Here is a 71932-nt window from a genome sequence, read left to right as displayed (position 1 = left end):
TTTTGGCCAGTTTTTTAAAAATTCAGCCTAAATCTGGAAAATCCAAAAAGATGACCTATTTTTGCAAAAGCTCAAAACTAGTGGATTTTTTATGCAAATTGGCCATTTAGGAATATGAATATTAGATTTTTTTTAATAAAATGGGCAAGTATCCGTTAAAAATTATGAACATCTTGAATAACTGTTGAGTACCCACCACATATATAATTTAAAAAAATAATAAAAAATAAAAGAATAAATACTCGTTTTGTTTTACCCTTTTCGATAATCCTAACACTAATTTCTCCTAGTACATTTTTTAAAAAATTATCTATTGCATGTTGTGATGTTTTAAATAATAAATTATATTTGATTTTTTTAAATGATATATAAGTTATTTATGTTTGTAAAGTATAGGAATAGAAAGAGGAAAATATATATATATATATATATATATATATANACTATCAATAGTACCAAGCCTTTGGTACTATCGAATTTTTGGCCGTTGGATGAAAGGATGTGCGTTTAGGATGATAGTGATCCCCTAGGGTTGAGTTGGTGGTTGGTTTAATAGTATAATCTAACGGGTGGAAATGATCAAAGAGTAGATCTAACGGTAGAAAACTCAATAGTACCAAAAGCTTGGTACTATAGATAGTATAGTAGCCGGACTCTATATATATAAAGAATTAGGCTGGAATAATGTTAATAGTAAAATGCTCTTTTGCTATTAAGTTTTTAGCCCTTGGATGAAAAATTGTAGGGTCAGGATGATATTAGTCGGTTAGAGTTGAGTGGTTCCCCTAGGGTTAAGTGGTCCCCACTGGGTTATAGTATTTAATCCAATGGCTAGAAATAATGAAAAGAGTTGATCAAAGGCTAAAAAACTGGTAGCAACAATGGGATTTTGCTACTAATAGTAGCCAAGTCCAACTATATATATATATATATATATATTAGAAGAGTATTTTTGGGTAAACCATATATTCACTCGCCTACCAGCAGGCAAGTATAGAAAAGATCATAAGAATAATGGCTATCCAAAAATTTGCAGGTAAATTCTATCCACGTATGCTTGCATAATCCATCTATAGATATAATGATCCGTCCGCATGCAGATTGTCCTATCTGCCTATTTGTCAGGTCTAGGGTTGGGTTGAACGCTGAAAACAGGTAGGATTAATTCTTTAATAAACAAAAAGAGTCAAATCCGCACCTAAACCTGGCCAACTTTCACGGGTCGGATCTGAATTGAATTTCTCACGACCCGGCTTAGCCTTGGTCCACCTTTGATCAGCGTAGCCCAATGCTGAATTGTCCACATGAGACTTGGATTTGCCTAAACTACATGCAAACAGAGGCCTCCTCTGTTTATTGGCTCCAGCACAAAGGGAAATAACTTCCATGAATTGACATTCCAACACCCAGCTTAATTTTAAGCTTAAGCCATTAATGTAGTTTTTCCCAACAACTTAAGTAATTGTTGTGTGTCTTTTTTTTTTTACTTTTTTTTTTCTTTTTTTTTTGTAATAATTCGACATGAATTGTGCTCGTTTTAGTTATTCAGTCCACTTAAACTGCGGGCTCGTCAATGTTGTTGCATCGTTCGGTGCTAAATATAAAAATTTAAGAATAATATTGTCTATCGGTTTAAGTTTTTGAAGACAAACGATTGTTTCGTTTAATTTATTATAGTATTTAATTTATTATGGTATCGGAGTAGGAGGTTCAGAGTTCAAGTCACACCAGGTTCCAAACATAATTAATTTTCTCGCATTTAATTCAAGTTCACGTCATGAGTCTATTAAAAAATCTCGAACTCAGAAAATATAAAAATGTTATTCTCTATTAACTTATGTTTTTAAAGAAAAACGATTATTTCACTTAATTTAATATTCAGGCAAAGGCTAAAATTACAGAAAATTTTTTTACAAATATTCTTCTTCTTTTTTTTTTACTTTTCTTTCATAACTTTCAAAAACTTACATTTTAACCCCCGATATTTCAATTGCTACATTTAACCCCCGCTCCGTCAGAGTTCCATCACTATTCCGTCTATTTCTTATAACTTATACCAAAAATATTTTTCAAAATAACAAAACTATATTAAAAATTATTTTTTTAATATATAGAAGAAATAAGGATAATTTGGTAATTTTGCCCTCTTTATTAATACCGTATCCTCCCTGAAAATATTTTTAAAATTTTAAGAGACAAAATATAAGATTTTGATAGTCATAAAGGAAAGTAAAAAAATAAATATTTATAAGAGGTTTTCTATATTTTAAAAATCATAGTTGCTAAGATATTCTAGGGAGCTAAAAAAACAAACTTTTACTTTACAATCACAAAAAAAAAAAAGGAAAAAACTTTTATACAGTGCATAAATTATTACTAGATAACTTGCTCTGCCGCTAAATAGGACCTTAAACTATCCTAATTTACTATTCTGTAGCATAGTTGTTGTAGCTAGTACTTTGTAGTAAAGCAAAGATGTTTTTCAAACATAGCTTTTCAAAGAAGTACTGACAAATTCGGTGAACTGAAATTTTCGTACCGACCTCTTTCTTTTCAGAGGAAAATGTTTTAGATTGAAGCTTTTCTTTCGATCAAAAGGCTTATACCGGCAAAGACTATTTTTGTTAAATATAAAAATATTTAAAATACCGTTCTCTAACGGCTTATATTTTTAGAGTACAACAGTTATTTTACATGGTATCAGAGTAGGAGGTCCTGAGTTCGAGTCACGCCAGGCTCCTAACATATTAATTTTCTCTCATTTAATTCAAGCCCACGTCATGGGCCAACTAAAAAGTCTCGAGCTCAGACGTGAGGGAGAGTGTTAAATATAAAAATATTTAAAACACCGTTCTCTAACAACTTAAGCTTTTAGAGTACAACGGTTGTTTCACAATTCTTGAATCATTTCTCAATACATATATATATTTATCATTTGGAAAGTATAATATCTGAGCCAGTTCTAAGTCTCCTAATCTCTTGCAAGAAGATGCTATCTTTAATTCCTACCAAAGCCATGTTCTCAGTACTATGCATGTGAGAATCATAATACTATTTCCAAATCATTTTCTAACATATATTAACTCTTTTATGTGATATATCTAGTTGTTGCTTACTGCCTAAGCTATTCTTAGGGGCCCATCCAAACATGTACAATGTGTTCTGTAAACAGGAGGAGGCAAAGAAAGATTATTAATGAAATCCACACCTGTCCAACCTGCTCCTGCTGTTAAGCTGTTCATATTAGTTAGCTAATTTTAATGAATGTTGCCTTTAATTGCAATAATTATGCCCAATAGAGGTGGCAAAGTAAGGAGGAGGGGACCAAGGGTAGTGGTTTTCTTATACATGTTTAATCTTTTGGTATGAGGTGGGTTTCTTTTCCTAACTTTTTCTTTTGGTGCATTATTGTTACTGAGTAAACTTTAAATTGGCCTCTCGTAGTTTAGTTCGCTTTTGCTTTTGCCACTCTATGGTTCAGAAAGGACTTAGGAGGCAGTATCAGATTTGATAAGTATCAAAATTAAGTAAGAAAAGAAAGATTTGTAGGATACTATCACATTTGGTAATTAGCTTAGAAGAAAACAAATTAGCCGCCTTTGATTCAAACTTAAAATTTCAATTCCAATTTCAATGTGAAGTAAGAAGTTTTGTTTCATAAGTAACAGCGCAAATTAAATTCAATTTTTTAAGATTAACTTTAATGTTACAAATAAGACCTTTATGTTTAAATTAAATAATTAGAATTGGGTTTATAAGTAATAAGTATAAATTAAATTCAAATTTAATTTTTATCAATAAAAAACTTTTTATTTAAATAAAGTAATAAAATTTAAATTCAAATTGTTGATTTAATATTGAAACAAGATACAAGTGCGAAGATTGTCAAATCTTCCAAGTTAAAAGTGAGAATTTTAAATGCAGGAGTGATACTCAAAACTTTTTGGTAGCTAAAATCTAACTCTCAGCGCCGGTATATAATGCAGTTGGCTAAAAACTTAATAGTTAGTTACCAAGATCTCAAGCGACACCAATGCAACACTTTTATTCCCACATAGCATTAAGTTAAAGCTATTTTTTACCTTGCTCTGAAACACAAACAAAATTGCAGTATCAAGGTAAACTACAAGAAAGTGCAAATGTGCTAATAAACTACGCGAAAGCTAATTAATTGAAAGTTTAGCATAAGAAGAAATATTCTGTTTCTTGAGATTATAATCATCTAAAACTATCATTTGCTTGACTGTGTGTTGATGCTTTATAACATTAATAACTAAAACATGATGAAGATGGCTAACATAGTAATATAGCAGCACAGATTGTCATTACTTCTCAACCATTCAAATTTAAGACAACTATGTTCTGTCATATCATGACCTACAGCTGAAAAAAAAGTAAGCATCACAAAGGATAAAGCAATTGGCAAATTTATTAGAAAAAAGCAACTAATACTTGGATATCCTTTTTTTTTTTTGGGTGGGTGGGGAGGGGTGTAAAAAGAGTGAGAGCATCAATAGCACATAGAAATGTAATGTTTTCACTCTTTACATACCATTCTAGTATTCTACAGAGAGAGTGAGAGAGAGAGAAGAGAGAGCAAAATTTATTGCGCTTGCAAATAACAAGATGTACTTGATTGCAAAGAGTTTTAAGAAACTTCTATGTCAAAATAAATATAATAAGATGCACAGGCTACACTCAGAAATCGCAATCTACAGAGAAATCACTTTCCATTGCACAATTGTAATCTCCCAACACTCCAGCATAAAAAAGCATTAAATAGTGACAACAACATTAGTGCAATCAATTTGACACAAGCCTATACCTTCTGCATAGGCACGGATAAGCATAACAGGTTAAACTTAGACATAAGACTTAGTTTTGCCCTAAACCGCAAGCAAACTCAGACTAGTTCAAATGTTGGATGAAAATAAAATAAAAAGTAAATACTCTACACAGACATCACAGGTGATCTCCTACGCTTTAATTACTGTAGACTCAAATCAAACAAATGAGAGTATGAAATGAATAAAAGGATTCCAACCATTCCAATGCCTACGATCGACTACAAAGGAAAAAGAACCAGTGACTCTTTATTTGCTTTCAATATCTTATTCGATTAACATTCGTCCTCAAAAAAGGAAAAGAAATGCCCCAGATTAATGATGCCCAAACACGCTAAACCACTTACAAGGTTTTATAGTTTACTAGAAAACAAAGTTATTAATATACTAGCATCTCTGTATCAGCTACTAACTTATATAACACAAAAAATGTACCCGGTTTTCCAATCTCATATAGCCAAATTATAAAGCAGATGAGTTTGGAACAAGCCTCGACGACAATTGAAACTAGAAATTAGTCATCAAGTTATCTTACCAAATCATTTTGAACAACTTGTAATGAATTGATACAGGGGGGAAGGAAAAAAATAAAAAGAACCCATGTTGAATCCCTACTTTTTCATCGAATAACAAACATACGATTTTTCGAACAAATTTAAACAGAAATAAATTCGCCTGAAAGGAGACAGAAAATAGCATCAAGAATATTATTGGTTTTGATTCAAGGTTCCGGCCCGATCAACTAATTAGCAAAAAACGTCAACCAGACCTAACTTGTTATTCTGAGCACACTATTGAGATTTAGTTCAGAATCTTCAGATACGCTCGAGAAAAATGCTATATTTGTTCATTACTAAAAAGAGATCTTGCACAAAACTCACAAATATAGGTCTAATTGAAGAGGATTCTACTCTGGCTAGTGCCAAAGGAGGGCTCTCATTTTGACTAATGCAGAAATAATAATCTCCAACATTAAGAATGATTAGTTAACAGTTTCAGGATACGAATATCTCCACATTGCAATTGTAATGCCGTGAAGTGAAAACTTGATGACATTATAATTGTGCTCACGATTAGTTGTGTAGTTTTAGCATACAGATATTCGTGTTAAAGATAATTTTGAAAACATACTAAACAACAGAACTTAGTCTAAACAAGCTAGCAGACTAGCAACACAATCTCTCAGACTATGTAAACAATATGCCAACTTACTAAACCACTAATGTAAATCACAAATAGCAAATAAAGGTTCAGCCTCACTATTTCATATTAATTACAACCTAGCAAACCTGTTGTTGCACAGAAAGGCAAAGCAATCTTAATACACGATAAACAACAACCTTGACATTCATAGCACAAACTAACTCACTGCGAAGGAGATCACGTCAAAAACTAACAGATAACAGCGAAATGCGACAAGCCGACAACTACAACAAGTTGTTATAAGTAAATAAATTCTGGCAAACAGGATACTTGATATAGCTCATCGAATGCGTCTGTGCGCCCTATGGTTTTCTAACTAGATTGATCCTAAAAGAGAGTAACTGGCAAAGAATTATGTGCTTTACCACCATAACTTAGTATTATGCCTTTCATTCAAGCAATTTTCATCGCCATACAAAACGCATATATTTCTCCGCCACCGTTAACTGGACCCGCAAAATTAACGCCTACCTCGAGGTCCACCAGATGACTTCGGACCAGGAGAGCGAGAAAACTGCAAACGCATATTGGGTGATTCGCGATCATGCTCGTCAAACTTATAACCTGCAAAATGTATCGTGACTCTCTTACGATTTAGTACGTGAAAACGCGTCGTGCAAACGTAAAACAGATGTACAAGAGACGAAATAAAGAAATGTCACGCATTATGAGTACCGGTTTAATCGTGAAAATGAAGCAGTATGAAACAGTCGTGAGAGTATATAGGGCTTCTTCAAGAATTTTTCCATAGAAGTCATTTGGCCAATTATCAAACAAAAAATGTATAACATATCAGCTTCATCTGAATGCCCTTTACAATAACCATTTCAATTTCGTTCAGTACAGCTACTATAAATCATGGGAGAGGTTATGCAAGCATGCGCGCACGCGTGTGCGCGTGTCACATGCACGTGCGTGAGAGAGAGAGAGAGAGAGAGAGAGAGAGAGAGACCAGCTAGTTAATGTTAAAACTGAATATTAAAGCAATTCTAGTGGAATAAGAGAGAGAAGCAAACAAATTGGGTGTAAAATCGCGTATTGAAGTATTTAAGTGAAAAGGAACAGCCCTGAATGACAATTTAACTGTTTGCTAGTACTATATGTCTCTTTTATGACTGCATATATAATGAAGAGAAAAGTACACAGGACCCGCCTAAAAATTTGGTCCGATGACACTTAGCCATCCGGACCTTAAAAAGTTAAAAAAGAGAAACTTATGTTAGCTTTTGATTTGTTTCAATCAGCACAGCGGACTATAAATTCCATTACCGTCTTAATAATTGGAGTAATGTAAGGATCGAACAACTCAAATATTTATAAATTCATTTTAGCATTCAAGTGAGTAAACATTTAAGGCCAAATAACTGTGACAAGCTATAATTAGTTACAGGACTTCACAAAAATCAGGGTAGCATGGTTAAATGAAGTGAAGTGAATTAAACTTAATGTAGTTTTTTTTTTACTTTTTAAGTTCAGGTGGCTAACTATAATTACCCCAAAGTTCAAGGTGTGCTGGCATATTTTTCCTAATAATGAACCTTGAATGACGTATTGCATATAAGGTCTTAAAAAGATTTTATCCCATTCCTTGCTTACAAACTGGGTTGGTCATGTCATGCTCAATTTGAATACTAAAAGCACTTAACCATAACTCCATCTGCACAGACAGGCATTCAAAACTTTCCATCAGCATTAGCGCAGAATTGTGTTCATGTGATAATTTTGTTCGTAAAGATGGGAATCTGGGGCTGAAGTATCCACCTTATGATTACAACCTTAGATGGAAACGGCAGTGTAAATGATAAGTGAAAAAAGGTTTATTTAGACTAAACAATTTTGCAATCCCCACAATAGTCCATGCACCCAAAGATCCAAATAATTAACATTTGACACCAATTTCCTAATGGACTGCCGCCAAATTTAAACTACAAATCAGGACATCAAACAGAAACAGAAAGGAAAAGGAGCCCATTTAGACTGGGTAATAGTTTGCAATCACCGTAGTGATCAATGACTCAAAGACCAGAATATTCTACAAAGTAAATAAATCGATATTATCCCCTGACACCTTTTTCTAAAAGATCTCTGCCAAATTATATCAGATAATGTGACATCAGACAGAGAAAAAAAAAAGTTGAAAACAAAATCTGAGAACTAGAACGTTAGCATAATTAATAGCATTAAAACTGAAGTTGTAGAACACAAGAAACAAAAGCCATACATACAACCAAAAGTGCAGATATAACCAAAACCAGGAGAACCATGCAATCCACAAAGCCAAATGAAGAAACAGTAGAAAAGAGATGCAACAAGACGCTATGAAACAAGGATAGTGGATAAGGCCGTTAGTCACGTAGCTTTCACCTTGCAAAGCATCCAAAGCAACAGCAGCTTGTGCAGGGGTTGAGAAATCGACAAAGCACAGGATGTGTGGATCACCTCCAGGCTGCAGGAAATAATGGTAAATATAACAAATAAACAAGATTTAAGAAGATAATAATAATTCCAATATGTGATCCTTGACTTACATGTCTGGGCTCCCTGTTGACAAGCCTCACCTCACGAAAACCTACAAAAGGACGGAAAATATCTACAGAAGAAGTAAAGGAACAGCAGAAAGAAAACAAAAAATATATTGGAAAATAAGATTATGCTATTAAAACAAGAGTATACGGTGGAATTATGTTAAACGTTATGATAGATAGAAATATCAGGATACGAGAAACTTCCCTGCGCGTACAGTTCGAAGGAAGTCCTTCCACAAACAGAGTGCTTGAGGCATCTGGAGGAAGAGAAGGAAGCTCTGGCCTCCCACCAGCCATTATTCGCTGATTAGCAATTGGATTACCAGTTATTCCACCAGCTGCAGGCCTTGCAGGCTCACTAGCACCAAAGGAAGCCATCTAGAATAGATTTTTTTTCGTCCAAAAGTTAGATTCCCAATGACAACTAACATGCAAGTAAAAGACTTACGATTATTACCCCATCGCGTAAGTAACGATCATAGGAAGCTCCAATGGCTTCAGTATCTTTGACTGCACGATACCCTGCCCTTCCTTCATCACGAGGATAGTAACCAGCTATCTCCGGTCCAGCAGGTACATCTTCAAAAGAAAATAGATTATACAATAGGAATCTTCACATGCACATCTTAAGAGAGATCACCATAGAATCGGTAGAGTAGCTACTGAGTTATGTACTTCAGAAAAGCAATAAGGCTACTCAGACCACTTGATTAATAAGGCAAAAAGACAACTGATTCTGTAGAAAAGAAGTCATAGCTCGTATTCCTACAGAGCCCAGAGCCATGTGCACATCTTGGAGCTGAGTAATTATGTCAAACCACAATGGTCACAAACTAGATAATACATGGAGTATGATTCTGTACACTACTGGTAAGTTGGGCTTAAAAATTTTGAGCCACCTGGTTAAGGAAAAGGCCCTACAAGTTCCTCATACTAGCGCCTGAGCAGACTAGCCAGTTTCAGATTAGAGTTATTCGGCCGTGTACCATAAAAATAGCATGTCCTGTATGACCTTTGAGTTTCTATAACCTTTTCGTAAATCCTTATCTGTCATAACAAATCCGTCCATAAAATTAAGTTTTATCTAAAACTTTTCCATAATAAATGAGCAAAACCAATAGCACCCGATAGCACAGATGATGCAGCAAATAAATCTCGTTTTATTTTCAAATGCAATTTTCTTTTATTTTGTAGGTTCGTGTTTGATTCGGACTTAAATCATTTGGTTTTAGTTGATTTGGCTAACCCAAATCCTTTTCTCCCATAAACAAAAAACAATCCCCAGAAGACCTTTGGAATTCCCCAAAAACAAAGACCTTTGAAATTTCCAAAATTGCTTCGTTTTCAATGCATGACTCTTGGGTGACCGTGTTATGTTGAAAACGAAAAGACAATAATTGATTATAGGAGGACTCTCAACACTATAAATACATGGTTCTTGAGACCTTAAGGGAGATATATTTGGATGAATAGAAAATTCTACTCTCAATCTTTATCCTTGGTGTTTTACTTCCCGGTGAGATCATCGACGTTTCTTCCTCGCGCCGAGATCGTCTTCTTCCTCAACTTGATCGTTGTCGCTTCTTCCTCGTGACAAAGAAAGACTTCTACTTCAACCCCTCCTCTTCTTCCGAGTCACTACCTCATCTTCTTCTTCCCCGTTGCCGAAGTGCTACCCGTGGTGTACCGCCCTCCTTGTCGATCGTGGATCCCCGCAATCGTGTGAACGGTGCACTTTTTTGTATCTCTCATCTCCTGACATCCTATTATCACCTTTTAATCTAGTCTTCCACCATTACCAACCATATTTGCCAAACAACCAAGCCTAAAACTTTAAGTCCGATAAAGCCGAATTTACCTTTTGGAACTATTATATGTATTTCCAGTTGGTTGTTATTATCTCATATATTGAAGGTTTATCATCATCTTAGTATTACTTCGATTCGATTTTAATTTTTGTTTTGCTAAAATTTTTGCTTTCTTGCTTAAAGTTCATCGGAATTGATAAATTGAACCTAATTTTACATTTAAACAAAAGCAAACTTGAAAATTCAATTTTGGCAACCTCTCGGTTTGCATCAACAGACAAGAAAAATAGGACAAACCGACACCGCCTTCAATCCACATGAGCAATATAGTCTATTTTTCTCTTCAATAAATTGCTATGCTACATGAACATGCCTACATGGACACAAAACAATACGGACACAAGACGCAGACACAATAGGACACGGACATGGTAGGACATGGCTAATAAACATCAACTTTTAACAGAATAATATATAGATAATAAATATAAATTTATAATATTATAACATTATAATATTTTGACGATGATAAAATAAACTTTTATCGTAAAAGTCATGAGAGTCTAACTTACTGATGCAGTTACTGTTCACAAATTTGTGAAAACTGGACTTTTCTGTTCTAACTTAGTTAGTTCCCAATTTTTCAAACAGGACCGATTTGGTTTATAAATGCTTAAAATTCGTCCCCAGTTTATCCATCTTTTGTTTTTACTAGCCCAAAAGAGAACTCCCTCTATCTGCCTATGGCTTCAAAATGGCCCCCTTCTCTCACATCTCCTCCCTCGGCTCGCCCCTTCTCCTCTAGCGGCTTCCCCACCAAGCCCTTTCGATTCCCCCTCCCACATTAACAAGCTCTCCCATGCCGCCTCTCTCTCTCTCTCTCTCTCTCTCTCTCTCTCTCTCTCTCTCTCTCTCAGATCTTCTCACCGCCGCCTGCTATCACTCAGCTGCCATGTCCGCTGCCTCTTTTCTCTTTCTTCTCTAAAATTATTCAAACACGCATCCGCTGCGCATCCTGCGTCCTACACATGTTGGATGCGGATGTGACTCCCCCATCCAGCATAGATAAATTGAAAACAAGAGCCGTGGCACACCGTAATGCAGGATCTTTTGCAGCCAATCTTTCATCAATGCAGCCGCAACAGTTCAGCTACGAGATGAACTACATTACCTTCAATCTAAGTGTGCAGAACACCCATTTTTTTACATCAGTAAAATTCACATAAACCTTAATTCCAAATATCGGAAACCTAAACAAAAACTAAGCACTTCAAGAATTGATATGAAAACGAGTTCCAAAGGATCTCTATAGTCCAAGAAAACCAGGAGTTCACTTTACTTGTACCGAAAAATTTCGGTTCCCCATCAAATAATCGCCCTAGCACCACCCCGATAGCAGATCCGGGATACAAATATATACCTAGATCTAATTTCCCGAGTACGAAAAATCACCACGGAGGAACCAAACAAGCTGCTCCCGAACAATTCAAACAAAAAAAGGGAAAAAAAAAAACAAATTTAGGGCATCTGGTGGGGGAGGAGGAGACGAACCGGCGTATCCAGAGCGGGGCCGCTTGAGGGAGACGGGAGAAGGGGCCACCGCGGCCGCCGCCGCCGCCGCGGCGTGCGGCGGCGGATGCCGAGCGTCGGCGCCGTACCTCCAGTACCCATCGGCCATGGGAGGGAGGAGACGCTAGGGTTTCGGCGGGGAGGAGAGGGAGGAGGAACGGGGAGGTGAGTGGGGGGGTGGAGAGGAGGAGGAGAAAAGCGGGCGAGGAGGAGTGGGTCGGATCACGCGCTGCGTCGGCGCGGGCGAGAATAAAAACCTCGCTCCGCTTTGTCGGCTTTATCGGCGGGACTTGTTATTAGACGCAGGACCCGCCGTTGGGTTCACAACAGTGTGATTCCCGGGGCTTATTTTGCATTTGGCCCCTTCGACAAAAAAAATTTACAAATAAACCTATCAAATTTATAATTGCAAATTTGGTTCTATTCCTGCCACGCAGGCGCCATATCAGCGCTACGCAAGCTGGAGGGGTGCTAAGTTGAACACGGTGAAAAATTATTCACCGTGTTCAAACACGTTGAATGATTCATCATGTTCCATACTTATATTCCCCTTCTTCCCTCTTTTCAATACTTATATTTTTTCGCAATACATATAATTTTTCTAGACTCGGTAAACCATTCATCATGTTCAAACACGGTAAATGGTTCACCGTATTCCGTACTTATATTTTTCTTATATTTTTTCGCAATACATATATTTGTATATTCCCCAAACACGGTTAACTATATATTCACCGTGTCTAAACACGGTGAATATATGGTTCACCATGTTCAACTTAATAAACTGATCCTGGCCCCATTCACGTGGCGCTGACGTGGTGCATGCATAGTAGGAATAGAACTATTTTTGCAATATAAATTTACTGAAACTATTTTTAAAATAAATTTTTTTCAGGGCCAAATGTAAAAAAAAACCGAATTCCCCGTTAGTACTTACGGGCGGAAAAAAAAAAAAAGGTTGGATTTTTTACAAAAATTATATTTGCATTCTTTTTTTTTTTCCTATCCATACCAAACATACTAATTGACAGTTTAAAAAGGGTACGTGGCGCCGTTTTCTTTTTTTGCGAATAAAATAAGGAAAGCAACATAAAGTATGGGCCAATAGGTTCTTGCCACGTGTCTGTAAGAAAATTGAACAGTCCTATTGCACCATTGACCCATTGGCCCAACTAAGACATGGACCAATAAGAAATTGCCACACGTCTTAATAATTTAATTTACGAAAAAAAACTCTTGGCCTTCTCTCTCTCTCTCTCTTTCCCCTCGCGCCTCTTCCGAGCCTTCTCTCTCTCTCTTCTCTCTCTCTCTTTTTCCCCTCGCGCCTCTTCCGAGGCTTCTCTATCTCTCTCTTCTCCTCTCTCTCTTCTCCTCTCTCTCCCCTATGCTTCTTCTCAGGCCTCTCTCAACGACTCCCACGAATGGCCCGCCGCTCGATTCGACGACAGGTGCGATGAGGCCGTCTATTGGGCGGTTTGTGACCAATCGCTCTCCCTTCCCTACTCCGAGATTTGCCGGGCGTCTCGGCCGCCTGTGGGATGAGCCCGTCGACCTGTCGATTGGGCGGTTCCTCCTGGGGCTAAACCTAGCCTATTTTTCATGATTTCGGCTGGCTGATTACAGATCTGGTGAGATCTCCTTAACTCTCTCTCTCTTCTTCGTCTACCTCGAGACCTCGCTCGATTGCTCAGCCGGTCGCCTCGGCTGCCCATTGGTCGGTTCCTCCTGGGGCTAAACTTAGCCTATGTTCTCATGATTTGGGTTGGTTCTTGAAAGATCTGGTGAGACCTCTCTCGATTGCTCCGCCGGTCGCCTCGGACGCGTGTCGGATGAGCCCGTGGATTGGCCGGTTGCTCCTCCGTCTAAACCTACCCTATTTTGGCATGATTTTACAGATCTGCTCAGATCTGGTGAGATCTCCTTAACTCTCTCTCTCTTCTTCTCTCTAAATCGAGACCTCTCTCGATTGGTCCGCCGGTCGGCTCGGACGCGTGTCGGATGAGCCCGCCGATTGGCCGGTTGCTCCTCTGTCTAAACCTAGCCTATGTTTTTTCATGATTTGGGTGATCTCTTGAGATTTACAGGAGATTTTTACACTATTCCTATGATTTTTACATATTTTTTAACCATTTTTTTAGAAATCTGTTAGAGTTCCCAAAGATTTAAACAATATTTTTGACTATTTTGTCCCTGTGCTTAGCCCTCTTGCCTCTTGGCTTCCCTGTTTCATTCTGTGATATTCGAAAAGTTCTCTCAGATTTATTATAAATACCACCCTTCATTAATTGCCGCATGCCAGTGTCCTCCTCATACCAAGATAGGTATATTTCTATCTTCAAATTATCTTGATATATATATATATATATAATATTAATTAATATGCAGCCTACTGATTTTTCTTGCCATTGCACTATTGTGTAGGTCTCTGCATTGTTCTCCTGTTTACTGCTTAATCACAAAAGGTGGATCTTCTCTGGTCCCTCCTGCTGTACTTTCTATTTCCCTGCAGTTAAAAGGTTGGCAGAGGAAAATTAAAGTACTAAAGTATTCACCCCCTGCACTTTTAATTTTACCGATTTCTTTTCGTTTTAAAGATTCACTCGGGTTATTGATATCTATTGGTTCTTACTGTTTGCTATGTGATTACTTTGTTTTTTCCCTTCTTTTGTTTCTTAACATGTCTTTTTTGTTGAGTAAGTGTGATTTCTGCCTGTACCGTGATTTTTGTTGAGTAATATATACCTTTGATTGATTTTCAGGTTAGACGAAAATTCGCCAAATGAAGATTGCTGATTTGCTAACTGCTTACATTTAGTATGTGTTGGTTTGTTTGAAGCTCTATGCTTCAAACTATCATTGTAGTTTAAAATTTTGAAAACTTATTTCAGCTTTGTATTTTGGTTTAAAACTATGTTGCTCTCTTAATTTCGACTTTGTATTTTGATTTAGAACATGTGCTGGTTTGTTTGAAGATGCATTTTAGATGTCATACTTTGTATTTGGTTTAAAACTATGTTGCTTTCTTAATTTCGACTTTGTATTTTGATTTAGAACTATGTTCTGGTTTGTTTGAAGATGCATTTTAGATGTCATATATTCTGCTATGTACTTGATTGTGTTATAATATTTTTATAATAATACTATTCAAACAGTAATTACATTATTTGTATCATGAATTAAACGATTATTTAAAATATTTAGATTTATTTAAATAAGGATAAAGTGCGCCTTTTGCGAGACTTCTCTCTATCTCTCTCTTCTCCTCTCCCTCTTCTCTCTCTTTTCTCTCTCCCCTGTACGCCTCTCTCCACGCCCTCTACTGCCCCTCTCTCTCCTCCCTCTTTTCCCTACGCCTCTTCTCAGATCATTCTTTTGCTCACATGTTATTTGAAAATTTTTTGGTATTTTTTGTTCCTTTTATGTCTTTACTATTTTGGTTTTTTAAAAAAAACTGCTTCTAATGACCTGCCTTTCTACATTCCCTTCCATTTTTTTCACTTTCTCTCTTTTGCAGCTTCGTCTATGTCGACCGTCCAACTTTCTTACCTTACATTGTTGCGTGAGGTTTGTGATCAGCTCCAGATAGAGACACCACAGTGTGTTGTCACTCCGGCTGCAGAGGGTACTTACCTTGCGTATATAGATCTTCCGGTTCCACGAAATGAATCTATAGTTGAAATAGTACGATGTTGGGGGACACAATCCTCCACATCTGCTGCATCTCAACAAGATGCTGCTCGCCTAACTATTAAGAGGATAGTTGAGGAATTTGACTTGCAACTGAAGGATATAAATTATGATGAAAGTATCTTCCATCAAAATCTATACAATGAACTTTCCACAAACCATGCTGTGCTATTTGCACGCTACAACAACTTGCTTAAGGAGTATAACTTTCTGAAGTTAAAGAATGCCATGGCAGAAACTGATGCTCCCGTCGGTTAATTTGGGTCTGAAGTAAAAGTGGCATATTTTGCTGGTACTTATTTTGTAGTTGATCATGCATGGCCAGACTTTTGTATGATCTTTTTAGTCTACTTTTGAAAACTATGCATTCCATTGTGTTTGTGGCTTTTAGATTCTGTTATGTTTCCAAACTCCAGCTTCTAACTTTTGAGAATTATCATGCTTCTGTTATGTTTCTATATTCTGTTATGTTTCTAATCTCCTACTTCTATCTTTTGTATGCTGCTATTTTGATGGTCTTTTACTAAAGATGTAGATGAAAAGATAATGGAACTTGATTTCTAATGTAATACCTTTCTGCCGGTTGCAGGAATGTTTGAACTTATATTTGTTTTTTACTAAAATATTTGAGGTTATCCTTACTTTTTTATAATGTTTTAAGACTACACAACATAGTTTATAGAGAGATTAGTGTTTGTATAATAGCTTCTAAGTAATGTAATTGATGAATTCTTTGAGTGATGTATGCTGTCATTTTGCTTCAAATTCTTTTAATTGCTTTTTGGTATATGTTCTCCAAACATACATGCAAATAGATTAATTGACAGCTTTACATGTATACATGGCAGCATTTCTTTTTCTACAAATAAAAAAACAATTTCCGGACATAGCTTATACCAAAAAGCAATTAAAAGTCAAAGCTATACAGGTCACATATATGTAATTGATTACTAATGTAGTAGCTTTCTTCCAACAAAGGAATTATGACTATGGGCAATGAGATTCAGTACTATTTGAACTTATATTTGTTTTTTACTAAACTACCAATTCCATCAAGTTTTTCTCTATTCTTTTTCTCTTTTTTCTTAATTACATATTACATATGATCAAAACTGTTTTAAAATTTACATCAGAATATTAGCGTCAAAATTGTCCGCAGCGAAGCGCGGGTTCAACACTAGTAAATACTAATTCAGATTCAAATAGGTACCAGATACTTCATTTTTATCATCATATCTACTAAAAATGCATTCATATTCAAATAATAATATTTACTAATATATAGAGTTGATCTAGAATACTATTGGTAGTAAACGAATGCTGCCGATTTGTTTTCAATGATAAAACCTCAAAGTCGACGATCAACACCATTGAACATGATCTACACTACTTGAAATATGTAAGATTAAATTTTATGTGTTTCCGATTTTGTTCTCTTGTGCATTTAAGTGAACACAAAAATAAACAACTAAAAATATTCTTTAAAAAATAATGATAAGATTCTTATAATCAAAATTAAGAGTATAGATTTTATTTTAAATAGTTTAAAAAACTTAGTAACTGAAATTCAATTTATTTAGATTTGTTTACACTATTAAATGAGCAAATCTCTCATATTGACTATTAAACTTATAATTTTCAATCCTTTGATCGTTAGGTCAATAATGTCGAAAAGTTTTAAAATTTTGATTTCTAAATATTTCAAGTAGTATACATCATATTCAATTGTATTGATCGTCGATTTATAGGCTGTATTATAAAAAATAAATTGGTAGCAATAGAGCCTGTTTTTTTTACCAACCTTATAAAATTTTTGGGTGCAATTAATAGGGAACTAATTAATGATTGATAACCCATACGTGAGATTGTAAATAAAAATACTCTATTATTTATTACGTTAAAAATAGAATAATTCATGCATGTATACAATAAAATAAATCTATACAATATTATATAAAAAATAAAGGGATAAAAAAAAGAAAAACTCAAGATGGTGATCGATGTGATAAATAATTTTTTTTTAAAAAAAACTTATGGTGCTAGTCATTATCAAATTCAAATTGATACAAAGCAAGCTCGAGTAAAAGATACATTCACGGTGGATAACAACTTTGGCAATAATGAAAGAGGTTTTGCGAATAAAAATTAATGTTATTGGGATATATTTTGAATGGTTATAATAAAAAAGATAGAAATGAGCGGTTATAACTGTTTAATTAAAATTTGAGAAAATTTTAAATATTTATTAGTTTTAATAAGAGGAGTTGATTAGTTACAAACATTTAATTAAGACGCATTAATTTTTCAAAACTCCAGTGTATGTACATACAAATATTCAATGCAATTAATGCGTACAAGCGACAATTAATTTGTTAAAGCTATAATAAATACATTAATGCCCTAAATAATTTCTCTTCGCACATGAGAAGCAATTAATTGAGTCTCGATCGATAGGGAAGCAAATTAATTAACAATTTATAGAAAACTAATATCTCAAGAATAAGTATATATTATTGATTATTGATAAAATATGCACTGTAAGTTTACTTTAATCTGTGCACAATTTGACAAATTCTCAACATATATTTGTATTTGCTTCTACAATTACAAACCGATCTAAAACCAAAAATAAAATCACCACCATTAATTTCATCTTCCACTCAAAATAAAACAAATGATATATAGTTGAAAAAATATATCAATTTTCATGTAACTTAACCTAGCTAATGAACTAGCTTTAATAAGGCAAGCTATAAGAATAAGGGAAACAAGGGGACCTGCTCCATGTTCTCAAGTGCATCCCCAAGATCTCCTTGGCTATCTCCCTACTCCTCCTACTCCCCTCCACCTGCACCACCATGCACAGCTTCGCGACCCCGCCGACCTCCGCCATCTCCTCCGCCACCCTGCAGTACCTGCACAGCAACCCTAACACCCTCACCGCCCTCTCCGTCGCCCCGCCCGACACCCCCAACACCTTCCCCACCACCGCCGCCACCCCCGCCCGGTGTCCCACCACCGCCGCCCGCCCCTCCGCCCTCCCGCAAGCCAACTCCAATATGTACAGCATCGCTTCGCAGCTACGGCGGTCGCCGTTCTCCTCTATCAGCAATTCTATTATCACCGCAACCAACCCCGCCTCCACGGCCTTTGCGCGGTTCTTTCCGAGCGCTAGCGCTTCGGTTAAGATGGATAGTGCGGCTAAATTGGTCGATCGCGCCGAGTTCTGGTCTTTGAGTATCTCGACGACCCCGTCGAAGAGATCGGGAGGCGGATTCGACTTGTAGCCCTCGTCGACTACCTTGAATATGGATTTGAGGAGAAGGGTGGCGTGGGTTCTCGCTCTATATGACCCCCTTTGAAGAATTGATGATAGAGAGCGGATGAGCTCACCGTTGTTACTCTCCGCGAGTCGCTTTATGGCTTGCGGTGACGGCTTGAGATGTTGCAAAACGATCGTAGCCTCATCTATCACATCCAAGGCATCTTGTACTAGATCAGTATTCCTCATGACAATTAGAGACGCTACGAGCGACGTGACACCGGCTTTCTCCATGCAAGCCATGCTGTCGAAATCACCATCATCTTCTGCCAGTAGCTTTACCTTCTTGAGTCCTCTTCTTTGGAGCTCCGCATCGGTATCTCTGAGCTGTCGAAGCACGTCGGAGAGATCAAATCGAGGGTTAGACCGTGCGGTGGCGGCAGCAGGCAGCTGTGCTGCGCAGGCGGCCCACGACTGTATCAAGCGGAGAAGGGTCGAATTCGGCGTGAGGGTGCGGTCGACTAACGTCTGGTTCGTGACCGGGCACTTGTCGCGCCCGTACACCGTTAACCAGCGCTCAATGCTAGCGCGATCGTAGGACACGCCGGTCGCGACGGTTACGGGGTCCTCCATGATTTGAAGAGAGATTGGGCAAATGAAGTAGGGGGGTATCTCAAGCCCATCCATTTGATCATAAGCTATAGAAGTATAGTACATACTAATAGCTAGTTCTCTTCCTATATATAAAAAGGGCTTCAACGAGAAGCGCTTCTTGTTCTAAAGAAGCAGTTTGGTCAAAAGAAACAATAAAGCTGTTGATGTGGACCAAAATATGGGCAAGGAGTAGGCCACGAGAACGAGTGGTGGTGTAGTAATCTTTGTAATAAATAACGTAGGTGATGGAGCTCACGTGAAAGGCGTGTGGTAAACTACGGGTCGGGTTTTGGCGCCCATTTGACCCGTGTGGAGGGGCGCGGAGATCGGACGGTGGGGAATGCATCGATCGAGTTCTTTCGACGGTGATTGTGGACTCAGTCAACACACCACGTTGTGTACGTCAATATGGAACGTTGCGGTTGGTGGCGTTGCCATTCGTGGGTCCCACAGTTGCACCTTTTCTTAATTTTTGGTAAAAATTAATGTGGAGGTAAAAAAATGTATAAATGGGGACCCCCTTAATTATCGGATAATTTTAATTGCCTCTTAACTATTTTTTTAACTGATATTTTTTTATTAGGCCTCATTTGATATTATTATTATTATTTTTTAAAAAAAATAATAATGATCTATATAATTTAATGTGTAGGAGAAAAAAATCTCTTACCTTTATAGTTGGTTAGTTTATAGGATTAATTTCATACAGATTCTTGTAAATATAGTGGATGACAAATATATTCCTACAAAATTTAACTTTCATATGTTGTGCTTGCAAAAGTCATAATATTTTCAAATATGCCTCTCTGGTTTGGTACTGTTGGAGAACCATTAGAGAACCGTTTATATTTTCAATTTTGTCATTATAAAATTATCTCTGTAAAAGCCATAAAGGGATAAATAAGTCAAAAATTAATCAGAATTAAATATTTAACCTATGGTTAACTAAATTTTTCTAATAGATTCTAACGGCATGGATATATTTGAAAACATCACGACTTTTGTAGGGACAACATATGAAAGTTGGGAATATATTTGTCATGCATTCACTATATTTGCAGCGATCTGTATGAAATTAACCCTAATTTATAATATATTCGGTTCAGTGATAATTAAGAATTTTCTAACTAAGATCCCTTAACTTATAATTTTTTGTTTGATTGAAGTTAGTTTAATCAGTCAAATTTAAAAAAAAAATTGTTAAATGTATTGGTTGTAAATAGCTGGTCGGAGCAGCTTTATTTATTTAAAAAATGATTACAATTATAATTAATTAAATTGATTGAAGCTATTCAATTATTTTGGTTGGCGCAACTTTCATATATTGTTTCTAAAAATCCTGATATTTTTAAATATGTCCTTCTGACTTGTCACCTTTAGAGAACCATTAGAGAACCGTTTATATTTTCAATTTTGTCATCACAAATATATATCCCTCTAAAAGCCATAACAGTATAATAAAAAGGGATAAAATTGTCAAAAATTAACCATAGTTAAAATATTTAATTTATGGTTGACTAAAATTTTCTAACGGCAAAGATATATTTAAAAAATATCAAGACTTTTATAGGAACAACATATGAAAGTTGAATTTTATAGAGATATATTTGTGATTTAATATGTTAGCAGCTATCTGTATGGAATTAATCCTTATTTCTTTAATTTTTTTTTAAAAAAAACTTAATTTTCTGGAGTATATTGTCAAACACGCCTACCAGTAGGATTCGGACACGTGGAAGTGGATGGATCTGTTTCGGAATTGTGGCGTTGACTGGGGGATTGTGGTGCCACGTCGGTGCTGGTTCGTCAAACTGTGTGGAATTCGGCGCCACTTTCTCGCACGTTACCAGCGTTGGTTTTGGAAGAGCAATTTTTAATCGCGACTTTTAAAACCACAGATTGGTTTGAACTTTGAACCGCAGGTGAGACAACTGGACAGTTTACTTTCCCTCCTACTTTATTTTCGACGACGACGACGACGAGACATTTGAATTTTATAAATTAACATCATCGAACATAATTTAAATTATTTAAATATTTTATAAAATTATATAATTTTTTGATATTATTTATATAGTAATTAAATAATTTTTTATTTGGTTTATGTTTACTGCTAAAAGTTGTCAATCTGAGATCAGTTGAATAGCAGATAAATGATGCGGTAAAATTGTAAAAATCTAATGATATTAATCATTATTAATTCAGACATCTCGTGGGAGGAAATAATGCGGAAATAAATTGAATTATTTATTTCTTGAAGTATTATAGTTGGTTTTTTATTCACATTCTAAGCTTATGCACCACTCAGCTATAAATTTTAATTTTATTTTTTTTATAATAAAAAGTGGTCGAAGCAAGGAATCGATCTAGTGGTGAAAAAATTTATAAAAATCAAATATTTATATTTGGTGTTTTTAAAAAAATCATAATTCAATATATATATATATATATATATATATATATATTGCCAGCTTCTTGAATAAACAAGTTGTAAAATGCAAGTTTGTGCAAATTTTTACAAATTATGTTTAGCAAGTGAAATGTACAATCAATTATTTGTACTTAAAATGGAAGTAAAAGAGTAGTACCATAGGAGGTACCTTAACATTTTTTGTTGTGTTTGGTACATATGTTTTGATCTTCTTTTTTTTTTTTTTTTTTTTTTTTTTTTTTTTTTTTTTTTTTTTATTTTTNGTTTTGATGAGTTAATTGCATGCTATAAGGCTCCAAAATTAGGATTTTAATCAACTACGAGATTAAACTTTTGTAGTTGATTTTAAGAGTTTAGAATCCTTAAATTAAGATGTCAATCATGTTCAAATATATTGGCCATGAATGTATGATAGAGCAAATTGTTTGATCAAATTTAAACTTAGTTTGTTAATATTTCGATCAATTTATGCTATTTTCGTTTTGAACTATTCCGGTTAGCTTCAAGAGGGTATAAACATCTCGTTAAGATGTCGTTTGTTAAAATTAAGTATCCCTAACCCTTATATAGGGAGTTATTTTAAGATTTTTATCTATTTTTAGAGAGTTATGAACTACCGAAATTGAAACTTTTGTTCTAATCTGAGAATAGAGCATAATAGTTGAAATGATGGACTTGAATTAAGTCTAAATCATTTAAGACTAAGATAAAAATAAAAGATTAATGGAGATACTCATTATTTGTATGTTAAGTACTTAGGACGTGCATGCCGGAGCTCCTACTGCCGAACCTTCCACGTCTTAGATCAATCTTTTCTTATTTTGAGGTGGAATCCTTATCTATAGATAATGAATCTTAATGGTCCTCTTAGTATCATCCATATATATATATAGGCCATGGCTACTATACTATTATGAGTATTGGAGCCCTCGTACTCATAAGTTGTTTTCGATGATGGAGCTTCCGAATCGACGATCCACTCCGTTAAATATGATCTAGAGTATTTGAAACTTCTAGAAAATAAATTTCGTAAATTTTTAAAATCATAATAAAGTCCATCAAGTGGGCATAAAATGAACGGTCAAAATCGAACGACATCCTAAAAAAGCATGATCGGATCCTTCAATTCAAGATCGGAGTTATTAATTTTATCTATGTAGTGAATAGAATTTTTTATCAAAAAATCAACAAATTCCGATTCTTTTACACCGTTAAACTAGAAAGTATCACATACCGGCCGTTAAAAATTGTTAAATTTGTGACCTCTTGATCGTAAGGTAAATGATGTCGAAAAATTATAAAATTTGATTTCTAGAAGTTTTAAATGCTGTAAATAATGTTTAACGGTGTGGATCGTCAATTCGGAAGCTCTATCATCGAAAACAACTTATGAGTACGAGGGCGATCGTACTCATAATAGTATAGTAGCCGGGCCCTATATATATATAGAGAGAGAGAGAGAGAGAGAGAGAGTAGGGCTACTATACTATTATGAGTATTGGGTCTTTCGTACTTATAAGTTGTTTTCAATGATGGAGCTTCCGAATTGACGATCCACTCCGTTAAATATAATATTTGAATCTTCTAGAAAATAAATCTTGTAATTTTTCGAAATCATAATAAAGTCCATCAAGCGGCATAAAATGAACGGTCAAAATAGAACGATGTCTTAAAAATGAATGATCGGATCCTTCAATTTAAGATCGGACTTATTGATCTTTATCTAGGTAGTGAATAGAATTTTCTATCAAAAATTCAACCTATTCGGATTCTTTTGTACCGTTAAACTAGCAAGTATTCCATACCGACCGTTAAAAATTGTCAATTTTGTGAGCTTTTGATCGTAAGGTAAATGATGTCGAAAAATTATGAAATTTGATTTCTAGATGTTTCAAATGCTCTAGATAACGTTTAACGGTGCAGATCGTCGATTCGGAAGCTCTATCATTGAAAATAACTTATGAGTACGAGGGCGATCGTACTCATAATAATATAGTAGCCGGACACACTCTCTCTCTCTCTCTCTCTCTCTCTCTCTCTCTCTCTCTCTCTATATATATATATATATATATATATATATATATATATATATATATAGTCCGTCTCCCGTACTTTCGAAAGTATGGGAGGCCCGTGCTTGTAAGTTGTTTTCGATGATAGAACGTTCGATTCGACGATCGGCTCCGTTAGGTATGATCTACCCTATTGGAACTATCTAGAAACCAAATTTTAGATTTTTTTGACATCATTTACTAAGCGATCAAAATGTCTAAAAAATGACTATTTTAACGATCGATGTGGCACATTTTTAAGTTCAACGGTGTAGAAGTATCCAAATTACATGAAAATTTAATAGAAAATTCTACTTAACATCAGTAGCAAGATCAATACTGCCTATTTAAAATTTGAATCCTTTATCACTGTTTTTTATGAGATTTTCATTTTTAGCCGTTCATTTTGAGGCTACTCGTTCACTAGACAAACGAAATCAAAAAATTATGAAATTTGGTTTCTAGATAGTTCTAATAGCGCAGATCAAGTTTAACGGAACCGATCGCCGAATCGGATGTCCCATCATTGAAAATAACTTACAAGCACGGAGCCTCCCGTACTTTCGAAAGCATAGGAGCCTAGCGCGCGCGCTCTCTCTCTCTCTCTCTCTCTCTCTCTCTATATATATATATATATATATAAGACAATAATAATAGGGTGAAAATGAAAATTTAACTGTTATATATGACTGTAACCTTTGATGAAAAATAAGTTGGGTCATTTTGGCAAGTTTTTTATTAGAGAGTTAATTATGACATTTCAGTTTTAAAAGGGCATCTGTGTAATTGTATGCTTTTCGAAGGTCATATAGTACGATTTCCTGACTTATTACACCGTAAACTGTAGTGTAATTTGAAACGACTACGTGTTTATATTGAAAAAAAATTCTCTTAATGTAATATTTATATATTATTAAGAGTAGAGCTAATATGCTTTTCGCAAGTGTAAGAAAGTTAATATCTTTAACTTTTTGGCCCTCGGCCTGAGATTAATTTTTTTGGTCATTTCTGATCTTTGAATTAATATTATTATATCATAAAAAGTCCACTCAATCCTAATTAAAGGGGACGAACCACTATTATCCTGACCCTACAATCCTTAATCCAAAGGTCATGTCGAAAACACTAACGTTTTTATACTTTCGAAAATATAGTAGCTCTATACTATTATTAATATATTGGTAATTTAATATTAAGACTCTTTGTCTTTCTGAGTGTATGTATAAAATAATCAAATTTCTTCGCATTATAATACCAATAAAGTTGAATCTAAGTTTTGGAATTGTAGTTAGTACCAACAAACGAACAAATAGTACTAGAGTAGGTCACAGGTTTGATTTTCACTTGCTGCAATTAATATAGTTTTTTTTTTCGAAAGTATAATAGCTCTATAATATTATTAATATATTGGTAATTTAATATTGGACTCTTTGTCTCTCTGAGTGCATGTATGAAATAATCAAATTTCTTCCCATTATAATACCAATAAAGTTGAATCTAAGTTTTGGAATTGTAGCTAATATCAACAATCCAACAAATAGTATCAGAGCAGATCACAGGTTCGATTCTCATCTATTTTGCTGAAGAGGCGATTATTGGCAGGTAGGGTAGTATTCTATCTATGCGGCGAAGCCTAGTGGGCCAAATTACAGTTGAAACTCGTAGCCACATTTTAAATGGATTGATTGGCTTCTATCTTTTGAAATTGAGTTAGTAGCAATAATCCAAAAAATAAATCAACAACAAATAAGAGTAATATGTGGGAAATTTGTAGAAATACCTTCAAAAATTTCAGATTTTATTTGACAATTATGTATATAAATGCATTACTTTTTTTTTTCTATATTCTTATTATATTTTTGACAATTGCTTCAATACATCAGCTCATTTAAATCTAACGATATATCTATTAACTTTTATATGTTAGTAACCTATAAGATAGGTTATTATATCCTTCAAAAAGTTATACTTAATTATTATATAGTTTTATTTTTATTTCGCCAAAGAAAAAATCTGGTGTTACAAAATAAATTTTTTTAAAACTACAGGATAGCATCCTATTTAAATAGGTTTTTAAAGTGAAATAAAAATAGTACTGCGGTATAGTTAAGCATAAACTTTTTTAAACTGCATGGCATTTAAGTGAATTTTTTTGAACCACACAATGGTGTAGTAAAAATGCGCTACAACTCAGCTGGCTAAATTAAAATTTACTCTTATTTTTATAAAATTTTTTGCACAAGCCCCCAAATTTTTATAAAATTTTTTTAAGATCGCCGAACTTTCCTAACTATTGAATTAGCCGTCCTCAGTAAGTTCAATTTTTTATTATATTTTCAACATTAAGTATCCACTTAACTATAGGCCATTTTGAAATTTGCCTTCAACATTAGGTTTTTTTTTATTGACACGATCTTTAGCTTTTAATTGTTTTCTAATTCAAATTATTTTAGTTACTAATCTTAAATTTTTTTATTAAATTTAATAATTATATTAATTATTGATCATTAATTATTGATGTCTTCATCTTTACAGTGTTTGGTTCAGGAATAAGAAAGGAATAAGCCCTTATTCCCCCCTTTTATTCCCAAACATAAAATTTTGTATCCGACAACAATAGTTTTTGCGCCCCTGATATAAGCTGGTGTAATCCAGTGTAAGCTTGAAACTGTTATTCCACCCTTTTTCGTGGAATAAGCTTGTTCCTAAGTGGAAACAAGATTAATTAAAAACTAAATTTAATTTGAATTATGATATTAAATTATTAATTAATCTAATTAATATATTAAAATCATTATCCATTGCTTAAATAATAAAGTAATAAATAATTTGTTACTTATAATTAATTAGCTAATTAATTATTAATAATTTAATATGTTTATCCCTAAGCTAATATTTATATTAATCAACCATTAATATTTTTACTAATCTAATTAATTTTTTCACTATTTGTCTAACTAAAATAATTTACTAACTAATTAAAAAATTAAATTATTTCTTATAATTAATTAATTAATTAATATTTTTTTACTATCTTATACAATATTCATAGCTAATAAATTTATTAATTTATTAAATTATTTTTAATTATTTTTTTGATGTTAATTAATTAGATAAAATATTTTTTTGTTTAAAATTATAACTCTCATTATTTTTGTTCCAATCTAAAAATCCAAACATTATTTACCTTATTCCTAGAAATAACCGAATTTTCTTTCAAACACAAAATTGGTCTAGTTCTTGCTTATACTTGAACTTATAGCTATCTTTAAAATAAACAGTTCTTATTTATATCCGAATCAAACGCAGTCTTAGAGAGTCAAACTTGTACAACACTATTCAAAAAAGAAATGTTTTGGGTTCCCCACTTTGGGATATCCAATTATACCATTGATGTGTTGTCAAGCATATGTGAAGGGATTAGCTCTTAGAATTTAAGTTATAATGATGATACTTAGAATTTAATAATAATACTTAGAATTTGTAATTAATTTTTAAAATATAATAATGATATTGACATATTATCAACAATATTATATAGTATTTTTCAGATGCAGTAACAACACTTATTGAAAAATCATCCAAAAGAGTGCAGTGTAGTTCTTAAACTTTACAACGGTACGTGTGCAATGCAGAACAGAAATTGTGTAACAATATGCAAAATTGAGATCTATAATGCCGAAATGCATTGAAAATGTTGCGATTTATTTTGAGATTTAAAGGAATATATACGATAATTAGAATTTTGCAGCGGTAAACTCCTAATTTCAAAATTTTAAATAGATGCTTTTGAAATTATTCGTTAAAATTTTCATGTCTCAAGTAAATGTGGGAAGAACTTCTCACAAGATGAAAGATCAGTAGGAATAGAAAATGAAGAAAAGTAAGCAAAAAATTAATGAATTAAGTACCCAAAAACAATTTAGTCTCAATCTGCAAGTTGCTCTTTGAATAAAATAGTAGTAGTAGTAGTATGAGGATATTGAATAGAAAATTGCAAGTTTGTTGAATGGGTAACATCAAATCATAAATTCAAGTTGAGGTCCCCTTCATAATAGATAAACACTAAATAAATAAATGCATCAATAATGCTGTGTCCTGGTAAAAGAAGTAAATTTGTATACAACTTCCTGATTTTGAATGTAGTACTAAGAAAATAGGAACTATTTTTTCTTCCTTTTTTTTTTAACAATCGAAAAAATTAATCCCTGTTATGTACTTAGTATGTTTCATAAGTTAAATTAAAGAATATTCTATAGCAATTGTAATTATTGTTCCTCAACTATTGCAGCTTAAAATGTAAGCTTGTATTTTATACAACTCTTGAACTTATTTACAATGATAAACTTGTTATTATGCTGGTAATTTTGAAAGTTCATAAATTTCATAGAAGATGTTTGGCTGGGTATTTTACTAAAAAAAAACTAAAAGTTAAGTTAAAAAAGTAAAAAAAATTAAAGAAAAGGGGTTAATTGCACTATTGGTCCCGAACCTTTTCGCAAATATTCAATAGGATCCTTAGCCTTGTATTTACGTTAATTAAATATACAATATATATAATTTATTCCAATAGGTCTCCGCTGCTTATGACTCTGTTATCTTTAATGGATTTGACACATAAGTGCTCGTGATTGACGGAATTTTGAAAAAAGAATTATGTTTTCATCTCTCTAAAGACTCTTTAAGCAATCGGTTTTACTTTTTTTCTCCCCTTCTTTTTTTCTTCCTCTCTCTTATTTTTTATTTTTTATTTTTTTATTTTCTCTATCCTTTTATCCTTTTTTCTTGTTCTTCTCCTTTTTTTTCTTCTTTGTATTTTTCTCCATTTTTTTTTCTTCATCTTTTCTTCTTCTCTCCTCTCCTGCCTCTCTTTTTTTTCCATTTATTTTCCTTCCTTTTCTTCTCTTTCTTTCTTGTTCTTCTTTGTTCTACCCATCATTATCATCTTCTTATTATCATTTGCTTCTTTTCTTCTTTTTCTTCTTTCTTTTTTTTTTTTTCGCTTATTCTTTTCCTTCTTCATTTTTCCTCTTCATCTTTTTCTCCTCCTCACTCTTCTTTTCTTCTCCTATCTCTTAAAGTATTACAGTAATGAAATCATCGACGGCAAAGGCTCAATTGACATGAATTATAAATGTTGGGGACTTGATTGACACCAGAAAAAAAAAAAAAAATAGAGACCCAATTGAACATTTGGAAAAAGGTTGGGGACCAATGGTATGATTAACCCAAAACATATTAAAGACTAAAAAACAATCTTAAAACTCGCTTTTTTTAGTTTTCTCTTTTGGTTTTTTTGCTCTTCTTTAAGCAATTTTGAGTGGCAAGGGTACTATGACTAATTTCAAATTTTTTATCTATAGTGATCCACTATTATCCATGTATATTTTCTTTTTACAATAAATATGAGAATTTACAAACCATAACTAGCTAGCACCAAATGACCGACCGTCCCTAAAGCAAGTGGCAAAGGGCTTGGTGGTTGGTACCCGAGACTCAAGTTCAAATCCTAGTTGATTCACAATTTTCTAGCTAAGTTTATTTCTAAATGAAAATAAACGAAGCGGGTAGCGTGTTATCTATCTCTCTCTCAAAAAAATAAAAAAAAAAAAAAACACCAAATGGTTAGAAATAGTGGTGGTACTCCATGGAAGGCTTTGGAGATCTAGATTTGAACCCATGAAAGTCCATCATGGGGCATTAAGACACCCTTGGGCAAAATTTGGAGAAAAAAATCTTCAAAACATTATCATAATCCTTGGCACAGTAGTTAAAATGATCCTGATTACTAACAATAATAACTTGTTTGGCCAAAATCACTGGCTTAAAATACTTAAGCCCAACTATTATTTTTTAGAGTTCATGCTTCCTTGTACAAATATAACCTCGTTCTCATCCAATATATGACTATTAAAGTGTCACAGACTTTCCCGATTTAACTCTTGACGTCATCGTCAGCCTAATCACACATGTAGCCCAAAATTAGTCCAATATCACAGTCCTCGTCGGCCCAATCACGTATATAGCCCAAGATTAGTCCAAAAATTATCAAACGATGTGAGATCTATTTCACACTTTTGGCTAGTGAATGGCTTCAATCACACACATAGTCCAAGATTAGCCCAAGATCACGAAACGATGTGATATCCACTTTACACTTCTGGCTAGTGAATCGACTTTGATACTAAATGTAACGATTCGGCCCACTAATAATAATAACTCATTGGGCTCAAACCATTGGCCCAAAGTGCTTCGGCTCATTTATTATTATTAGAGTCTATAGTTCTTATATTTCCAAACACAATCTCATTCTCATCAGATGTAGAATTATTGAAGTGTCACAGTAGTCTTTTGGAAAAAAAAAAAAAGTTCAGAATCATCTCGGAAGTCTCTTATTACAAACCAAAGAAGAAGACCGGCATGTAAAGCGAATAAGTGAATACTTTTCAAGTTAGAAAATGTCATATATGGGTCAATTCTAAAAACAACTTTTCAATTTGAGAAATGTAATAGTAGTCCTAGTAATTAATTATAAAGAGGTTGTCCTAATCCTCACCAAACAAAATCGCACGATAGAGAGCCCCACGTTATTTACATGGTGGGCCCCCTCCATCTAGCGGCCTTTGCTAATTCGACAAGCTAATTCAGCTCGGCAAATCAACAAAAAAGAATAGAAAAAAAAAGAAAAAAAATCAATTTAAAAAACTGAAGTACTATAATCTAATCAAAGTAGGAAATTAGAAAATTTAACAATTTAAAAGTGAAAATTTTAATTTAAAACTCCTATCCGTGTTCTTAATGTAGCTATTAAGGGATCTTAACAGAGAAGCTAGCTATTATGTCTTTTTGCATAATAAATGTACTCAACCACACTTTCTAACTTCGAAAGCCAACGGTCGTAAATGTGTCAACACGAATTGAATTTATTGAAGACGACGCTGGAAGACAAATTAATAACAAAGATCATATAAGATCCTACTTTTTCCAAAATCTTAAACGACTATTCGACTATCCCGAGACACGATTGTCGCAGGGAGAGTTGAGTGGGCTCTACCGATCTAACTGAGTGCTTAGGCCTGACGCTCTCACGTCCCCGTTCACCCTCGAGGAAGCTAAAACCGCGACCTTTCAATTGGGAAGTGACAAAGCCCCTAGGCTAGATGGCTTTCCACTTATCTTCTTTCAAACTTTCCAGGAAATGGTCAAGGATGATATCTTCAAATTCTTCATCGACCTCCAGGATGGCAAACTCTTCCCTGGTCCTTCAGACTACTCTTTTGTTTGTCTCATTCCCAAAAACGAGGGAGCGTGTCGGGTTAACGACTTTCGCTCGATTAGCTTTCTGAACGGTATTCAAAAAATCATATCCAAAGTTCTTGCGAACAGGTTGGCTTGTATTTTTCTTGACATTATTAATCCCGTGCAATCGGCCTTCCTTAAAGATCGTCTGCTGGCAGACTCCTTCGTCACTGTTTGCGAGTTAGTTGCTTAGTGTTCTAAAACAGGAAAGGAATGCGTGAGTATCAAGGCAGATCGACTTTGAAAAAAGCCTTTGACAGTGTGAGGTGGTCCTTTCTAAAGAATATTGTGCAGTGGATAAGTCTCGGTGACAAATGGTGGTCTTGGATCGAAGGTGCATCTGTAACGCTAAAGTGGCCATCCTAGTGAATGAGACCCCGACTAAATGGTTGAAAGCTAGAAAAGGCCTTAGACAAGGTGACCCCTTTTCTCCTTATCTTTTTCTATTGGTAGCTGACTGCCTCGCCAGGCTGACTAAGGCTGCCAGGAGTAATGAGTTATTATTCGGAATCGGGTCGTCAGCTGATTGCCACACGATCCTTATTCAGTACGCATACGATCTTCTTTTGCAAACCTAGAAAATCTATCATGCGAAACCTGCGCTTCCTTTAGAAAATCTTCGAATGGGCATTTGGACTCAGAATCAACATGAACAAATTAGAATTGTACTATTTGGGATCCAATCCACACAAAGCCGTTAGATTAGCTAATATCCTGGGATGTAAGGTAGGTAATCTTCCCTTTCGCTACTTGGGTCTACCTCTCTTTAATAAGCAACTTCAAAAGGAGGACTAGGCTTTGGTTATCAATCATATTAAGACTAGAATCAAAGGTTGGAAGGCTAAACTACTCTCCCAAGAGGGTAGGCTTACTCTTGTCAACTCGGTCTTTACGAATTTACCGCTTTTCTATCTCTCCATATTCAAAGTGCCTCAATGGGTTTTGCACCGGATTGAAACCCTGAGAAGAGCTTTCTTCTGGAAAGGCTGCTCTAAAGTCACCGGGGGTGCTTGCCTTGTCAGCTGGAAAAATGTCTGCAAAAGCAAAATAGAAGGGGGGCTAGGAATCAAAGAAATGGAATCGATGAATTTGGCTCTTCTAACCAAGTGGTGGTGGCCGTTCATTAATGAGCCGTCGTTGCACTAAAACAAGTTGGTTAGACATCTAAACTACAAGAGACGGAGACCTTTACTCGAAGGCGGAGCCGTCGTCCCGTATTCGCAATGGTGGAAAACCATGTTACGTTGCCGAGATGTGTTCAAATGTGGCGTTTCCTATATGCTTGGAGACAGAAGAATCATCAGGATGTGGTCAGACATTTGGTTTGGAGAAACCCCTTTGAGAACCATGTTCCCGGCTATTTTCGATAGCTTACGGAGCAAGGAGGTTACATTGTCTCAATGCTGGGATCCAATTGGCTGGAGATGGCGTTTCATTTGCAGAGGTTTTATGGCGTCTCTATCAGCACATAATCGCAGACTATTGACATCGCTTATGGCCCTACTTCAACCCTTCAGCCCTAGTAATTCACCAGATTCGGTTAACTGGCACTGGACCTCGAATCAACTATTCACCGTTAAATCCACTTATACGTTTCTCACTGATGCTGGACAGAGAGACTCGACGAGTGCCTTCATCTGGGGACTGAAATCCCCTGCTAAAATTAAAGTGTTTATTTGGCTACTTCTTCGCAAAAGAATTCTTATGGCCGATAGACTGATTGATTGAGGCCGATGGGTGGATCAAAACTGTGTGTTCTGTGCTCTTAACACGGAAAGTTGTGATCACCTATTATGCAATTGCGTTTTTATTAGATACCTTTTCCTATGCGCGGACAGTTCGGAAGTCCTCACGGAGTTCCTCGACGACGTCCGCGTTCTCTGTTTAAGGATAACTAACATTAGCGATGCTTCAAAGAGAACTAAAGGTTTAACCCTTTTAGCGGCAACCTGGTGGGTCGTCTGGACAGAAAGGAATCATATTATCTTCCGAGCTAAACTCCTCAACCCTTCTCGGTCGGTTGAGCGCATCAAACTCCTGCTAGCCTCTTTGAACGACATTCTTTGATCGCCTGATCCCTATCCCTCCGTCATCCGTCCCTTTTCCCTTTTTCTCCGCCGCTCGTCCCTTCTTTGCTTTATTTTTCTTTCCTTTTTTATCTCTTTTTTGTCTCCTTTTAGTGTATCTTTTTTAAGGAAGCCCCGGCTGCTTTCATCCTATTTGCTTAGTTCATTTTGCCTAATGAATGAAGCAGGTAGCTTGCTACTTTTTCTCAAAAAAGAAAATCGCATAAGTTGGGAATTATAATGGTAGGGTTTTAGGAAGTGGGTAGCTTTTATTGGGCACTTTATATAACTTGTATATCTTTTAAGAAATTGTGAGTTAGATTCAGTTGGATCCATTCAGTTAATTCATACTAATTAAATCCATCATATGGTATTTGATTCAAGGATTAATAAGCTCAAATTGGACTTCCACTAAAAGCTGCTTTAATGTATCTTGGATCTTCCTGATTCAAACTTTGATGAATGAACATCTAAGATAGGTATATTTTCATGATTATAAAAAAAACCACATTTTGGTACACTCACTATTTAGAAATTACCTAGAATGTTGCCATTTTTTATTCACTCAAAGAAATTTATAGTATGTAAGTTGGATCAGGTGTAAACAATTCAAGTTTGGCATATTTAGTATGGAACTAGAAAAACTTGGCTAAAAGCTAGAAAATTGGTTTACAACATTAACATACACTAATATGGCAAATTTTTATTAGTTCATTTTAGTTCTTCTAATTATAATTTTATCTGTAAATTACACCGTCCAATTCATAACTTAATTACCATCAAAACTTTCTGTCTTATTATGCTCGTATACTGTCGTAAAATTGTTTCAGCAGGCATAAAATTGCTCATTTGTTAAATCAGGCTAATACAACAACTTTTATGATCCCATATAATGATACAAATCTGTTGTAAAATGAGGGTAACAAATATTGATGGCAATTTCATAAATATTTGGTCGGTAATTTCACAACCACACTCTATACATATCTAATTGAGAGCTAAACACAAGAGCAGTAACAAAATTAAAAAAATCATAAGAACATAAGGATTTACGTGGTTCGGCTATACCTACATGCACGAAAGAACAATGCAAAAGAAGCTTCTTCTATAAAACTTAAATATTACAAAAGAGATACAAATGGAAGAAATATCACCTTCACTCCAAGATATAAAGAAAGCTCCAACAATCTTTAACTCTATCCAAATAATGTAAACCATACCTTATAAGAAAGATCCCATCTGCTTCTTGATAGTACTATGGTTAAAATAAGCTTTAGGTTTTCTCTATTTTCTCCCACCTATTTTCTCACTTTCTGGTTCTCTTCTCTTCTCTATTATTCTAATCACCACACTTTAGCCCTGAGATAAAGGAATATCAAATATGAACTTTTGGATCAAAAGAATCTCGATCTAAAGACTTATAAGTAGAAGACTCACAAAACACAGTAAGAAAATACAGAAATAGAAGATTTGACTTTACCAAAATTACGTGGCCCGAACAATAAAATCTAAATAACAAATAAGCCTAATGTAATTAGTTCAACAATATCGAATATCAAAATAATAGGATTAAACAAAAAAATGTCAAGTTAAGTAAGATACAAATGATAACACCCAATCTTCTAGCTTTCATTTTGAATCCACCAATTCCAGTAGCTTTCAATTCCAAGCTAAGACAAACAAAAACAAAGTCCCAAAAGCTAAAACCACATCATCCAGTACCATCCTTAAAAACAACAACATATGAATTTGTTGAATTCAACATTTGCTCACAATAACACAACTGGCACCAATCTGGGTCAATTTCTTTTCCCCATTTTCAAACTTATTTTCAAACTTACTTATTACTCCTACTAATTTCTACATATCATACTAGTTGGGGGTGTTTGCTTTTTCGAAAAATATCCCAAAAAGTAGTTTTTTTTTTACTTGAAAAGTATTTACAGTCTGTTTGGTTTCTAAAAAAGAGTACTTTTCTAGTTTTCTTTTTTTTTTTTTTTTTTTTTTTTTTTTAGATTCTATGAAAAAATTAGTTTTTTCAGTTCGGAAAACACTATTTCATGCTTTTCGATAAACCAGATACCTAAGTAATTTGAGAGAATTAGAAAATAAAAAAGAGACAAAAACAATATTCAAACTTTCTTTAGGTCTTTAATTTGGTGGTTTTTGAAACCGGAACAAACAGCTTGCCCAACACATGTATTTAAGTAGATTTCACAACATATGAATGTAAAATTTTACGCATAGTTCTATTAAGACTATATTAAATCGTTCCTTATTGATAACATAGTATCAGAGCAAGTAATAAATCCTCTCGGTATCAGGGTTAATAAATTCAAGGACGAAGAAGTTCCAAATTATATAATAACATTTTGAAAGATCGATCATGGGCTACCATGCGTTTTGATTATAAAATAAACGAACTATCACAAAATACAAAAGTATCCTAGTCACCTTCTATGAGTATAGAGAAGTTCACATTAATATATGCCAGTTATATATGATGTGCTTTGGATGTTCTACAAAATGCTCCATTAATTTAGAGCACTTAAAACTCTTGCTGATGTAGAAACTATATATGGTTTGACACTTAATTCCTCTTTATATATTCTCTTTAACGATGCTAGCTAATAATGCATCGTTATAATCTACGATGTTTAGCTGTACGTTTACTTAGTAGTGGTTGATTCCACACACCATAAATTAAAAGAAATAATGCAACAAAATACTATTAAAAAATTTTGCTTCAAATGGCGCTTCGTTTATTTCATCTGAAAATGCGAATCAACTAGGATTCGAAGTTGGGCCTTGGGTACCAACCATTAAACCCTTTTGTCACTTGCGCTAGGGACGGTCAGTGTTGTAGATAGCATTTATCGTCAACTCAGTTTATTGTTCATGAGTCAATTTATGTTCGACTCGAAATTAATTTAAACTCAACTTGTTCATTCAATAAATGAGCATATCACTAGTTCACTTACTCAGTTGACCAGTCATATTTTGCTGGATATAAGTCAAAAGTATTAAATAATATATAAAAATATAAAAATTTAACAAGAGATATAGAAGTAAAGGAGTAGAATAAAGTAAACTTACCACTATTTCATTCCTAACCCAAAAGATTATGTATTTGCATATAATATTTTTCGAGTTGGAAATTCAAACCATTAGAACTTTTTGCCGTTATACGCATCTAAATATATTATTTTTGTGAATACGCATCTAAATATATTATTTTAGCGACGTTTTTCTAAAATTTATTATATTATTTAATAAACTCCTTTCCTCCATCTAAATCACTAATTCAATAGCCATTTTGATCTCATATCTTGTATATAATTTTGCATAACTCAAAACACAAAGAATTTATTTAATTTTCTAGTAATGATAATTAACCATCGGAATTGAAGAACAGAGAAAATCTATCTTTAGTTTTTATTACTTTTTTCATATGTTAGAATAAAAAGGTATTATTTTTTTGTGTTTCAAAGCGTTAGAAGATTATATGAAATGCAAGTGATTAAAATGGTTGTTTAATTAATAACTTTGATTGAGGAAAAGGGTTCGTTGAATTATTTAATATAATTTTATAAAATTTAATTATCAAAATTACTTATTTAATATAAGTTTACAGAATCTAATTATCAAAATCACTAAGCACCTATTTACAAAAGTTCAAGGGGTCATATTGCAATATTAAAATTAAACTTTTAGGAGAATAATAAATACACAAGAGAGGAGGTGTACCCCACATCTTCATATATTGTGGAATTAGAATATGCTTGCGAATCATAAATTTATGCTATGACCACTTCTCATAATAAACCAGGGGAAAACTTATTTTGTGAAATCTTAACAAATATCACGAGCCAAAAATACCCTAAAAATAAAAAAACTAATAAAAAAAATAGGATAATTACCTATATAACCCTTAAAACTTCGAAAATATTTCATTTACCCTTACTTTTTTTTTTTCTTTCCAATATGCCCCTCAAATGTTCCTCGTTATTCCAAAATACCCCTGCAGTTACCACCCGTTAAGTTAACTTGAGTTAAACGTGAGTTAAATATCTATCACAGTTAAAAAAAATTAAAATGTCACTTTTGTCCTTAACTTAAGGACAAATAAGAAATGTTGGTAATGGTAGAAGAGTACATTTGAAAAGATCAAAAAACAAAATACTTTTTGTACCCCTAACCTAAGGGCAAATAAGAAAAGTCGGTGATGATAGAAGGGTATATTTGAAAGGGCAAAATAGTAATTTCATATAGATAACAGTTATTGCTAACAATTCATTAACGGAATTTAACTCTAGGAGTATATTTGAAATAGTTGAAACGTAAAAAAGGTATTGTCAATATTAACCTTCTGAGAGGGATAAATCAGAAAGTCGGAAACTTCGCAGAGATATATAAGCAATTGCCTCTTTATTGAAACTATAATCCTCATTAAACAACTCATTTCCGTGTAGAGTTTTACATTCACCATCAAATTTTTTTGATTTATTTGACACAAAAATAATGTGCATTGAAGTAAAATACCATGTAAAGGATATTTCAGATAATTAGCAAAAGTACAAGGGTGATTTTGTTATTTAACCCTGATGTACATCTTATTCCCTCTTATTCAAGTGTCTATACCTGGATTCTTGTCTTATTATTAAAATTTTACAGATTTTAAATATTGAAAATTTTAAAAAATTTTAAACCATATGGTGAGGGGTATAAGATATACTTTTTTTTTGAGAGATAGATAGCACGCTATCTGCTTCGTTTATTTTATTTAGAAATAAACTTAGCTGGAAATGTGAATCAACTAGAATTCGAACTTGGGTTTCGGGTACCAACCACCAAGCCCTTTGCCACTTGCTCTAGGAACAGTTGATTCCTAATGTGTAATTTAATTAACTAAATATTGATGGAGCATTGATTTGATAGTGTTGTAACATATCTATAATCTATAACCCTACATTAAACCTGATGTGGGTTCTTTTATGTTGGCTTTTCTTTTATAGCTGGTTGACCAAAATGAGGATCCCAAATTGCATGAGCAATTGGTCTTACATGTAAAGGGTCCTGTATCCATGACTCAAAATTTCCTTGCCAAGCCACATGAAACAGATTTCCTGACGTCCACAGAAAGATTATTGCTAACTGTCCAAAGTGAGAAGCAAAAATGTTCTGATAAAGACGTTCCTCAGTAATACGGCTCCTCCCTTCTACGAATAGTCCTAAGGGGAATAATACATAGAATAAAAATTGAACTATTCTCATCTCATTATGAACCGAAAGGAATTAGTATTTTGATTGTTACTTTTCTCTTTTGAATTGGACTTTTTCTTTTCTTGAGCTGTTACTTTTTCTTTTCTTGAGCCGTTTCTTCGTTGATTTATAATTGATAGGGTTGCAATAGTTAAGTGTCATATCAATGATACATTAATATCTAATTAACTAATTAGACTGTATGACTTAATTATAATAATTTAACCCTGTATTAAACCTCAAAAACTAATCCACGTGGTAGACCAACCTTCATAGTAGGATGTGGGTTTTTTTATGCTTGCTTTCCTTCTTTTTTTTGACTGTTACTTTTCTCTTTTGAATTAGACTTTTCTTTTTTTTGAATCGTTTCTTCGTTTATTTATAATTGATAGCGTTGCAATAGTTAAGTGCCATATCAATGATACATCAGTATCTAATTAACTAATTAGATTGTATGACTTAATTATAATAATTTAAAAAAATTAAATTAAAAAATAATAAATTAAAATTTGAGAACGAAAATTTTATTCAATTATAGCTTGAAGATCAATAGTGTAATTTAAACAAAAAAAAAGGTTTAATTATACTCTAATGCACGGTACTTTAGTATTATTTTTATTCACTACATTATGTCTTTCTTTTTTTTTTTTTTTGAGAAACACCATCGTATTATTATTTTTATCAATCTACGTATTGTATTTTAGATTTATTTTATATTTTTCTACTATTTAATCAATATCGTTTAAATAGTCCTTAGATTTTTTCTGCATTACTGTTATTCAATTTATTATTTAAGACAAAATCTAAGGACTATTTAAACGATATTGATTAAATAGTAGAAAAATATAAAATAAATCTTTATGCTAGACTCATTAAAAGTTTCTATTCAATTAATTTTAATTAATTTTATATTATTTTATATATTTTATTATTTTTTATCAAAATAAATTGAATATATGTTCTGCTATTTTTACCTAGTAATTTTTAGTAGTTTTTATAGAAAATTGTAGGTTTATTACTTCTTGTGCAGGAACTGAGGAGGAAAAAAAAAGAATAAATAAATGTGGCATTTGAAAAAAAGAAATAATACAATATAAAAAATAAAAAACCTTTAAAGTTAAAAAAAAACACTAATAGTGATAATAAAAAAAAATTTTTTTTTAGCAAACCTCAAATACCATTCCTGTGATTTCGCACTTTCTCAATTTAGTATCCTATAGTTTAAAATGTATTAATTTAGTACATAGTGGTTTTATTTTTCTTTTTTTCGTCAGCTTCTCTGTTAACATTTAGTTAAATTATATATAAAAAACTTCAAATACCCTATTTAAATTTATCGAATATTCACTTTAGTATTTTTGGGTTTTAATTTTGTCACTAATTTAATAAAAAAATTAGTAAAAGAAATAATAAAATGATTAAAATAAAATCAAAGGTATTAATTACACTTTTAAATTATAAGATACCAAAATGGAAAAGTGTAAAATCAGAGGGTAGAATTTAAAGTTTCCCCTTTTTTTTTATTTTTTGATCCAATCGACGCCCTCTAGAAGAGTAAAAGCCCCGCGTCTCTTTCTCTCTCTCTCTCTCTCTCTCTCTCTCTCTCTTCCCCCTCTCTGAACTCTTCTCCCCTCTTTCCCCGATCCCTATAAATTCCAAACTCTCCCCCCTTGTCTCTCTCTCTCTCGCGTACTTCGCCATTTGAAGAAGCCCTAGCTTCGAACGGAGGAGGAGAAAGGCTCAGAGCGGAGGAGGGGGGGACGAGGACGACGAGGAGGAGGAGAAGGAGGCGAATTGAGCCCATCCATGGCGAAGCTATACGTGCAAACGGCGCCCCCACCGGATCTGAACAAGAACACGGAGTGGTTCATGTACCCGGGCGTGTGGACCACCTACATCCTCATCCTCTTCTTCTCCTGGCTCATCGTGCTCTCGGTCTTCGGGTGCACCCCCGGGATGGCGTGGACCGTCGTCAACCTCTTCCACTTCGCGGTAAAAGCCCCCTCTTTGGCTCGATCGGAGATGCCCCGATTGGTGTCGATTCGATGGTTGTTTGGTTCCAATCTTCGATTTTGTTAGGTTAGAGATTTGGTATCGTGGGACTAGGGTCAAGCTAGGACGAAAAGGTGGGAACTTTGAGTGCGTTAGTTTTTGTTCTTCTTTTGATCTGTAGAGCTTTGTGATTTCAATTAGATAACTCACGAATCTGAGTGTTTCAAAGTTTCGGGCTTTGCAACTAAAGAGGAATATGCACCTGAAATGTGTGTGTGCTTTTTCCTTCGTTTTGCTGCTTAATTGCTAGGGTTTAATCGGGGATTGCTGTTTATTGGGATTTTGATTTAAGGATAGCTGAAGTGGTCATTTTTGTTTCTCTAGGCTTTCCTTTCTTGGGTTCGATTTGATAGCTACATCGCTGAATTTCACTGCTATCGAGTTGCGCACGTTCTCTCTGCTAGGAAAGTTTCATTCTTCTTATGTTTTATTACTATAATTGTTTGGTCCAATTGCTACCAAGCATGGAGAAGGTTGTTTGTTAACTCTTGGTAGCTTCTCTTGTAAACAATGGACTACAACGAGAAGAACCTGCATACTATTACTTAAGATCATCTTGTTTTGGAATCTGGGATTTAGTATTCCTCTTTTGTTTTTTTGATCAATATGAAACTTTGTTGTTTACCAAGTTTCTTCTGACGGCGTGGATGATACACAAGAATCATGACAATCGATGACCCCTAAATAAGTCAAACTAAATATATGAGTTCTCACTTCTCAAGCATGATCAGAACTTGTGATTATGTGCTATAGTGGAACTTAAGCAAGCTTTCATTGTCTGACAAGCTTAACTTTTTCATTGTCAAAAAAATAAATGAAGCTTTCATATGTGAGGTTGGACATTTTTGGCTAAGGGGGATTATTCAAATTTGGTTATCCCCTTAACTGAGAATTGTGGTGTTGGGGCTTAAATATAGCATAATTTAGTTCTAGCAGAGTTCAAAATAGACAGCATATGCTTTTCTTTAGTAACTTTCTTCGTTTCAAAATTTAATACACCAATAGAACATTCGTATTCTATAATTTCCGAGGCTTTCTTTGATTGAGTTCTCTTTTCTTGATCTCTTTTCTTTCTGCATATTTGATTATGATTCAGGTTACCTATCACTTTTTCCACTGGAAGAAGGGAACTCCCTTTGCTGAAGACCAGGGTATCTACAATACTCTGACTTGGTGGGAGCAGATGGACAATGGCAAGCAACTAACTCGGAATAGAAAGTTTTTGACCGTTGTCCCTGTGGTCCTGTAAGTATTATGTTCTCCTTAGCGTTGTTTACAACCTGTACTATTTTGTTCAACAAAAATTTTAGCAACAAGTAATCTGCTAAATACAACAGCTGCCATGAAAATTAACACTGACATGGGCAACTAAAGGCAAATCATGCATTCTACAAAGTCGTATTTCTTGTGTCGGAAGTGATTGGAAATTTAGCTAGTGAACTTCTTTTATCTTCTTGTGCTTAGCATAGCACACCAAATATTTGCTTGTGGTGGAAGTGAGTGGAAATTTAGATAGTCAATTTATCTAGTCAATTTATCTAGTCAATTTATCTGTCTTCTACTGCCAGCAGGAGAAGCCATTTTTGATGCATTTTTTGTTAGTGAGATTGCACAACTTAATTTCATGAAATTCTAGTAGTATTTTAGCTATCTTGAGAATAATATATATAAACTACTTTTCCTTTTTGTTGCCTTGAGACCGCGTGCTACCCAAAATTGTAGGTATCCACGGAGTTATGTTAGCTGTGATAGATATTGGTTAACTAGTTCTAGGACTTGAAGGTATAGAAAAGGAGCTGTAGACAAAATCATTGAGACTTCTATTAAGCTAATGACTCATCGCATATCCTAAGTTTAAGAAACTATTGATTTAATGAGATGGCAAAGCTACAATCCCTACCACACTTGGTGTTGGGCAGTTAGGAGAATTAAGGCAGCACAAAAACTGATCACTCTTGCAACGATAGATTTGCAGAGTAGCGTAAAGCCTTAATCCTATGTACATTGAGACTGTTTCCGTGATTCAAACTTATGGCAATGAGGTTGGGATGAAGTAATATCTCAAAATAAAAAGAAACTGAGAAAGGTACTCAACATTTATATTCACGGTTGTTGATTTAGCACAACTTCTAGATTGGATGGTTTTACATAGTTGTTAGGAGGGGAGTTGAGTAAATTTAATTGTGCCATTTTCAGGGGATACTGACATGATAAATAGATGAGTAGTAGATGTGAATGGATATAATGCCCAGAAGGAACTAGGTATATTGCCTTTAGCTTTGATGCTTAATGATCCTTTTTTCTCTCATTGAGGGGTACAAATCGAGTTTTATTATGGAATTGTTTACAGGCCGAGCTACTCCAAGGTTATTCAAGCAGTTAGCTAGTCCATTGATGGAGGGATCTCCAAACTACGCATAGCTAGGTTCTTTAGCAGATAATATATTTCAGCGTTGACTTAGTTTTTCAAAAACCACAGCAATATCTGCCTTTCTGTGTCCAAATCAAATGTGAAATTTGCTGCTCATGGCAATAACATAATAGAGACTAAATTGATCAGTAGCAAAGCATGCGATTATCTCTTATGACTTTAAATAGCTTATTGTTATCTCTTATGGCTTTTACCGGTTCTCTTTATGACGATTACTAGTTCATCATTTCGCTACTAATACTTGAGGAGAAAAATAAGTGCCAAAACGAACTTCAAACAACTACTTTCATGTGATCATAAAAAAATCCCAAAGCTCATATTTTGTACTTTCATAATTATCGACTTTTCCGTCATTCTCATTGGCCAATCTTCATTAGATGCGTTCCATCTCTACCTCTTGCCATTCTTAATCCAACCTATAATAGGAGATAATATGGTTGTTCATAGACCAAATAATTATATTGCCCATTAATATTGCCTCAGAGTTCCTATAGTGATTGGCATTTGAGATGACATCTACCTCCTTTGTGAACCAGCTTGCTATGTATCTCCCAACAGTGCTATTAGGTTCTTAACCTTTCTTCCCTGTTGCACAGTGAGCCTCTTATTGCCTGGAATAATATTTCATTGCCTAATAAGAATGGTAATACCCAACTGTAGCCCATAAGTCTAGACAGTTTGGTCTTATTATGGTCTATATTAAAAGAGGGGCTGTACTTGCACAGTAGATGGCAGTTGATCCTGAGTAAAGGTTTTAACAAATCTAAACTACTAGGGTCTACTGTTAAATCTTTCATGGTATGAATTCAAGACGTAGACGTTTCCTGTGGTACCTTCTTGTAAGCATCATCCAAACATTTTCATAAAAAAATGGTCTTTGACTGAGCAGAAATCAGAAGTCTAGAGGCTCCAAATGACTGGGTCTGGGAGTTTGTTTTGGCTATTATATTGATCTCAAAGTCCTGGATATTAGAATATTTTGTTGAATTCCAGGCCAAATGCAAGAGGAAGAGGCTACAAGTAGAACTTAAACAAAAAAACTGTATCTTGGGTCTAAATGTAGTAAGTTTTGTCTTTTTACCTTTTTTTTCTTTTTAATTTTGTTAGCCTAATTGTATACAGATAGGAAGGTATAAGGAGTGTGGTTAGTGCCTTATGGCAGACGAGTGGCTATAGCAATTTAATTCAGTGAAAAGTTTGGTTCCTCTTGGTGAAGGAGATTGAGAAGAAACACAAATATATTAATGTAAGACAAAATCTGAATAATCACTATACTCTCTATTGTAAAGATAATTATGCATCAAGTTTAAATGAACTAAGTCAAATAAAACTCATCTGCTTGGGAAACCTCTAAGTAAAACCTCGATCGTTAACCTATTCACTACATAAGCATGAAAAACAAAGTTGTGGTAGTCATCTATCCAGTTTTTTCAACCAAGTCCCCTTTTGTGTCCTTTGTGTTGAATGACGCCATTACATTATTTGATTGATAAATAAGTTTATGAAATGATTTATCTGATAGGTTACTTGCTCTCCTTCTAATAGTTTTGTAAACTTTTTAAATCTGGTGCTCAGGATCCATTTGATGCAGGGCCTTTAAGAAAGTTTGAACTTGGAGGTTGGCATAGGGAATATTTAAATTTTAGATAAGCCTAAACCCTGAGTGCTTTTCTAGTCGAACTATGCTTGTACAGGTGAACTAACATTTAGAACATTCAGTGTAGCAGCTCTTATCTTCAAACCTCCTAATGAGTTGCTACAAGAGATTAGTATGACTTAGGGGTCCTTTGCCTTATTACACTGGTGTAGAGGAGTAATGACATTACGCTGGTGAGATGAATATTAGTGACTTTTTTACACACTGGGATGCTTGTAGGCGTGATGATGTTGATCCTAGTCCAATTCAATCTAACCTTTGTGACCTTACATATATTGATCCTCTACAAGGTAGTTTAGGTTTGAAACAAAGTCAAAAGATTCTGACATTGTTGCTCAGTGGCTCAACTACTCGAGCCGAATGGGCAGCAATGTGAAAATGTTTCTAAGGTGCAGGTGTAACCTATTTATGAAACTCAACAAGCCTGATTGTTGATTTTGTCAGATTCGGATCAGCACTACCAAATAGCCAGGTCTGGTCATGAAAAATTGACATGTTTAGTTCATGAAATATTAGCCCTCTACAGGGTAGTATAGGTCTGAAACAAGGTCAAAGAGTTTGACATTGTTGCTTAGTGGCTCAACTACCCGAGCCAAATGACCATGAAAATGTGAAAATGTTTCTAAGTTTTATCCTATTTATGAAACTCAACAAGCCTAACTGTTGATTTGGTTAGGTTTAGAGCAACACTACCAAATAGGCAGGTCTGGTCATGAAAAATTGACCTGTCAGTAAGTAGACCAGCTGGTGTAGGTTCGATGCTATGTCTAAAGGTTTTGAGAGTGTGTTGTTCCAATACAAACCCAAATGACCAAAGGGATCACAGTTTTGTGTATTTAATGCTCAAAATGTTATGCAACCATGGTAGCCTCGTAGTAGAATGAGTTTGTTTGTCTTTTTCTTTCTTTATTTTCCTTCTTTTGGAAAATCAGTTTATAGGCAATTCGTATAAGCAGTTCTCAGATTGCACTCAGAAACTATAGGTCCTAGCCAATTGCCACCACTATGTGCTAGCCAAGAAGCTATAGTGACTGGTTTTAGTGGAATTAGTTGGTTTCTGTTCAGGAAAGCCAAACATGCTTAGATCTGATTCTAGGTGGGCCCACTTTGCGTTTATTGTGAAATGCTGCCGTGAACCCCTTTTAGGATGTATATTTGGCAGTACATAAGAATCTTTCGTTTTATGCACTTTAGATATTATTATAGGCATTATCTCATGGACCATCATGGGCGCAATATTGGAATAACCTGATAGACTAGAGCTTGGCTTGGGTTGATACAGCCGTCTAATGTAGGTTGGAACTGTATCTGTACATTCGTTATACGGAATGTTTCCTAATTTAACATTGTGGAAGAATCAAAATCGGTTGAATTTTTGATAGAAAATTCTATTCACTATTTAGATCAAGATCAATGATCCCAATCTTAGATTGAAGAATCCAATCATTTATTTCGAGGAGGTCGTTCAATTTTTGCCATTTATTTTATACCCCCTTAATAGACTTTAATAAAATTCAAAAAGCTATGAAATTCGGCTTCTAAGTATTTCAAATGCTCTAGATCACGTTTAATTGCATGGATCGTCGATTCGGAAGCCCTATCATTGAAAACAATTTATGAGTATGAACACCTTCATAATTAATAGAGTATAGTAGCTCTACTCTACATATATATATATATATATATATATAGAGAGAGAGAGAGAGAGAGAGAGAGAGAGAGAGAGGCCTGTTGGAGAGAGAGAGTCCTGCTGGAATACTACTAATAGTAGATAAAAGATAAATAGTATTTACTATCAACTTTGTAGAGAGAGAGTCCTGCTGGAATACTATTGAAGTAGATATAGTATTACTATCAACTTTTTACCTAATAGCACCACCACCAAATAGTAAACCCTAGGCATCTAAGGGATAAAAAGTAGATAGCAAATATTATTGCTCTACCATCAATAGTATTCTAGCCCACTATTTTATATATATATATATATAGAGTTGAGCTGGAATACTATCGGTAGCAAACCGGCTCTGTTGCCACCTATTTGTTTTCGATGATGGAGCCTTCAAATCGACGATCGATACCGTTGAACATGATCTATACCATTTGAAGTATCTAGAAACCAAATTTCAAATCTTTTCGACATCATTGACCTAATGATCAAAGGGTTTCAAAATTTGTAATTTTAATGGTAGATATAAGGCGTTTTCTCGTTTAACGGTGTAAAGCTATTTAAATCAATTGAACTTTGGTTAGAAAATTCTTTAAACTATTTAGAACAAGATCTATACTCTCGATCTTGATTATAAAATTTCTATCATCACCTTTTAGAGGATATTCATTTTCAGCCGTTCATTTTTACGCCCATTTAATGGATAAGAGAACAATATCGAATAAGTATGAAATTTGATTTCTAAATACTTCAAGTGGTATTGATCATTTTCAACGGTACCGATCGTCGATTTGGAGGCTCTATCATCGAAAACAAATAGGTGGCAAAGCCTGTTTGATAGCGATAGCATTCCAGCTTAGCTCTATATATATATATAGAGCTGAGCTGGAATGGGTGGCAATATATATATAGAGATGAGCTGGAATGCTATCGGTAGCAAACGAGCTCCGTTGCCACCCATTTGTTTTCGATGATGGAGCCTCCAAATCGACGATCGGTACCGTTGAAAATGATCAATACCACTTGAAGTATCTAGAAACCAAATTTCAAATTTTTTCGACATCGTTGACCTAATGATCAAAGGGTTTCAAAATTTGTAATTTTAGTGGTAGATGCGAGGCATTTTCTCATTTAATGGTGTAAAGCTATCCAAATCAATTGAATTTTGGTTAGAAAATTCTTTAAACTATTTAGAACAAGATCTATACTCTTGATCTTGATTACAAAATTTCTATCATCACTTTTTAGAAGATATTCATTTTCAGCTGTTCATTTTTACACCCACTTGATGGACAAGAGAACAATATTGGAAAAGCATGAAATTTAATTTCTAGATACTTCAAGTAGTATAGATCATTTTCAACGGTGCCGATCGTCGATTTGGAAATCATCGAAAACAAATGGGCGGCAACGGAGCCAGTTTGCTACCGATAGCATTCTTGCTCAACTCTCTCTCTCTCTCTATATATATATACATATATATACATATACATATATATACATATACATATATATATACATATATATATATACATATATATATATACATATATATATATACATATACATATATATATATATATAGAATTGAGCTCCTATGCTTTTAAAAGCATTTAGTCATTGGTGCTTGTAGGTCTTCGGCCTTTGGATTTAGATTTGTAGGATTAGGATAATAGTGGTCCTCTAGGGTTAAGTGAGTGATTAGTGGAATAATATAATCTAAGTGGTGATATTGGTCAAAGGGCAAATCTAACAACAGAAAATTTACAACCATCAAGTTCTTGGTGCATTTAAAAGCACCATAGTTGGACTCTATATATGCACACACGCACACATACATACTGGGGTGCTTTTAGAAGCACACAGTTTTTGGTGCTATCAACATTTTGGCCCTTGGATCATGCAAAATAAGGGGCCTATCACTAGCCACCATTGTTGACTTTTGATTGAAGGGCCCAAAACTTATAAGCACCATGGACTTAGTGCTTATAAAAGTATTCTAGCTCAATACAATATACACGTCACATATCTTAATTTACGGCCATATGGATACTTTATTTCGTCCGTTAGTGTATAGCTATGCTAACTAAGTTTTGAGTGTCTTTTTCTGATTACATGTGCGTTGCGCATTGCCCGCGTGTGGTGCACTCACCCTATGCCGTAGGTGCGCCGTACACCGTATTCGAGCTGCCCACGCATTGCGCTCCTCATGCAATCAAGAGAAGTCATTCAAATTAATTAGCATGGTTATGCACTAAAATATGAACTAAAGTATTTATATGGCCATGAATTAAGATGTCTGGTGTGTAAGATTTCAAAAAAAAAATTGTGGATTAGCAATGTGGCCATGCATGTGCGTCTATGTGGCAATGCGGCCGTGCATGTGCGTCGCGCCTCGTGCATGTGTGGCCATGCACATTGGAATGCTTTTAAAAGCACCAAGTCCTTTGTATTTATAAGTTTTGGGCCCTTGGATCAAGCCTTTTGGTTATTAGAAAAATCAACGATGGTGGCTAGTAGTGGAGCCCCTGTTGTGCATGATTCAGGGTCAAGAGAGTTGATCCAAGGGCCAAAAGTCAATAGCACCAAGGATTTTGGTGGCTTTTAAAAGCACCCCACCTAGACTCTCCCCGCCCCCCTATATATATATATATTTATTTATTTCTAGAGAGAGAGTTTAGTTGAAATACTATTAATAATAAATGAGTAGAGCTAGACTTTCTCTCAGAGAGAGATTACTCGGAATACTATCAATAGTAAATGAGTAGTGCTTACTTTCAAACCTTTCCCTTGGATTAATACTATTCCACCTACCACCACTAAATCCTAGGCAGCCAAGGCCGCATGGACGGTGCATCTGCGATATGCGGGCAGTGTGTGTTGCGCGCGGGTGACGCGCGATGCGTGACACACATACATGGCTGCAGAGGCAATCAAAAGAAGCCATTCAAACTTAGGTAGCATGACCATGCACTAAAAGACGAAATTGAGTATTTATACGGCCATGAATTAAAATGTTGACGTGTAAGGTTTCAAAATTTGTGGATTAGCATTGCAGCCATGCATGTGCATTGCGCATCATGCATGTGTGGCCATGCATGCGGGAATGCTTTTAGACACACCAAGTCGTTTGTGCTTTTAAGTTTTGGGCCCTTGGATTACCAATATAGCCATGCATATACATTCATGTGGTAGTACGGCCATGCATGCGCGTCGCGCATTATGTATGTGTGGCCATGCACACTGGAATGCTTTTAGACACACAAAGTCCTTTGTGCTTTTAAGTTTTGGGCCCTTGGATCAAGCCTTTGGCCATTGGATCAAAAGTCAACAATGGTGGCTAGTAATAGGGCCCCCTATTGTGTATGATCCATGGCCAAGAGGGTTCATCCAAGGGCAAAATAGTTGATAGCACCAAGGACTTGGTGCTTCTAAAGATACCCCAGCTGGACTCGTCGTTTTCAACGGTAGACTTTTAGAATCGTTAATCCATACTGATAAACATGATCTAGAAAATTTGAAGTACCTAGAAATCGAATATGTAATTTTTCAAGATTGTAATAAAGTCCATCAAACGAGTATAAAATGAATGGTCAAAAGAACGACCTATTAAAGATAGAGGATTGGATTATTCAATTTAAGATCAGAGTTATTAATTTTGATCTAGATAGTGAATAGAATTTTCTATCCAAAATTCAATCGATAAATTCAATTGATTTCAATTCTTCTACACCATTAAACTAGGAAACACCTTTTATCAGCCGTTAAAATTGTCAATTTTGAGGCTTTTTGATCGTAAGGCAAATTTCAAAAAATTGTGAAATTTGATTTTTAGAATATAGAAATGCTTTAAATTATGTTTAATGGTGTGGAATGTTGATTTAGAAACTCTATAATTGAAAACAAGAATTTAAGTGCCCATTGGCACGGGTTGTATCCACCATGTCGTATCGTGTCAATAAGATACCGTCACGATGCAGCCTCGTGCGAATGGCACAGTTCAAAGCCCTCTATTCTTTAAATTAGTAAGTAATTTTCTAAATAAAGTTCAAAAGATTTGATAAAGATACATAATAAGCAATTAAAATATTTTGTTGCTAAAGAAAATAAATATTTCATGCCATTATGTGTCGATACATATGTATTTTTTGTGATCGACATGCATCGGCACGGCCAGACATGCACTGTGCTGGCAAGTTTTCGACACCACCCGTGTCACGACACTTAAATCCTTAATTGAAAATGGCTTATGAGTACGAATTTGATCGTACTCATAATAGTATAATAGTTGGACTCTCTCTCTATATACACCCTAAACTCTCTCTTCTCTCTCTCTATTTGTATAAACCCTAAACCCTTTCTCTTTCTATCTCTCTCTCTATATATATAGAGGGGGAAGGATCGAGAGAGAAGCAGTGTTCAAAGATTTGAAATTTGAGAACCCATTGACTCTTTTCTTAAAACCACTCTTTCGTCTAAGGCAACCTTTTTCTGCCTCTTTGAAAAAAGCACTAGTTACTGTGGAAGCGACTAGTTCGGGTAGTTCAGACCAAAACTAAAGGGAGCGGTTCCAGGTGTATGGAATAAAAGGTAATCAACAAAGGAGGATATGAAGAACCATCCCCTACAATTCATCTCAGTGGCGGTGCATCCTTTTGATCGGTGTTTACCTAGAATACTATCAGTAAATGAATAGTATTTACTATCAACTTTCCGGTCCTTAGATCAACACTATTCCTACCACCACTAAACCCTAGGCATCCAAGGGCTAAAAAGTAGATAGTATTGTCACCTTACTCTCAAAAGTATTATAGCCTCATTATTTTTTATGTTTGAGCTACTATCCTCATAAGAGGATATGAATAGTGTCTACTATAGACTTTTGGACCTTTGGATCCATACTAGTACAACCACCAAATAATAAACTTGAGGGGATCCAAGACTGAAAAGTCTATAATATATACTATTCATGTCCTTATAAAAGGATAGTAGCATCAACAATATATACACACACACACACACATGAGTAGGGTTACAATACTCTTATGAATATAAAGTCCTTCATACTCGTAAGTCGTTTTCGATGATAGAGCTTCCGAATCGACGATTCATACCGTTAAGCATAATCTAGAGCATTTGAAAGAAACCAAATTTCATAATTTTTAAAATTATAATAAGTCCATCAAGCAGGTATAAAATGAACGGTCAAAATTGAACGACCTCCTAAAAATTAGAGGATCGGATTCTTCAATTTAAGATCGGAGTTATTAATTTTTATCTAGATGTGAATAGAATTTTCTATCAAAAATTCAATCGATTTTGATTTTTTTACACCGTTAAACTAGTAACTATTCCATACCGGCTGTTAAAAGTTGTCAACTTTGAGATCTTTTGAACGTAAAGTAAATGATGTCAAAGAATTATGAAAGTTGGTTTCTACAAGTTTCAAATGCTCTAAATAATATTTAACGGCATGGATCGTTGATCCGGATGCGCTATCATCGAAAACGATTTATAAGTACGAAGACGAACATACTCATAAGAATATAGTAGCTGGACTATATATATATATATATATATATATATATATATATATATATATATATATATATATATTCTAAAATTTAGTTACCCTAATGCTCGATGGGCTAAAGAGGGGATGGTGACTGAACTCATCATGTGCAGAACTATTTCCGTGCGAGAATCTGGAAGTAATTGGCCTCGTGTTTTCTCTCTTTGAGTTTATGTTTTCTGCAGAAAAAAATGCCCAAAATGAAAACCTTACTTTTCCTTAAAATATGTAAAAAAAATCTGTGGTACAACATTTTATATTGGACCAAACAGTTGGAAAACTATTTTCCAGTTTGAAAAGAGTTTTCAGATCTATTTTATAGCAAACCAAACAGACCCTTATTGAGATTTATAGTAAGGCATCGAAGTACTGGATTTACTCAACCAACTTGAAACCACTGAGTTCTGTAAGAAATGTTGATTAATATAGAATACCTGATCAATTATTCTTGATCCATGTGGTTCTTATATGTTTGACACAAAATCAGAAGCCATTCCAAGCTATAAGATATCTAGGATCTCGGAGCAGAGTCCTAGCTTTCTCTTGTGTGAAGCATCTTTTAGGCTGTCCTTTCTAAGCAAAGGATACAGATTGGCCAGTATTTGTAATTTGTATTCACTTATTACTTTAATCATGCCACATTTTCTATGTGCATGCAAATATTGGAAAAGAAGCATACTTGACTTTCGCAAGATAAATTTTAAGTTAACCAATATTAATTTAACATTGTTATGCTTTCCCTGCAGAGAAGCAATGCTCCGTTTTACATACTTGTTAAGGCCCCAAACCTGTTGTAGTCACCATACTTGTTAAGGCTTTTGTTTGGTTTAGCTGGAGCTCTTGCAGACCTGCTGTTGGAGTATGACTGTCTCAAGAGACGCCAACATTTTTCCAATCAAAAACCCTTAGACTGTTTACTGTCGCAGCAAAAAAACGATTCTTAAATTGGAGCTTGTGCTCTGGGGTGCTGAATCTCCTTTTGGCTTCCCACTCAAGCAAAAAATTCCAGTCCTTTTGTTTGGCAATAATCTGGCCTCTCTTATTCAGGATAGAGTAGTTACTTGATATAGCTGGGGCAAATTATCTGAAATCATCATTCAATCAATATAATGGTTCTTTTTAACATAATTATTAGATAGAATTTACATCGACTCACTGAATATCAGCTAATCCCTTCGCATGGCTTCTTTCTTTCAACAGATAAACCATATATCCCGGATGAAACAGCTTGTAGTTAGAACTTAGATTCCTTATTTTTTAACCTTTTTTTTGATATCTCGAATTCATCCGCATGCTTCGATTGCAAATTGCTTCAATTTCTCTCTTCTAGTTTATTTTCTTTCATTAGATTAACGAGCCTCTTCCTTCTAATTTTCCACAGGTACTTGATAGCCTCGCATACAACTGACTACCAACATCCGATGCTTTTCCTCAACACACTTGCTGTGTTTGTGCTGGTGGTTGCCAAATTCCCTAACATGCACAAAGTTCGCATCTTCGGAATCAATGCGGGTAGTTAAGAGGTTCTGCTGCATGTAGAAAAGTCTCAATTTTTATATCATTCAAGGTTGATACCTTGAATCTTGCTCGTTATCTGATGAGCGATAGTAAACCTCTTTTTTCGCCCTTTTTTGCTGCAATCTGTGTATGAAACTACCGTCTGTAGTTATTTCTAGGTTGTATTTCCCTGCTTTGCTTTTAATGAAATCACGAAAACCTGTCAAATGAAATCCATTCAGCATACTATACTATTTATTGGATGAAATATCAATCTCTGTTGATTTCGCCGTATTATTCTGAGAACTGTAATTAATTTGAGAATATTGTTCAGCTGCAATTACAGAGACTAATGGTTCTTTTTGTTTGCAAGAGGCAAAAATGAAAGCTTTCATGATAAAGCTACAAGGCTTAGGTTCTGTTTGGATTCATGAACATCTTATTCTGTAGTTTTCTTTGATTTAGGCCCACTTTGGATGCATAAGCATCTTATTCTGTATGTCCTTTTCATTTACTCATAAAGCATATAGCATTTCGAAGACAAGTAGCTAGATTAAATATCTATAATAATTATTAAGGGATAATATATTTGGCTTTTCAAGTCGTTTTTTTAGAATATATAATTAATCTCATATGTAAAATATGATATTCTATCAAATTATGAGTATTAAACCTTTCAAGGAGTAAAAATTAAACTCTTCTCTTTGAATGGTATAAGAAATTTTCATACCAAATAATTTATTATTTAGATATTTTATTCTGACATCCAAACATGACCTGCATGAATATTTTATTTGGTATCTTTTTTAATTTACACAAAAAATACGGAATATTTCGTAAATAACAAGTGTGATCAGATCTTTAGAATGGTACTATATTCGAAAGGAAATTTAAATTATTTTTTAAAACAAAATAAATTATCTTCTGGACAAAATGTATTATTCTACCGGATGGATGCCAAAAATTTTTAAAGAACAAAAATTGAATTTTTAATTTTTAATTAAGGCTAAATTGCCCAATTTAGTTGGTTAAATCGTGATAAATCACTAATTATAGTATTATGGTTATAGTATTATAATCAATAATACGATAATTATTAAGATATTATTTTGCTATCACATTAGCAAAATATCAAAATCTAGTCAACCAAATTAGACTAATTAGACTGTAGGATTTAATTACAATAATAATTTTAAAAATTTGAACCAGAAATTATAATAAATTAAAGTTTTAAAGACTGAAAGTGTAATTTATCCTAGAACTAGAATAAATGAATAACAGAAGTGTTAGCGTGATCATAATTTAATTAATGTGGACTAGCTTGATTGCTGTAGACAAATTGTGCACCGGGTGCACAGAGCAAAATCGTTTCTCCCGAAAACCCCGCATTCCCGCCAAATCCTACCCTTCCCGCCAAAAAAAAAACCCGCGCGCGCGAACCCAAAACCTACCACCGCCACTTTTAAACCCCACACTACACTTTCTCCAAATATTCTCTCTCTCATCCTCATCCATGGCTCCCAAAACCCCCTTTCGTAGGCGAACCCACGCCGCGCCGTGCTCGAACGGAGAAGGAGAAGGAGAAGGAGGAGGAGACGGTGGCGCCGACTCCGTCCGGTGCGACGAGTGCGGCTCCGGCGACTCTCCGGCCGAGCTCCTCCTCTGCGACGCCTGCGACCGCGGCCTCCACCTCTTCTGTCTCCGGCCCATCCTCGCCCGCGTCCCCCAAGGCCCCTGGTTTTGCCCCTCTTGCTCCTCCCTTGCCAAACCCAAGCGTACGCTCTTTCCCCCATCTCTCTCTCTCCCTCTCTCTTATTCCCCAATCTAAAGTGGCGAATTGTCCTTTGTTGGGATGCAGAGTTCCCTCTGATCCAGACCAAGATCGTCGATTTCTTCAAGATCAGGCGGTCCTACGGCGCCGCGGCGAAGGCCGAGTGCTGCCGGCGGAGGCGGAGGAAGGCGGGTGCTTCGGCGGCGGCGAAGACAAAGAAGAAGAGCAGAAAGTTGCTGCCTTTCACCCCCAGCGACGACCCGAATCGGCGGCTCCAGCAGATGGCGTCGCTCGCCACCGCGCTCACCGCCACCGCCGCCGCCTTCAGCAACGAGCTCACCTACGTCCCCGGCATGGCCCCGCGCTCCGCCAATTCCCCCGCTCTCGAGCACGGAGGAATGCAGGTTTGCTCGGAAGGTGTTTGATGAATGTTCGCAGCGAGAATTGTTGCTAAAACACTCTGTTTTTCATGTCTCAGGTGCTATCAAAGGAGGACACCGAAACCCTAAACCTCTGTAGGAGTATGATGGAGAGGGGGGAATGGCCTCCGCTTTTGGTCGTCCACGATCCGCTCGAAGGGTTTGTCTTGATCTCATTCCATCCCACTTAATAATATAATGATTTTTATGAATTGGTGTATTGCGTGAGCAGGTTTACGGTCGAAGCAGATAGATTCATCAAGGACCTTACCATCATAACCGAGTATGTAGGCGACGTTGATTACTTGAAGAATCGAGAGCACGACGATGGCGATAGCATGATGACTCTCCTGTCGGCAAAGGATCCGTCGAAGAGCCTCGTGATTTGTCCCGACAAGCGCAGCAACATCGCCAGATTCATTAACGGCATCAACAATCATACACCGTAAGAGAAATCGTCAGATCTTCAGATAGCAATACTTTTTTCGCGAATATGAATTGTGACACGAATCAATGCGCATTACTTAGAATCGAATTCTCCTTATAAAGTTGTTACGTGCTGCAGTGATGGGAGAAAGAAGCAGAATCTGAAGTGCGTGAGGTTCGACGTAAATGTGGAATGCCGCGTGCTACTGATCGCGATCAGGGATATCGCGAAGGGTGAGAGGTTGTATTATGATTACAATGGTTCTGAACAAGAATACCCAACTCACCATTTTGTTTAGATCATTTGCTTTTGCTAAACTAGTTTAAGTAATGCAAAGGGAAATAGGGAATGCAATTTGTATTGGTTGATTACTTTCTTTTTGGGGGTTGGTTAATGGAGTGTGAATGATTGATTACTCCATCCCAAGAGGGCTTACCATATTGTATTGTTGAATGTTGATCTAACTTGGGACATTCATGTTCTTATCTATGAAAAAGGAAAATGTTAGAGAAAAATGGAAACAAAATAATTATCATTCATTGTTAGTTTGTACCACTCTAAACTTCAATTTATTCCACTATGGTTTAGCGCAATTTTGCTTTGTCGTCCTGTGATTCAAAAAGTTGCATTTAGTTAGCTGTAGCGTGTTTTCACTTATCATGTTGTGTTCAAAAAGTCAACTTATTTACCTGTGATTTTATTTTTATTTTAATGTAAGAACTTTTAGTTAAACATAATACCATCTTTTGATTTTTTAAAAAATTTCATTTTGGTATCTTATTTGACGTTAGATTTGTTTCAGCGGAACAAAAATAAATTATAGAGTAGTTAAGTATAACTTTTTGAGTTATAGGGTGGTAAAGTAAAAATGTACTAAACTGCATGGGGTTACCTTTGTTCTGTAGTATCACCTTCTTAACTTGTGATTGTCAACAAGATTTTTAAATTTTACTTAGTCCTATCTAATTGTACATTAGATCTTAATTTTTTCTATATTAAAATGAGACTAAAACACACACCATAGCTTTGTTATAAAATTAGTTTGTGAATCATGATTGCCTAGTAACTTATGATTGTCAACAAGATTCATTATAATTATTAGAAACTCACTTCATCTAATCTAATTAGTTCATAATCAATGGTTATTTAATAAGAGAGACAATTACTAACCGAACCATGTGCTCTGGTCAACAAGAGGAACCTTCATTTCGACCAGGATTTCTTTTGTTTTTTTTTCCTTCTTTTCAATCTCAGACATGACCTCAGCAGAGTTATTAATCCATGTTCTGATTTGGGATCTTTTAATACTCTATTTTGGTTGGTGTGAACTTTGAATGCATGAACATCTTGTGCAGCATCTAACTCTTTCATTTACGCGATGGGTATCTGATAATTGGTTAATCCGCGAATAAATCCTTAGGATGTGATTATTCACTTGTAGATGAAGTTTGTTATCTTGAAAAGTTGTAATAATTTAGGACCTTGCAATGGATGATCTTTCTGAAGAACTGACCTGTTAATGCTTCTGACATTTTACACATCAGATCTGCCTCCAGATTCGCAGGCAAATGCTTTAAGCTGTATTTAAAGCTGCACCAGGAGGTCCACAGCTTCTTCCTGAATCGCAGAACGGTTTCCGTACGACCAAAACCACACTAGCTGAGCTCATAATACAATAGTATATTGAGAAGATTAGTTTCTTTTAATCAGGAATCATTGTGTCGTGTTACGAGGAGATTAGTTTCTTTTATCAGGAACCATGTTGGCATCAATGTGACCTTCTTGGCTGTGCATAAGATAATTTTTTTCGCTTATGTTGTGCATATTACTTTATACTACTTGTTTCTAGGGCCGGCAAATGAGCGAGCCGGCTCGTGTTCGACTCGCGTTCGGCTCGATATTCGGCTCGCTCGAGCTCGGTTCGAATTAATTTCAAGTCGAGCTTGAGCCTAAATTTAGGCTCAAAATTAATTTCAAGCCAAGCTTGAGTATTACCGGGCTCGCTTGAATTAGGCTTGAAAAGCTCGAAATATATATATGTATATATAGATAGAATTAGTCTACTGTACTATTAAGAGTACTAACCACTTGCTATTAGGTTTTGGGCCCTTGGATGAAGAGATATGCGGTTAGGATGATAGTGATTTCCTAGAGTTCAGTGGGTGGTTAGTTGAATAATATGATCTATCGGGTGAAAATGGTCAAAGGGGTAGATTTAACGGCACAAAATTCGATAGTACTAAATATTTGGTACTATCGATAATATAATAGCCGGACTCTCTCTGTATATGTATATAGTCCGACTATTATAATCTAATAGTACCAATCGTTTTGTGCTATCGAGTTTTTTGCCGTTAGATCTACCTATATATATAGAGTCCGGCTACTATACTATCAATAGTATCAAGCGTTTGGTGCTATTGAGTTTCTGTCGTTAGATCTACCCCTTTGGCGATTTCATCCATTAGATCAGACTATTCAACTACCCACCTCCTCAACCCTATAATCATTTTGACCACACATCCCTTCATCTAAGGGCCGAAACCTAATAATAAGCGGTTGATACTATTAATAGTATAGAAGGATTTAAGTGCCGTGGCACGGAATCGTGCCGGAAACTTGCCGACACGGTATGGCATGGTGCGTACCGAGCCGTGCCGATGCATGCTGGTCAAAAAAATTCTTGTGTGCCGACACATAATAGTATGAAATATTTATTTTCTTTAGCAACAAAATATTATAACTATTTATTATGTCTTTTTATCACATCTTTTAGACTTTATTGAGAAAATTATTTACTAATCTAAAGAATGAAGGGTTTTGAGCTGTGCCATCGGCACTGGGTCTGTATCGTGCCGGTATCTTGTTGGCACGGTAGGCACGGTGGATACTGCCCGTGCCGACGGACATTTAAAACCTTGAGTATAGTAACCTAATTTTATATATATATAGGCTAGGGCTACTATACTCTTTTGAGTATAGACTCCTCTAACGATCGAAAATTTATGAGTATAAAAGGGTCTATAGTAATAGGAGTATAGTAGCCGAACTCTCTCTATATAATTATATATAATATATATTTTAATTATATAAAATAATATATATTATGTATTTTAATTATATGTATATAGAATTTAGATTATTGGGCCTATAAAATCAAACCAGCAAAATCATACTCTAATTGCTCTCTTTTTCTCTCTTTTTCGCTCGCTCACAGAATCGCTTTTCCTATTTTTTTTAATCTTATAATATTGTATTTCATGCATTCATTTTGTATGTTGAGCTATTAGACATTTTTTGTATTGAATTTTAGATAATGTTTTATAAAAATTAAACTATAGATTATACGGTGTTAAGAATTTCAAGCAGCTCGTTTAGGGCTCGAGCTCGCTCGACTCGAAATTAGGCTCGCTCGAGTTCGGCTCGAATTAATTTCAAGTCGAGCTTGAGCCTAAATTTAGTCTTGAAATTAATTTCAAGCCAAACTTGAGCTGAGATAAGCTCGCTCGAGCTCGGCTTGTTTCCACCCCTACTTGTTTCTGATACTATATGACTGATCTGAAGGAGGCTTCAGCTTGATTCTCCAGTAGTTCTTGCTTTTCTGCTTTTCTAAATCAGACCAGGGAAGCTTCCATCTTCTGAACTTCAAAATATAAAAATGTATACATAAAGTTAGAATCATGGGGAGCAGTTACATGATAGCATAGATCTGGTGACCAAATGTATAAGAAAAATACTTTGCTTACAAAATCTCGCAACATTTTATGAACTACACAAGTCAACTGTTGGGTTTCGACCTTAAAATTATAAAATCATGTATTTTTTCACCAATTAAATATCGTCACGTATGCTAGTTTGTAAAGTATTGTAAAATATATTTCTCAGCAGAGCATTACTCAATATATAAAAACTATTGACCCTATGCCTTAAAGATATGCCTAGACATAGATGGTTGTGTACATAATGCTTACATATAAAAACATCTATAGATAATTCATTGTAATTTCTCTTCCTTTTCACTGGATATGTTATGCATATAAAATTTCAATTCTTCAATTAAATTTGCAACAATTGGATAATTTTGTCTAAGCACACTGGCAATAAAAAGATATTAGTAGGGGTAGTAATGGATCTGATCTAGCCCTATCATCAAATGTTCCTAACAAATAAAATAATTGGGCCGGGCTTGGGCCCCTCGCTCTGCTCTTCTCTTTAAGTGACTTATTAGTGTATACAAAATTTCTGCACACTAATTAATTCCACTATTTTTCCTTCTCTCTCAAGTTGTCTACATGAGAGAAGGATTCTGAAGGGATAAAGAATGAGTATCAGCAAAGAATCTACATACAAATCATATAAAATTTTTGGGTCAATTTCATTGGTGCCCCTCTAAACTTCAAAAATATCATAGATGCCCCTATTAATTTGATTATATCATAAATACCCCTACAAAAGCTTACTATCTTTCAAATGTACCCTCCTTATTCTTACTTTTCATCTCTTTATAGAATGCTAAAATATTTAGATTACCATAAATGTAGTGGAAATGTCCATTTTGCCCTTAACTTCTAAAATCTTTTACAAAATAATTTTAGCATGATAATATTTATTTTAAAATATTAAAATAAAGAGTAAAATGCATCATTTTACTGCTGTGTGGTTTGTAAAATAAGATATTTTACATTATTTATTTTGAAATTTAAGATGCGAAAGCACAGAAATTTATGCTAGTTCAAATAAATATATATATATATATATATTATATATATAAAAGAGAAGAGAGAGAGAGAGAGAGAGAGAGTAGGGCTACTACACTTTATGAGTATTGGCCCTTTGTACTTAAAGTTGTTTTCGATGATCGTGGCTTCTGAATCGACGATCCACTCCGTTAAATTATGATCTACAGTATTTGAAATTTCTAAAAAATATTTCGTAATTTTTCGAAATCATAGTAAAGTCCATCAAACGGCATAAACATGAACGGTCAAAATTAACGACGTCCTAAAAATGGATTGATCAGATCTTTAATTTAAATCGGAGTTATTGATCTTTTATCTAGGTAGTGAATAGAATTTTCTATCAAAATTCAACCTATTCCAATTTTTCACCGTTAAACTAGCGAATATTCGATATCGGCCATTAAAAATGTCAATTTTGTGAGCTTTTGATACGTAAGGTAAATGATGTCGAAAAATTATGAAATTTGATTTCTAGAAGTATATATATTATATATATTATAATATATATATATATTATATATATATATATATATATATATAGTGCGGCTAAGATGCTTATTGGAAGCACGGAGGGCCCCGTGCCTCACTTTGTTTTCGATGTTCGCGACTTTCAAATCGACGATCGGCTCCGTTAGACTTGATCTAGAGTATTTGAGTATCTAGAAAATATTTTGAGATTTTTCGATATCATTTGCCTAGTGACCGAAGTGGCTCAAAATCAATGGCTGAAAATAAAAATCTTACAAAATATAATGATATGACATTAAATTTTAGATCAAAGTTATTGATCTTGTTTTATATGGTATAAAAATTTTTTTATCCAAATTTCATATGATTTGGATATTTTTACACCGTTAAACTTGCAACCGCTTACCACGGCTGTTAAATTATTAATTTTGAGCCCCTTCGATCACTAGCAAATGATATCAAAAAATCGCAATTTATTTCTAGGTACTTCAAATACTCTAGATCAACTCTAACTGAGCCGATCATCGCATTCGAAAGTTCGAACATTCGAAAACAAAGTGGAGCGACGGGCTCCGTGCTTCCATAAGCATAAGCCCATCTCTCTCTCTCTCTCTCTCTCTCTTCTCTCTCTCTCTCTCTCTCTCATATATAAATATTATATTATATATATATATATATATATATATATATTGTATCTATACTATAGGTAAATGATATCAAAAAATTACAAAAATTATTTTCTAGAAACTTCAAATGCTCTAGATCAAGTCTACGGAGCCGATCGTCGATTCGAAAATTCTATCATCAAAAACGGCATAGTAGCACGGAGGCCTCCGTGCTCCTGAGAGCACAGCAGCCCTGGACTATATATATATATATATATATAGTCCGGCTGTGATACTATCGATAGTACGAAGCAGTTGGTGCTATCAAGTTTTCTTCCGTTAGATTTACCTTTTTTATCATTTTCATCCGTTCGATTATACTATTCAACCAACCACCCACTCAACCCTAGGGGGCCTACATCATCCTAACCGCACATCTTTTAATTCAAGGGCAGAAAACTTAATAGTATGAAGTCATTGATGCTATTAATAGTATTCCACCTAGTTATATATATATATATATATATATATATATATATATATATATTGAGCTGGAATACTTTTAGAAGCACCAACTCCTTGGTGCTTCTAAGTTTCTATCCCTTGGATCTATTCCTTAATTACTAATAGCTCTTGGATCAAACACTATTCTATCTATCACTACCTACCACTACCTACCATCACCATCCCAACCCTACATCTCTCCATCCAAAGGCTAAACACTCAAAAGCACCACTCCCTTGCTCCCTTGGTGCTTTTGAGAGTATTCTAGCTCAACTCATATATATATATAGAGTAGGGCTACTATGCTCTTATGAGTATTGGGCCTTTCATACTCATAAGTTATTTTCAATGATGGGGCTTCCAAATCGACGATCTACTCTGTTAAATATGATCTAGAGTATTTGAAACTTCTAAAAAATAAATTTCGTAATTTTTTGAAATCAAAATAAAGTCCATCAAACGAGCATAAAATGAACAGTCAAAATCAAATGATGTCCTAAAAATGGATGATCGGATCCTTCAATTTAAGATCGGAGTTATTGATCTTTATCTAGATAGTGAATAGAATTTCTATCAAAAATTCAATCTATTCTAATTCTTTTACACCGTTAAACTAGCAAGTATTTTATACCGGCCGTTAAAAATTGCCAATTTTGTGAGCTTCTGATCGTAAGTTAAATGATGTCAAAAAATTATAATATTTGATTTTTAGAAGTTTTAGAATACTTTATATAATGTTTAACTGTACGAATCGTTGATTCGAAAGCTCTATCATCAAAAATAACTTATGAGTATGAGGGCGATTGTACTCATAAAAGTATAGTAGCCAGAATATATATATATATATATATTGTGATAAAAACTTATCTCTCAATGTAGGTTATTTATAAATTTAAAGTGGTGTTTATAAAGTTATAGAGATGTATAAATTTAAAGGGGTGTTTATAAAGTTATAAATGATTTTGTAGCCAATTAAATATTTAAAGTTGGAATTTTATTTGTCGTTTATTCAAATTGATGATAAGTTAATGTAAAGGTTATTTTTAAAGGTTTCTCTCTTTGACTTATTTGGAAGGGCAGTGAAGAAACGGTTAGATTTTATTGGGTTTTTAGTGATTTAAAACTTGTTAGGCCTCTCATACAGCTTAATACTTGATGGAAATGCTTAAGTTCAGTTATATATTATGTCTAACCTAATCAAGCTTATATAAGCTCACATCTAGTCATAATTATCTGATGTGAGATTATTAGGGTGTCACATACTCCACCGTTTAGCTATTGATGTCTTCGTCAACCCTAAATCTAATAGAAATTTTCCCAAAATTTTTCTATTCTCTATGAGAATTAACTAATTAGTAATTTAGTATAACCCTCTATAATTATTATCCAAAAGATTGGACTGTACGGTAAGAAATTAATTTGACTACAATATTAGGACGGGCCTCTTGAAATTAAGAGTACTTGATAAAATTTAGTTCTGACACCGTATTCTCATCTCATACAAAATAATTCAAAAATAATTTTGAACAGTAATAACATTTCACTACTTTCCACCTACCATTGTACCCCTTCACCATAAATATATACATGTAAAAAGGAAAAAAATATTTACATTTACAATCTATCTATTATTATTATATACTAAAGTCCGTGAAGTTATAGTACTATACTGCCTCGTATTCGCGGACTGTTTTTGTTGCACCTGGTGCACCATAAACCAAAAGGTTATTTTTAGTTCACCCGGCGGATCATAGATCAAAGTTCATGGAGTTATGCTATTGTGCTGCTACATGTTCATAGACCATCTTCGATGTACCTGATGCATCATAGACCGTTGATTGTGTACACTCTATTTTGCATCCTACACACGTGCATGGGTCCAACATCAATTAAGCATAAGTACATGCATTACATTTCTTGCCTAACCCAACAAGGTCTATAACCTAAGACCTCTCCACCTTTCTTTTCCCATTAAGTCACTTGTATTACAACTATCACATGCTGTACACATAATAGAGCCTAACATCTCCCGTATTTTCTTTTACCATTAAGTCCCTAGAGCAAGTGGCAAAGGACTAGATGGTTAGTATCAAAAACCAAAGTTCGAACCCTAGTTGATTCACATTTCTAGCTAAGTTTATTCTTAAATAAAATAAACGAAGCGGGTAGCGTGCTATCTATTTTTCAAAAAAAAATATTTCGTTTGTTTTGATATATAATATTACGTTATATATATGGCAATCGCAATGAGTCGATCGTAAATCTGACTAAACGCGAAATCATATCACTATATAGTTTTACCCCAACTTCTTTTTATTTTTTTTAAAAAATAGATAGCACGCTACCCGCCCCCAACTTTTTTTATATATTAACATTAAATAGACTTCAGTGCCTGGCGGGCCCTAATTAATATATATAACAGCATTTGAAGTGATAAATAGTACCCCTTTTAAAAGGTTAAAAATGGATTAATATTCCCTATACTATAATGATACTGTAAATTAGTTGGTCCTATTTTTTTATTTACACGTTTTTGCATTTGTACTNTTTTTTGCATTTTACCCCTTTATTATTATTATTATTATTATTTTTTGTATTGTTTGATATTTGTTACGAGGCTATTGTAGTGACCTGCCATGCTTATAGTTCCTGTGGCTTTTCCGGGAAGCGTCCGGCAGCCTTCTCGGCCGTCATGGCTTCGGAGGCACGCCACAGCTGCGATGCTGCCTGCCCGTCGGATGCCGACTTCGACGGCGCCGCCTCGTTGCAGTCGGCAAAGTACTTCCCCGAAACGCCCCGCAATGCGGGGTGTGTCGCCACGTAGCACGTCGTCGCCGCGGCCTATAAAGCACAGCAATCAATAATAAAAATTTATACGCTTGTGAATGAAGCAGATAACGTATTGAATAACGTATTAAACTTTTTCTCTAAAAAATAAAAATTTTCTAACTTATAGCTAACTAAACATTAAAGTACTAATGATATATATGAAAGTAGTACGATATTTTAATTATTACCGTATTATCAATCATAAAGTCATTACGTCATCAGTTTCATATTAGCGATAAAATAATATTTAGTAAATTAAAATAGTTATTAAAATTAATGGTAATAATTTAAAAAGTTCTAAATAAAAATTATAATAATTAACATTTGGAAGTTGAAGTATCATTATTATTATTATTATAATTTAGCATAAGCGAAATTTTATTTGTACACCCTAAAACAATTGTAGGTCTTATATTTTCATCTTAAAATTCACAAAAATCTAAATATTTTTTAATCGAAAAAAAAGACACGAGCAAGGAATAGGGACCCTTGAAAGAAAACAATAAAAATTGTATACTCTATTTTAGAGTATACCCGAAATCCCAAATTCGAAATCTTGTTGCTTCACATTTCAACTAAATTTATTTTTTAAAAAATAAACGAAACGAGTAACATGCCAACTTTTTCTTTGAAAAAAAAAAAAAAACTTATACCTAAATATTCAATATTGAAATTCATCGAAAAAAGAGAAGCACCTGTGGAATCGTTTTGAGAAGTCGGGACGCGAGGAGGAACAGCAGATCTGATGAGCGGCGGGGAGTCGTTAGTTTACGATAGTGTTCTAATCAGACGGTAGTCGAGATGTTCTGATCTTACAATACTTTAATTTAAGAAAATTGCTACGATAAGAATGATCTTAGAATAGAGCGGATGTAAGGTATTCACCTTATTTTAGTTTAGAGTGTATTTATAGTATTACTCATGCGCGCGCGCGTGTGTGTGTAAAACTCACCGGTGATGAAGCCGTCGTGGTCGCGGGTGAGTCCGGTTCGGACGATTCCCGGGTGCACGCAGTTCGCAGTTACGTTTGCACCCATCTCCTAATATTATTCCAATTCAATTCCAAAAAAATAAAATAAAACTTAAAGTAAAAAAAAAAAACGAATGGAAAATGGACGGACGAGATTTGCCGTTGGAGTTGGAAGGATTCGAAATCTCACCTTCAATCTCTCCGCCAGCGCTTTGGTGTGGAGGACGTTGGCGAGCTTCGACAGCGCGTACGCTTTTGTGGCATCATAAGCTCTATACATCCAAAAAAAAAAAAAAAAAAAAAAAAACATTTCTTATTGTAATTTCTTTTAATTAAAGGAAAGAATTATATTATGTTCGGAATTACATCTTCTTGCTGGTGAGCATGTCGAGGTATCGCAGCATGTCACCGGAGAACCACCCGTGGATGCCGGAGGAGACGTTCACGATGCGGCCTTCGATCCCGCTCGCCCGCGCCGTCTCCGCCATCGTCTCCAGCAGCAGCTTCGTCAACAAAAAATGCCCTACAAAAAAAAAGAAAAAAGAAAACAATAATAATAAGCTATATACAACATATGTGGAGGGCGCCAAGAAAAACTTTCGATCAGAACATTTCTGTAGAAAACCTACCAAGATAGTTTGTGGCGAACGTCATCTCGACGCCGTCCTCCGACAAGGCGCGATCGTACGAGAACCTTCCGGCGTTGTTTCTGCAGCCGCACGCAAAAAACATTTTTTTTCTCAAAATCAGAATCTTCTATTCTGATACTATATTAAATAAAAAAATACGTATTTTTTACGCACTCGAAAAGTTTTCGGGTGTAAACTCTATGCCACCCATTCTAAAGTTAATAAAAATTCAAAAGAGTGTAAAATTTATATTCCACTTATTTGTTAAATAATATGAAACAATTTTCGATAGTACAAATCGTAGTATATATATGATGTATACATGAGGAGGTTGAGGGGGAGGCGGAGGGAGAGGAATCGGGAGGCGAAGCAGTGGACGGAGGAGAGGGAGCTGAGATCGAGGGGGAGGACGAAGACCTCCGCTCCGGGGAATTCAGCTGCGATGCGAGCCTTCGTCTCCTCGGCAGCCTTCAGGCTCCGCGCCGGCAGCACCAGCCGCGCCCCGCGCATCGCCAGCACGCGCGCCGTCTCCGCCCCGATCCCCGACGTCGCACCTGCACAATAACTATCTATCGTTGCTTACGAGCGTTCGCGAATTTGATTGATTTACAAGGAGTTGCGTACGTATCGTCGTTACCGGTGACGATCGCGGTGATGCAGCGGAGATCGGAACACGCCGCCGCTGCCGCCGCGGTTACGTCCTCGGCGGTGGTCTTCGAGCCGTACCCGCTGGGGCCCGGCGAGCCCATCAAGTACTTCACCGTTTCTAGCATAATTATCTCTTTTTTTTTCCTTAATTTTTTTCTGAAATTTTATTAAATTTTTTTTTGCAGAGAAAGAAGGGAGAGGAGTTACGAGGGGTTTGAGGAGAGTGAGGAATATTATTGTTGAGAAGGCTCGTTTGCGACCAGTAAAGGGAAGAAACGTCAGGGAGTATATAAATACATAGAGGGAGAGGAAGAGAATTTTAGGAAGAGTTTAATTATTTGAAAATTTGGAGAAAGAAATTAAGGAGAGATAAATGCTGTGCAGAAATGTGTAGCTCCTTGCTGTCTCTTTCCACTAAGAACATCTATGGTATCACTCTTGTATCGTATCATTAGTAACAATCCAATTATATATATGGTACCACATCTGCATCGTATCATTAAGTAACAATCCAATTATATATATTTTTTTAAAAAAAATTATAACAAAAATATTTTTTTAATGGCTATGAAAGGACGGATGAATTCAAGGGGAACAATCAAGGGGAACAATCCTATTGATTGGAAATACCACTTCGGTAATATAACTTATGCATTCTATATCTTTTCTTTTCCAGTAGAAAATGATGGGAGACGAGAATAGGGATGCTGAGTCAAAATGAGCAAAAATAATAGGGTATGAATTTAGAGCAAAATTTGATTTGTTTGGAATATGAATAACGTGGTGCCACCATCACATTTTCGACTTTTTCATCCGCCATTTATCATAGAAACTAAATGGCTAAATAGTACATGAGAGCCCTAACTTTAAGATGCAGAATATTTTGATTTTCAGACTGTAATTTATTAACTATAACTTAATTTTTTTAAAAATTTTACAATAAAGTTCTATAATTTAATTTAGTTAACTAGATACGGGTATTTTACCGATGTGATAGTTGTACAACATCTTAATAGTTGATATTTTACGGATTACGATATTATCATCACATCAGTATTACATCAGCAATAGAATCTAATTGCAATAATTTAGAAAGTTTAAACCAAATTTACAACAAGTTAAACTTTAAGGACGAAAATGTTACACGTGTCAAAAATTTAAATACCGAAAGTATAATTTGTTGGCTATTTATTATTGGCTAAAATGGGTTCAAGTTTCTTCTATGTGATAATAGGCTAAGAAAATTAATAAGTTTGAGTTGGATAAGCTCAAAAACTTAAGTTGGATTACGTTCACTACAACAAAAACGGTCTATAGCGACACTTTTAAATTTGGTACATGTCATAAAAGTGCTGCTAGCTAAAATTACCGACACTTTTAAAAAGTGTTGCTATATGTGGGGTCGCTAGGTATATAGTGACAGTTAAAGAGTGTCGCTATAACCTAAAAGAGTGTTGCTAATTTACCAACACTTATTTAAGCATTTAGCAACCGCCGAAACTCTATCTCGTTGGCTGCGGTGGCGGAGGAGGACGACAGGAAAGGCTCTTCGTCTAGAATTTCAGTGGATTGAGTGAAGAGAGAAGAAAAGATGGTAATTGATTTTTCTTTTTTTTTTTCTTTTCTGTTTGTAATCGGGCCAAATAGACTGGGTGTGGTGGGTTGAGTAGAATAATCTTTTATTTTTGGTTGGATTGGGTTTTATATTTAGGCATTAGTAGATATTTTTTTTAAGTTTTAGGATAAATGGGACACTTACTCAAAAGTGTCCCAAATATGTATCCCTATAATCTAATTCTGTTGTAGTGGTTCCATAATAAACTTAACGGCAAGAGATCCAACAATCGATCTAACATCCAGACGAGTTGAGTCTAATTGAAATCCGTGACTTAATACTAGTTGAGTGTGACGCTTCACTTCCCAGGGGTTCACCAATTCTAGGACTACTCTAATTCTAGCACGCTTAACTCTCTTAACTTTTTAAACCTAGCCACCACCCAAAATGTTATAATCGAGTTGAGAGTTTTTGCTTTATTATATCTTATATATAGGACTATCGGGGTGTCTCACATTTTCTCTCTTTTAAGTCCTGGCGTTTTCGTCAGACTTAGATCCATAAGTATCAGGTGATATGAAACTCCTCTCACTAGTCTTAATCGATCTTGTGGGAGAGTCACGCTCTACCGACAATAGTCATCAGCATAAGAGTTTCGCTCTCCCCGCTATATAATCTGGTTCATCTCACATTTTCGGCTGGTAATTGGGTCTGATACTAACTGTGATACCCACTTCCTAAGGGGTCATCCATATTATGATTACTCGAGCCTTAATATACTTAACTCTCATAACGGTTTCGGCCTAACCACCGTACAAAATGCTATAACAGGATTAGTTCTATTATATCTTATATTATACTTAACTCTCATCTAGAGGTGTAAACGAGCTGAACACGAGCGAACCGGGGTTGGCTCGTGTTCGACTTGTTTATTAACAACACCGACAAGAGCTGGCTCGTTAAAGTACTCGAGCTAAAAATTCAGTCGTGTTTCGGCTCTGTTTAATTACGAGACGACAACCGATGCTGGCTTACGAGCCTTGGCGAACGAAACAATAAATTAAAAAGAATTAGATTAAAATATATATAATAAAATAAATTATTATAAAATCTTATGCATATATGACTTTTGATCAGTTCTAATAGTTAAACTTTACATATTAAATGAGTATCTTTTTATAATTAAACTTCATATTTATTTTATTTTTGCTAAAAATTAAATAATAAAAATATATATTATAATATATTTGATTTATATAAAATAAAAATTAAATAAATTTATATAAATATAAAATATATGTATCTCGAGCCTTTTATCAGGAGCCGAACATGAGCGAGCTGACCCAGCTCTGTGTTCGGCTACGTTTATTAAACGAGCTGAAAAATTCAGGCTCGTGTCGACTCGTTTTAACTCAAATCGAGCGCAGCCGATCTCAGATGCTCATATTCAGCTCGGAACACGGAGCGCGCTCGCCAATAGGAGCTGGATTGCACCCTAACTCTATCTATCTTAGGCTCTCCACATTGAGGCCTTCTTAAGTGTCAGATGGCCGTCCCCATAATTTATGAACAGATCTAGATCCTTATTCCGGCAACAAGAAAAAATGTTTCATTTACAATAGAATCAAATAATTAATCTTGACGTTCCAGAGCGCCGTGTTGAGATTGAAAATATAATATAATTATTCTTTTTATCACCATATTACTTTTGAAAGTAGTATGAGTTAATACTTATATCTAAACAATTTACCTCTAAAAAATAAAAGAAGAAAGAAAAGAAACGCACGCATGTTGTTTGGAGTTCCACTCGCTTAATCACAATAGTTGATGAACAAGTAGGACGAGTGGCAGAAGTCACAAAGGGGTAATGAGGACAAGCATGGGGTTAACGATAGACTGTGGTGGCATATATATTATAATAATAATATAATATATTATATATTATATATATATATATATAGATAGCGGCTACTATAACTATTATGAGTATTGAGGCCCTTCGTACTCATAAGTTGCTTTTCGATGATTGGAGCGTCCGATATCGACGATCCATCCGTTAATATGACTCATAATAATTTGAAACTCTTCTAAAAAAAATTGTCGTAGATTTTCGAAATCATAATAAAGGTCCATCAAGCCGGCAATTAAACATGAACGCTCAAAATCGAAAGCGATGTTTTATTAAAATGGATGAATCGAATCTTCATATTTAAGATCAAGTTATTGATACTTTATCTAGATTAAGTGAATAGACAAATTTTCTTAATCAAAAATTGCAACCTATCGGATTCTTTTTCAACACGTTAAAACTAGCAATTTCCACACCGGCCCACACAGTTAAAAATTGTCAATTTTCGTGAGCTTTTTGATCCGTCAGGTAAATGATGTCGAAAATTATAAATTTAATTCTAGATATTTCAAATGTTAGAAAAACGTTTACGGTGTGCGATCGTCGATTCGCGAAGCTCTATTATCGAAAACACTTAATGATTATCGAGGCCGATTACTCATAATAGTATAGACAGCTCCCGCGGAGCTAGTATATATCATATATATATATATATATATAATATATATATATATTATAATAGTATTATATATTATAATATATTAGTCCGGTCTACTATACATACTTCAATAGTACGAATTCTTGATACTATTGAGTTTTCTATCATTAGATGCTCACTTTTGTGATCATTTCACCCGATTAGATTATACATAGCTAACCACCATCCCACTCAACCTAGGGGCCATCATCAATCTTAAATACGGAGGCTCCGTATTTACAAGTCGTTTCGATGTTGACTTTGAAATCGTACGATTGGTTCCTAT

At 34.8% G+C, this 71932-nt stretch overlaps 6 protein-coding genes across 10 annotated transcripts; 3 read left to right on the top strand and 3 right to left on the bottom strand.

Annotated features, from left to right (window-relative positions):
- On the bottom strand, window positions 6070-12252 carry LOC109728815 (RNA-binding protein 1-like). Of its 2 annotated transcripts, XM_020259350.1 has the most exons (6): window positions 11932-12249; window positions 9030-9151; window positions 8767-8950; window positions 8576-8637; window positions 8412-8493; window positions 6070-6611 (listed from the first exon to the last, which is right to left on the bottom strand). In XM_020259350.1, exons 1-6 carry the CDS (start codon window positions 12056-12058, stop codon window positions 6508-6510), a joined length of 681 nt encoding a protein of 226 aa, XP_020114939.1. In that variant the 5' UTR covers window positions 12059-12249; the 3' UTR covers window positions 6070-6507. The 2 variants fall into 2 exon arrangements, with proteins under 2 accessions (XP_020114939.1, XP_020114938.1); XM_020259349.1 differs by lacking the exon at window positions 6070-6611 and having other exon boundaries at window positions 6645-8493; window positions 11932-12252.
- Window positions 13314-16137, top strand: LOC109728617. 4 transcript variants are annotated; one of them, XR_002221038.1, is made up of 3 exons: window positions 13314-14270; window positions 14371-14465; window positions 14709-16137. XR_002221038.1 is itself a non-coding variant. In XM_020259080.1 (3 exons), exons 1-3 carry the CDS (start codon window positions 14242-14244, stop codon window positions 15892-15894), a joined length of 501 nt encoding a protein of 166 aa, XP_020114669.1. In that variant the 5' UTR covers window positions 13314-14241; the 3' UTR covers window positions 15895-16129. The 4 variants fall into 4 exon arrangements, 2 of the variants coding, with proteins under 2 accessions (XP_020114669.1, XP_020114668.1); XR_002221039.1 differs by having other exon boundaries at window positions 14371-14485; XM_020259080.1 differs by having other exon boundaries at window positions 14371-14411; window positions 15464-16129.
- Window positions 18374-19663, bottom strand: LOC109728675 (E3 ubiquitin-protein ligase PUB23-like). The gene has a single exon (XM_020259144.1). It carries the CDS (start codon window positions 19613-19615, stop codon window positions 18374-18376), a length of 1242 nt encoding a protein of 413 aa, XP_020114733.1. The 5' UTR covers window positions 19616-19663.
- Window positions 40258-53833, top strand: LOC109728849 (ORM1-like protein 3). Its single transcript, XM_020259381.1, has 3 exons — window positions 40258-40653; window positions 41810-41958; window positions 53421-53833. The coding sequence occupies exons 1-3, from the start codon at window positions 40468-40470 to the stop codon at window positions 53557-53559; spliced, it is 474 nt and encodes a 157-aa protein (XP_020114970.1). The 5' UTR covers window positions 40258-40467; the 3' UTR covers window positions 53560-53833.
- Window positions 54979-56698, top strand: LOC109728623 (histone-lysine N-methyltransferase ATXR6). The gene is made up of 5 exons (XM_020259086.1): window positions 54979-55311; window positions 55395-55711; window positions 55786-55886; window positions 55959-56171; window positions 56292-56698. The coding sequence occupies exons 1-5, from the start codon at window positions 55050-55052 to the stop codon at window positions 56449-56451; spliced, it is 1053 nt and encodes a 350-aa protein (XP_020114675.1). The 5' UTR covers window positions 54979-55049; the 3' UTR covers window positions 56452-56698.
- On the bottom strand, window positions 65041-67801 carry LOC109728777 (short-chain dehydrogenase TIC 32, chloroplastic-like). Its single transcript, XM_020259303.1, has 8 exons — window positions 67535-67801; window positions 67220-67451; window positions 66898-66977; window positions 66635-66791; window positions 66459-66540; window positions 66251-66338; window positions 65994-66040; window positions 65041-65310 (listed from the first exon to the last, which is right to left on the bottom strand). The coding sequence occupies exons 1-8, from the start codon at window positions 67668-67670 to the stop codon at window positions 65110-65112; spliced, it is 1023 nt and encodes a 340-aa protein (XP_020114892.1). The 5' UTR covers window positions 67671-67801; the 3' UTR covers window positions 65041-65109.

This window comes from Ananas comosus, linkage group 24 (genome assembly GCF_001540865.1).
Source record: "Ananas comosus cultivar F153 linkage group 24, ASM154086v1, whole genome shotgun sequence".
Classification (NCBI taxonomy): Eukaryota; Viridiplantae; Streptophyta; class Magnoliopsida; order Poales; family Bromeliaceae; genus Ananas; species Ananas comosus.
The sequence above is the reverse complement of the archived record's forward strand: the minus strand, read 5'-3'. Positions and strand labels throughout refer to the sequence as shown.

Excerpts from the sequence above, each read along its gene's own strand:
- LOC109728617 (XM_020259079.1), top strand. The coding sequence starts at position 14,242 with ATGCCAGTGTCCTCCTCATACCAAGATAG. Across the intron at positions 14,271-14,370 it reads TCCTCCTCATACCAAGATAG|GTCTCTGCATTGTTCTCCTG; the intron begins GTATATTTCTAT and ends ACTATTGTGTAG. Across the intron at positions 14,466-15,463 it reads TATTTCCCTGCAGTTAAAAG|CTTCGTCTATGTCGACCGTC; the intron begins GTTGGCAGAGGA and ends TCTCTTTTGCAG.
- LOC109728815 (XM_020259349.1), bottom strand. The coding sequence starts at position 12,058 with ATGGCCGATGGGTACTGGAGGTACGGCGCCGACGCTCGGCATCCGCCG. Across the intron at positions 9,152-11,931 it reads GCCCCGCTCTGGATACGCCG|ATGTACCTGCTGGACCGGAG; the intron begins GTTCGTCTCCTC and ends TTTCTTTTGAAG. Across the intron at positions 8,951-9,029 it reads ATCGTTACTTACGCGATGGG|ATGGCTTCCTTTGGTGCTAG; the intron begins GTAATAATCGTA and ends AATCTATTCTAG.
- LOC109728849 (XM_020259381.1), top strand. The coding sequence starts at position 40,468 with ATGGCGAAGCTATACGTGCAAACGGCGCCCCCACCGGATCTGAACAAG. Across the intron at positions 40,654-41,809 it reads TCAACCTCTTCCACTTCGCG|GTTACCTATCACTTTTTCCA; the intron begins GTAAAAGCCCCC and ends ATTATGATTCAG. Across the intron at positions 41,959-53,420 it reads ACCGTTGTCCCTGTGGTCCT|GTACTTGATAGCCTCGCATA; the intron begins GTAAGTATTATG and ends AATTTTCCACAG.
- LOC109728777 (XM_020259303.1), bottom strand. The coding sequence starts at position 67,670 with ATGCTAGAAACGGTGAAGTACTTGATGGGCTCGCCGGGCCCCAGCGGG. Across the intron at positions 66,041-66,250 it reads CCACGACGGCTTCATCACCG|ATCTGCTGTTCCTCCTCGCG; the intron begins GTGAGTTTTACA and ends GCCGCTCATCAG. Across the intron at positions 65,311-65,993 it reads TTCTCAAAACGATTCCACAG|GCCGCGGCGACGACGTGCTA; the intron begins GTGCTTCTCTTT and ends TGTGCTTTATAG.
- LOC109728623 (XM_020259086.1), top strand. The coding sequence starts at position 55,050 with ATGGCTCCCAAAACCCCCTTTCGTAGGCGAACCCACGCCGCGCCGTGC. Across the intron at positions 55,712-55,785 it reads TCGAGCACGGAGGAATGCAG|GTGCTATCAAAGGAGGACAC; the intron begins GTTTGCTCGGAA and ends TTCATGTCTCAG. Across the intron at positions 56,172-56,291 it reads GGCATCAACAATCATACACC|TGATGGGAGAAAGAAGCAGA; the intron begins GTAAGAGAAATC and ends TACGTGCTGCAG.
- LOC109728675 (XM_020259144.1), bottom strand. The coding sequence starts at position 19,615 with ATGTACTATACTTCTATAGCTTATGATCAAATGGATGGGCTTGAGATA.